At 50.2% G+C, this 70,398-nt stretch overlaps 2 protein-coding genes across 2 annotated transcripts; both read right to left on the reverse strand.

Annotated features, from left to right (window-relative positions):
- Window positions 1-1,797: 1,797 nt before the first annotated feature.
- ATP6V1B1 (ATPase H+ transporting V1 subunit B1) lies at window positions 1,798-29,805 on the reverse strand. The gene is made up of 14 exons (XM_043468239.1): window positions 29,574-29,805; window positions 22,668-22,723; window positions 9,813-9,911; window positions 9,513-9,606; window positions 8,858-8,935; window positions 8,156-8,295; window positions 7,124-7,225; window positions 6,585-6,682; window positions 5,477-5,600; window positions 5,161-5,311; window positions 4,855-4,937; window positions 3,794-3,898; window positions 3,461-3,590; window positions 1,798-3,362 (listed from the first exon to the last, which is right to left on the reverse strand). The coding sequence occupies exons 1-14, from the start codon at window positions 29,689-29,691 to the stop codon at window positions 3,199-3,201; spliced, it is 1,542 nt and encodes a 513-aa protein (XP_043324174.1). The 5' UTR covers window positions 29,692-29,805; the 3' UTR covers window positions 1,798-3,198.
- A 1,857-nt stretch (window positions 29,806-31,662) lies between these two features.
- Window positions 31,663-58,164, reverse strand: VAX2 (ventral anterior homeobox 2). The gene is made up of 3 exons (XM_043470430.1): window positions 57,841-58,164; window positions 38,676-38,863; window positions 31,663-32,321 (listed from the first exon to the last, which is right to left on the reverse strand). The coding sequence occupies exons 1-3, from the start codon at window positions 58,076-58,078 to the stop codon at window positions 31,881-31,883; spliced, it is 867 nt and encodes a 288-aa protein (XP_043326365.1). The 5' UTR covers window positions 58,079-58,164; the 3' UTR covers window positions 31,663-31,880.
- Window positions 58,165-70,398: the final 12,234 nt, after the last annotated feature.

Genomic DNA, 70,398 nt, shown 5'->3' on the forward strand with positions numbered 1-70,398 from the left:
GTCCAAGTCTTTGTGACCCCAAGGACTGTAGCCTGCATGCTCCTCTGACCGTGGGTTCTCCAGGCCAGAATACTGGAGTGGGTAACTGTCGGGAGCCGTTATGGGGGGTCCCGCCCGTGACGAGGTCATGAAGAAAATACCGGGCAGGCAAGGCCGTCCGGGACCCCATCCATGACGAGGTCATGAGGAAAAAACCTGACAGGCAAGGCCGTCTAGGATGAGGGACCCTCCAGGTTGGCCTCAGCCTCTACCCCACCCTGTATCCTCCCCCCTTTTCTGCTGTTGTTCTTGTTTTGCCCTATTGCAGATTCTTGTGTTGCCTGCCGAGAGCTCTCCTGCTCCTCTTTCACTGAATAAGGACCAACTTAAAACCCTAATTAATAAATCTCCTGGACGCTGGTACCCAATGAAGGGGCCAGGGATGAAGGAAATGCTTCCATTCAAACATTTTGCTGGCATTCTGGCTTGTTTGATAAATGTGTGATCTCATTGCACAAAATGCTCATGATTGTTCTAAACATCCTAAGCACAGTACGCTAGCAAAAACTATTAAGCATAGGCCCCTTCACGGGGTGAGAAGAGCTCCACAAATACGATAGCCACGAATGTGCCTAATAGAAAATACTTTAGATAGAGATTAGCTGGCGACTTCTTGCAGGTGGTTAACTTTTAGACTAAGAGCCTGTTTTGTGCCATATCTGCTGTTTCTGCAGTCCTTCGCATTTCTGTTCTGTAAAAATGTAATCCTATCTAGTTCCCATAAAGATGACGCTTATTAGAAAGGAAATAGATTAATTATAAGAAAAACAGGGTCGGCTACTGAAGTTGCTTAAGCCACACCAGGTGCAAGCCATAAAATGTTAGCAGGCCTGAAGGCCAAATGATAAGAAAGACTCTTGTGAACGAAAAAGTATGTGGGTGACGTCCTGTTTCTGTTGAAGGTCAAGTTGCTGGAAATGTTTTGAGATGACCTGTGTGTAAGCAATATGCACTTCCCCCAAAGATGTTGTTAAGGGTATAAAGGGGCAGTGCAAAAATAAACTTCAGACTTAGCCCCGAGCTTTGGCTCACTCTCTCTGTCTTTCGCCGACGCCGTTCATCCTGAGGGTTCCCCTGGATCCTGCTGGGGCTGGACCCCGGCAGGTAACCATTCCCTTCTCCAGGGGATCTTCCCAGTCCAGGGATGGAACCCACACTGCAGGCGGATTCTTTATCATCTGGCTGCCAGAGAAGCCCACACAAGAGAAGCCACCCCAATGAGAAGCCTGAGCAGTGCAATGAAGAGTAGCCCCCATTCGCTGCAACTAAAGAAAGCCCACACAAAGCAATGAAGACCCAGCATAGCCAGAAATAATTAACAAATAAATAAAAAATTTAAAAAATTTCTAAAAAAAATAACTTGAGGATGTAAAGAAATTGGAACCCTTTTACATTGCTGGGGGATGTAAGCCACTTTTGGAATTAGCTTTGCAATCTGGTAGTTCCACTACCAGATGGATACACTATTTATGTGACACTCTGACACAGATAGTGTCAGAGTCACTATCTGACACCCACTTATAAAAACATACGTCCACACAAAAACTTGTACATGATTGTTCATAGCAACATCATTTATGATTGTGAAAAAGTGGAAGCAATCACATGTCCATATACGGATAAACAGATAAAAGTTGTATCCATACTGTGGAATATTACTTAGCAATAAAAAGGAATGAAGTACTGAGGCATACTACTACATGGATGAGCCTTGAAAATATCATGCTAAGAGAAATCAGTCAGACACAAAAGACCACATATTGTATGATTCCATTTATATGAGTTGACCAGCATAGGCAAAGCTACAGAAATAGAAAGATTAACGATTACCTTGGATTGGGGAAGGGGTAGAAGAGGGGTTTGAGAAATGATAACTCAGGCTATAGGGTTTCTACTTGAGGTGATGAAGGTGATGGAGGTGTTCTAAAATTGGTTGCTGTGATGATTGCTCAACTCTCTGAATACACTAAAAGTTGTTGAATTGTACAATTGTAAATAGGTAAATTGTATGGTATGTGAATCATATCTCAATAAAGCTATAAGTAAGTAAAAACAACCCTATGCCCTGTGGACACCCAAAAGCTTTCCCTAAAATGGCTATAAATTGTCTTGGGGATGGCAATTTCATTCTCAGGGCCTCCTTTGGTGTCAGTTCTTTTTTTTTTTTTTTTTAAATATGGATCATTTTTAAAGTTTTTTTTTTAATTTGTTATGATATTGCTTCTGTTTTGTTTTTTTGGCTGAAAGGCATGCAGAATCTTAGCTTCCCAACCAGGGATTGAACCTGCATCCCCTGCATTGGAAGCTGAAGTCCTAAGCACTGACTGGGCTGCCAGGGAAGTCCCAGGTGTCAGCTCTTGATCCAAGAATTCTGGCCTGGTTCCATAACACACTGACCCAGAAATGGGGCACAGCCTTTTGCTGAAGATCGACCTTCCCAACCTTCTCTGCCTCTTAGGAAGCATTCATGACTTCACTGTAGATGGGACAGAGGAGGCAGGAGGGGAGGGTATTACAAAAGAGTGAGCAGTTTTCAAAGGAACATCTGTATCCTGGTTTTTAGGATGCTCTTCACCCATTTCTTAACTGGGGGCGCTTTTCTTCAGGCTATCTCCCCAGAAACTCCCCCAGAGCAAACCGAATTCCTTTCTGGTGTCTCCTAGGCAGACATCTTTCGTGGCCTTGAGACTGTGCTTTCTATGGCCCATGACCTCACATTCCTAAGATACATATCAAGATACTTTTTAGGGAAGATAAATATTTCCCTAAGAAGAATTATGTTGTGATTGGTTAAGGCACTAATGTGTTTTTTCAAGGTGGAGAGAATAGTTTAATGAACCTCACGAATCCATCACCCTCAGCTCCAACAATTATCAATGTTTTGCCAATCTTGTTTTTACATGAGATAAATTCTTATGGGATGGGGGCTACTTTTAAAATACAAATGCTCCTATCAGAACGAGACAGAGAATATAGGCTTAACCACCTTCTGGTTCTCAATTCGGGGAATCCAGGGAGAGGACTGGAACGTAGGAGCGGCCTCCTCTCTCCTCATAGCCCGCGGGCTGAGGGTGGGCAGGGAGTTGGTTAAGGACCACGAGGATGGGACGGACGAAGGCGGTCCCTGGACCCTGCTCCGGGGCCAGATTGCGGGCGGGGCTACAGCGCAGTGTCGGGTTCGGGGTCCGGCGGCGCCCCCTCACGGGAGTAGAATTCATCGATGATGTTCTGCGGAATGCGCTTCAGCATTTCCTTGGGGAAGATGCGCAGCAGCTTCCAGCCCAGGTCCAAAGACTCGAAAACCGAGCGTTTCTCGTAGGGCCCTAAGGACAGAACACGAGTGTTAAGGGTGTGTGTGTGTGTGTGTGTGTGTGTGTTGGAGTAAGGCGGTTGCTGCCTGAATGCCCCCAACGCGCCTCACCCTGGTTGATGAAGCTCTTCTCAAACTTCTGCAGGAATTCCAGGTAGAGCAGATCCTCGGACGTGAGCGCCTCCTCCCCCACCACTGCCTTCATGGCCTGCACGTCCTTCCCGATGGCGTAGCAGGCGTACTGGGTGAGGGCGGGGGAGGGGATCGGCATCGGCAGTCACGGCAGGCTTACCGCAGGAGTCCCGTGTTCCCCCATCTGACTGTGCGTGCGGGGACCCCGAAAGGGGAGGGGTTGTTTGCCAGAAAAGCTCGTGATCCAGCTAAGGCTCCAGCCTCCGGCTTCTGAAACTAGCTTCCCCACCAGCCCTTGGGCCCACTCCTTACCAGCTGGTTGGAGACATCTCCATGGTCCTTTCTGGTCATTCCCTCCCCAATGGCGGACTTCATCAGCCGCGACAGGGAAGGGAGGACGTTGATGGGGGGGTAGATCTGGGGGGAGCCGAAACCGGGAGTGGCAGAAGGCAGGGTCCGAACTTTCCCCTCCTTCCCACCTCTACTTGTCTTCCCTCCCTCTGTGGTTCTCTCGGGACTGGTCCTTATTCATCCCACAGGCAGATGGGCTGGTCACACCCCTCGCCCTTTATCTCCCACAAATCCTGGGGCTTGGGTATACAGGTGTCTAGATGTGTGCGCCTAGAATGGAGGGGGGAGTTCATGAAAGTCTAGCTATTTCAAAATTTTTAATTATTACTGAGATGAAAACGAGTGAAACTTAATAGTTCTTAGCTGCAAGGAAAGAAGCTGCCAAACAAAGAGGAAACAGTCATGGAGGTGACCTTTAACCTCCAATGGGACAGGCATATCATTCACCACCCGCTTGTGTCAGTTACCTATTGTTTCTGTTCAGTAAAGCAAACTACTGGAAAGAAAAGAGAATTGGCATTTATATTGTATCTATGATCCGCTAGATGCTTTCTAGATCTATATATACTTTCATACGGTATACTTTTTTGTTGTTTTGCTTTTTTTTTGGTGTACTAGGTGACATGTAACCAAGCATTGAAACCGTGTCCCCTAGCAATGGAAGCATGGAGTCCTAACCACGGGACCACCAGGAAATTCCCACCAATTTATTTTGTTCTCCACAATGCAACTGTGTGATAAGTATTATCATTCCCATTTTACAGATGTGGAAACTGAGGATTAGAGAGATGAAATGATTTTCCAAAGATCCCACAGCCAAGGAGGCTGGACTCCACCCAGACTTGTCTTCTGTCTGGGGACCAAACTGTCTTCCTGGGGATTATCTCCTGTTTGGGGTTAGCCTTGCCCGGCCCCGCCTCATTCACTAGAGGTGAAGTGCAGTGGGAAGTGCACACTGGTTATTAGTCACTGTCTTTGGAGATGGTGGAGAGAGTTGGAAGTGGGTAGAGAGGGGACGGTACCTGTCTGTTATGAAGCTGTCTGTCCACGTAGATCTGTCCCTCTGTGATGAAGCCCGTCAAGTCTGGGATTGGGTGGGTGATATCTGCAAGGAGACGCTTTGATGTCAGTATAGATGGTGCTCAGGTCTCCACCCCCTCAGGGCCATGTAGGTTCTGTTCCCTCACAGGAGAGGGTGACAGGTGGAGGCGAGGAAGGGACAGTGCCTACCCTGCTGGAGGTGCGGAAGAAGCATGGGTCCTGTCAGTGTCTGGGTGGGATGGGAGGGCAGGGGACTGCAGGGGGCAGTGGGCAGGGAGGTGGCTCACCGTCATTGGGCATGGTGAGGATGGGGATCTGAGTGATGGATCCACCCCGGCCCTCCACGCGGCCCGCCCGCTCGTAGATGGTGGCCAAGTCAGTGTACATGTACCCAGGGAAGCCTCGGCGCCCGGGAACCTCCTCTCTGGCAGCTGAGACCTGCAATACCCATGGGCCTTGGAGTAAAAGGATGATACAAGGAAGGGGCATGGGGGGCTCAGTGACCACCAGGAATGGGGTGAGGGTGGGGGTGGGCCTGAGTGGGCCAGCTCCGGGCTCATGACTGGGGGTGCTGAGCCCGACCCCCCTCGCCAGCCAACTCACCTCCCGCAAGGCCTCCGCATAGGAACTCATGTCCGTCAGTATGACCAGCACATGCTTCTCACACTGGTAGGCGAGGAACTCTGCCGTGGTCAGTGCCAGGCGTGGGGTGATGATCCGCTCGATCCTGCAGGTATGGCCAATGGTCAGAGCACCCGGAGGCCAGGCCTGTGCTCCGTTTACCCCCGTGCTGCGTGGAGCACGGAAGCTGGTACAGTGCACAGCTATAGGGGACCGGGGAAGATGAGCCCCAGCCCCTAGCCCCCAGGCCCAGGCCATGGCTCCTGGGAGACTGGGCCCTCAACCACATCCTGCTGTTCAAGGCGGGAACAGGGACAGAGGCTGGGGCAGACGGGCAGGGAGCTGGGTGAAGGCCAGGCGGGGCCTGGAGGGTCTGTCCCCAGGGCAGATGGCATGTCAGAGCTCAGCAGTATGCCTCCCCCAGGGCACCTGGGCTGGGTCAGCCAGAAGGCTCCCACTCTCTGTGTCCTCAGGGTTCCTTCCTTCCTGTTCCCCTCACTGTTCCTGATCACACACGCGGGCCATACGCTTGCCTGCCTTGCAGCGCCTTCCACTGTAAGCGCTCTGGAGCCGTTCCTCCCACTCCAGGCACTCAGACCCCGGGCCCTGTGCTCATGGCACTTTTCTTTAGGATACCATCTGGGCCTCCTGAGCTCTGCTCCCTAGTTTCTGGAGTACCTTCAGCTCCCAGGACAGTTTATTGGGTTTTTCGGTTTTTTTTCCATCACCTGACCTACAGATTTAAATTCCCATTTTCTCGACTTTTAAAATAGCAGTTTTTCTAAGCAAAGGGTTTAGGGAAACATCTCTTTAGTGGTGACCTTGTGGAAGCAAGTCTAAGATGAGGAGCTGTGACTTGGGGCAGTGGCTGGATGCAGGTTGTAGGGAGGGTGGATGGGCTGCAGACGGCCAGCAGGCGGTGGTCTGCCTCTTGCTATCTCCTCATGCACTGTCCCCACCTCTTCCCCAGCCTCAGTTTCCCCATCTGCACAATGAGGGGTTGTTCTCCCAGCTCTGGCGAAGCCTGAGACCTGGGCTCCGGGCCTTGGAAGTGCAGGGCCTGCTGCCTACAGGTAGTGTGGGTGCTCACGTGGGGTCGTTGGCCAAGTTCAGGAAGAGGCAGACGTTGCCCATGGTTCCGTTCTGCTCGAAGTCCGACTTGAAGAACCTGGCTGTCTCCATGTTCACCTGGACACACAGCAGGGAGGGCTGGAGGCGGGGCCAGGCCCCTCCCATCTCTTCCAGTAAAGCCTATTACTGACCAGCTATCAGTCAGTGGGGTCTCATCAGAACCCCAGAGAGAGGTTCAGATGTCAGGCTGAGCTGCCCACTGTCACCCTGCTCCTCACCTGACCCGCTAAGCCTCTTGTTCCTCTGAGGGTCCCTGGGTTCCCCATCCTGAAGCCATCTTTTCTCCCCTAATTTCCTCTTCTCCCAGCTGCCCCAGAATCATCTTGGATTCTGCCAAGCCCTCATTCACACTCTTGCCTCTCCCAACAGACACGCCAAAGGCCAGGTTCTCAACGAGAAGGATAACGCCTCCCCCCTTAGACTGGGTATGCCTGGGGCCAAGGGGCCAAGGGCCCGCCCGCCACCTACAGAATTTGCCATCTGCCCAACCTCTCTTACCCCCATGGCTGCAAAGACGATGGCAAAGTTGTCATCATGATAGTCCAGCACGGCCTTGGACTTCTTCACCAGCCCAGCCTGGCGGCAGATCTGGGCGGCAATCTGGGGACAGGAGGAAGGATGTCAGAACTGGAGCCTGAGCTGGTGCCTCTGGGCACCCTGAGGAGTGTGGGCAGGGCGATGTTCTGTCCATCCTCCTGCTGAGGCCTTAGGTGGGAGGGACCCAAGGTCCCACATGGAAGGGCTGCCCTGGGTCCTCCAGCCGCTCCCAGGGGAGGGGCCGCCCCAGCCCAGGGTGCCTGTCATGAAGAGCAGGGTAGAAAAACAGGTCCAAAGAACAACTACCTACCTCGAGTTTGGGGCAACTAGATCCTTCAGAATCCCCTGTCCCCCTCGCCCCATGCTGGGATGTCTCTGGGGCCAGTGGGGTGTGGGGTTACCAGATCTAGGATGAGCATGTATGTAGGCAGAAGGCAGGGTCACTTAGACCATCCAATCACTGCAGGCATTTTGAAGGTGAGCTGGGGTGCATCCAGGAGTAGTGGGGGTGGGTGGTCAGTGGGGACCATCTAGAAACCTTGTCACACCAGCTGCTCCGGGAAGAACTGGGCTGTTCGCTCTTGGTGGTGGGGGTAGGGTAGGAAACTTGCCCAGAGAAGTTTCACACAGTTGGGCTGGCGTGAGGTGGGGTTTGCTCAGTGCAGGCGAGTAAAGACCACTATGACGACCAGTGGGTAGAGCTGTCTTCTCAGCTGAGCAGGACTTTCCACACTGAGGCTACACGTGGGCTTGCTCGTGAACCAGTGGGGGCCCCACTCACTCAGGAAGGAGGTTTGCAGATCTGTCTGCGGGCACCAAGGGGGCCTGTGCAGCCCTGAGGCCCGGAGCTGCCACATGAGAGCTGCCGGTGACCCCAGCTCCGCTGGCCCCTGCCCGCTGGTCACAGGAGGCGCCCTTGCCGGCCCACGAGCTCTGGCATCTGCGCTGTCCCTTCCCCTTGGTCATGCCTGCAGGCCCCCATGCAGTCCTCACCTCATTGTGGGGGAGCCCGGCTGCTGAGAAGATGGGGATCTTCTGACCACGGGCAATGCTGTTCATGACGTCGATGGGCGAGATGCCTGTCTCGATCATCTCCTCGGGGTAGATGCGGTCGTGGGGGTTGATGGGCTGGCCTGGGAGACGGCAGTCATGGGCCCTGCTGGAGGGTTCAGGCCCTTCCCCGAGTACCGCCCCCAGCCCTGTCCCGGTAGCACTGCGGGACAGAATTTTCTTTGATGATGGAAACCTGCTCCGACTGCGCTGCTCAGGATGCAGGTCTGGCCACGTGTAGCTACTGAGCATGTGCAGTGGCGTTTTGACATGAAATTTTATTTCATTTGAATTAGTGTGTATTTAAATAAAAACCACAGCCCATTGCTCTGTTGGATGGTGCCATCTAGGCACGTTAGAAGTGGCAGAGGGTCTTGGGCATGTGGGGAATTTGCACAATGATGATGGCATTTTATAGGAATGGGATGTGAAGTGCTGCTGGCCCTGGATAGGCAGGCCTTGGCCGCTGTCGTATCTCACCGGGTCCGCCTGTTGGTCTGACCAGTCCTGGGGGTGAACCCTGGGCAATGGCCCTGGGCAATATCTGGGGCAGAACTTCCAAGTGTGAGGTCACACAGGCTGTGACTGGGGTGGGGAGAGGTGGCTGGAAGCTGGGCCCTGAGAGCTGCCCAGAGCCTCACTTACCGTTGATGTCCAGGAAGTCCTCGGCCATGACCACTGGCCCCTTGTCAATGGGTTTGCCTGAGCCGTTGAAAACCCGACCTGGGGGTGGGTGAGGGGGGTTGGAGCATGCTCAGGACCAGCCCTGGGGCTCTCACCGCTGCTCACCCTCCACCCCACCACCAGCTCCCACCTGTCCCTCCTGCCCCAATGCCCCATGTCCCCCTGCCCTCAGCCCTCAGTGACCCCCAGGGAGCTGGCTACAGTGACTGTCTCCTTGGGGGCCTGCCCTCCTCTCCCGGAAACCTTTATAGGCAAGACCTTGGCCGGGACAATGACTCTAGTGGGGCGTGTTAGAGCTGGAGAGAGGAGAGAGCCACGGACGGCAGATCTTGGGAGAAAACTAGGGGATGCGCGGTTCACTCCAGCTTGACCCCAAATGTCCTCGTCCTCTAGTTTACTGAAGTTGCCGTCTTCATGTACTGAACACTTGCTGTAAGTCAGGCCCTGAGCGCGGGTTGGGGGTCAAAGAGAAGGCACAACCTCTGAGCTCCCAGGGCTCCCAGGGGAGGCAGACAGGTAGGGAGGCAACGGCAGTGCGGTCTGTTAAGCCCTTGGTCAGGGGCGCTGTACTGGACGGACAGACGGGCGCTCCACCCTGCCCAACCCTACCCCTCACCCAGCATGTCCTCCGACACTGGGGTCCGCAGGATGTCCCCTGTGAATTCGCAGGTGGTCTTCTGGGCATCGATCCCAGAGGTGCCTTCAAACACCTACAGGATAAGAGGTTAGTTACTTTAATAAGGGGTTTGCTGGGGAGAATGGGGCCTCCCATTCTAGGCTCCCTTTGTGTCCAGCTCTGGGCAAGGTGCTTTCAGGAAAAACAGACCATTTTCTGCCTTTGGAGTCTATGAGAGCATGGAAACTTTGTGGGTTCGTTCATTTATTCAACCAGAAACATCTTAGTGACGCCACTTACCTGCACAATTGCCTTGGTCCCAGACACCTCGAGCACTTGCCCACTCCTCTGAGTCCCGTTGGGGAGGGTGAAGTTGACAATCTCAGCATACTGGGCAAACTGGTAGGAGGGGAGAGCAGCCCAGAGTGACAGTGAGTCCAGAGGTCTCCTCCCCGTCTCCTCCCCAGCCTTCCCCAGCCTCAAGCTCCTTTCTCCCATCTTGTGCCCAGACACTCTTGGAAATGAACTTGAGAGACTGGTTAAGTGGAAAGTTTGAATTCTGTTTGCAAGGCAGTATACTTGGGTGGGTAGGATCACTGACTTTAGAGTTGGAAGACCAGGGTTAGAACTGAAACTCTGACACTTAGAAGCTGTGTGACCTTGTAGAAGTTACATAATGTCTCTGAACCTTACTTTCCTCATCTTTAAAGTGGGAATAATACTAACCCCTATTTCATAGGGCTGCTGTGAGAAGGAATATATACTATATGGTAAGTCATTATCTGGTGCTGGGACCTTGTAACAGCTCAATAAAATGTAGTAGTTATTATGGCTGCTTAGGTCTCCTGACCATTGTTTCTGCCTCTGTGGACTAATGATGAACACACTGGCAAAGTGCTCTCCTTGGCTCCCACATGTCCCCATCTACCAGTGACAATCTTTCCCTAGTCATGGGGCTGGGATTAATTCATGTGTAGTCCTCACAGTCTTCAGGAATAAAAAGAATCAGGCGATCACTTCTCTTTTCGTTAAGATCAAGTGAGGTATTCATTCTTAGTGTTAGAATCAGGCCGATCTCTGGAATATATAAAGAAATCTTACAACTCAACAATAAAAAGACAAATACTGAACTTCCCTGGTGGTCCAATGGTTAAGAATCTGCCTGCCAATGCAGGGGACACAGGTTTGATCCTTGGCCCAGGAGGATTCTACAAGCCGTGGGGCAACTAACTCCATGAGCCACAACTACTGAAGCCCGTGCACTAGAGCCCGTGTTCTGCAACAAAAGAAGCCGCTGCAATGAGAAGCCAGAGTACCGCAACCAGAAATTAGCTCCTGTTCACCACAACTAGAGAGAGCCCGTGTGCAGCGATGAAGACCCACTGCAGCCAAAAACTAATTTGTTAATTAAAAAAAGATGAATATGCTATTTTAAAATGGCAAAGGATCTAAATAAACATTTCTCCAAAGAAGATATACATATGCCCAACTAATTAGTCATTGAGCTTCCCTGGTAGCTCAGCTGGTTCTGTTTCAGCAGCTGCTTCAGCAGCTTCTGCAATGCAGAAGACCTGGGTTCGATCCCTGGGGTGGGACGATCCCCTGAGAAGGGCATGGTAACTCACTCCAGTATTCTTGCCTGGATACTCCCCATGGACAGAGAAGCCTGGCTGGCTACAGTCCCTGGGGTCACAAAGAGTTGGACATGACTGAGCAACTAAGTGAATAGCACAAACTAATTAGTCATTAAAGAAACGGAAGCACACAATGAGATGGCACTTCACACTCACGACTGTAATAAAGACACATAATAACACACACTCACGACTGTAATAAAGACAGATAATAACACTCACACTCACGACTGTAATAAAGACACATAATAACACTCACACTCACGACTGTAATAAAGACAGATAATAACACTCACGCTCACGACTGTAATAAAGACAGAAAATAACACGTGTTAAGGTTGTGGAGGAACTGGAACTCTCAGACACTGATGGTGTGAAGGTAAATTTGTGTGGCCACTTTACAAAATAGCCTGGTAGTTTCTCAAAAGGTTAAACACAGAGTTACAATATGACCCAACAATTCCATCCTCAGGTGTACACCCAAGAGAAATGGGAACACATATCCACATAAAAACTTGCATATGAAGGTTCACAGTAGCATTATTTACAATAGGCAAAAAGTGAAAATAACCAAAAAGTCCACAAACTGATAACTGGATAAACAAAGGTGGGATATCCATGCAGTCAGCTTTAAAAAGGGATGAAGTACTGACACAGGCTACAACATGGATGAACCTTGAAAACATCATGCTAGGTGAAAGAACCCAGACACAGCAAGCCACAGAGGACATGGTTCCACTGACACAAAATGTCCAGACCAGTCAAATCCACAAAGCAAAAAATGAGAGATTGCTGGGGGCTGGCGGAGAAAGGATCGGGGCTGGCAACTTACAGGTGCAGGGGTTCTCTCGGAGGTGATGAGACTGTTCTGGAATCAAGTAGTGCTGACGGTTACACAAGTCTGTGTATAGACTAAGACGCACTGAACTATACACTTGAAAAGAGCGAACTTTATAGTATATAAATTATAACTCAACTAAAAAAAACGATCAGTCTGTCCCTCCAGGATCAGCGATGGGCAGGTGGGGGGCTGCCGGTGGGAGTCCCCTAGCTCTGCTGTCTGCGTGTACTTCAGGACCCGAGTCCTAGAGAAGGCGATGAGCTGAGCCACAGAAGCTGGGCTGAGAGGGCAGCCCCTCCCCTCTAACCCTGAGCCTCAGCTCTGGTCAGCACCAGGAGAGCAAAGTCCTCTACATGCTCCTTCTTCCAGGGGAGGTACCGAAGAGATTATATAGCATCGCCCGGCATCCCTCAGCTTGCTGCCCATCCATCTTGCTTCCTTGATTCACTTCAGGGAATAAGTCATATCATAATCCCATAAAAATAAATGATAAAAAGACTGCACCCCTCCATGAAGTGTTTCTAATATTCTGGGAAATTAAAGCACTCCTTTAAATTACTCCTTGGACATTAGAGGAAATCAAAAGTAAAATGACAGGAGAAACAAAAAATAATAAAAAGGATAGCACTTCATGCCACAACTAATAGCAAGCTGTACAATGTTTTCTGACCATAAGCAAAGTAAGGTAGAAGCCGATAACAAAAAGACAGTGAGGAAAAACTTCCTATGTTTGGAAATTTTGAAACATTCTAAATATCAGATTAGAAAACATTTAGCACTAAACAAAAATGAAAAACTATTTTTCAGCATATATGTGACACATTTAAAGTTTTAAATGCTTATATTAGAAAAAAGATAAGGTAGAGGTAGTTTTGAATGTATGCAACATGAAAAATTAGAAAAAAGAACAGCATTAAAATTCCAAATAAAATTGAAGAAATAATAAAAGGGCAGAGATCATTGAAAAAGAAACAGATACATAATAGAGAAGATCATCAAAGTCAAACTGGTTCTTTGAAAGCTTAATAAAATAGACAAATCTCTGGCAACACTAAGAAAAAAGACATGAGTAAACAATTGTTGCAATAAAAAAAGTCAAAATTAGCTGTACTAATACTGTTAAAAAATAATTTTAAACTCAGGAATAACTTTATGCAGCATTTCAGATCTTATTAAATGAATAAATTTCTTGAAGAATACAAATCAAATTCAATTAAAAACAAAATAGAAAGCCAGGATACACCTATAATCTTCAAGATATCAGATAAATAACTTAAAATATTTCCATGAAGAAAACACTAGTCCCAGGTAATTAGTGAGTTCTAACAATCAAGAAACAAATAATTTGAAACTTACTTAAGCTCTTCAAAAGACTGAAAGAAAAACTCCAGTCTTAATTCATTTTATGAGTCAAGGATAACCTTGATACAAAATAAGATATTAATGGGAAAATTATAGGCAATCTCAATCATGAACATAGATGCAAAAATACTAAGCAGATATTAGCAAACAAAATCCAGCAATGTACCAAAAAAGACGAAGTTACAAACAAAGCAAAGAATCAAAGAAAAATTTTTAAAACAAAAAGTGAAGATAAATGCACACTCACACAAATAAAGATAAAAAAGACTAAGCTAGGATTATTCCAGGAATTCAAAGTTAGTCTAATATTAGAAAATCTACTAATATGTTTACCTTATTAATGAATTAGAAGATTAAAAAACACATTATTTCAACAAGTTTTAGAAAAAGTTAAACTACCCATGATTGAAAACAAAAACAAACAAAAAGAACAAAACTATTCTTTGAAAACAGAATAAAAGGGGAATTCCTTAACCTTAAAAAGTAGGCTCAGAAAACCTATAGAAAATAGTATAATGTATAAAACATTCTCTTTAAAACTAGAAGCAAAACAGCACTGCCTGCTATCATCATTCCATTCAGCTTTATTGGAGGAACTAACCAAAGTAATAAGATGGACAGAAAATAGAGATTAGAAGAAAATAAAACTGTAAAATGAAAAACTTCCAAACCCCAAATCTAATAGATAGTATCCCCGAAAAAACTTCAGACTAATTTTTCTTATAAATATAGATGCAGAAATTTTAAATTATAAATTAACCATTGGTCAGTCAAATCAAATAGTATATTAAATAAATAAACAAGTATGACCAAGTAGGGTTTATTCCAGCTATGCCAGCTTAGATCAATCAACCTTTGGGAATCAGTCAACATTTCACAACATTGTTCATAATAATAGGGAGTTTGTGAACCTAAAAGAAAAATCGCACAGGATTATGTAAATAGAAGCCAAAAGGCTTTCGATATAATCCAGCAGCTGTTTTCTAATGTAGTTCTATGTAAAACAGGAATGGAAGGTAACTCCTTGCATACTAGACATCAGTATGCATCAATATCCTTGTAAATGGTAAAATGCTAAACCCATTTCATTTCCAATAAAATCAGTAATGCACAGAGAGAGATGCTTATATCACCACTGTTACATAATATAATAAAATATAAATTTTAGTTTATATAGTAAGACAGAAAAAAAGTTGAAAAGTATACTACTAAACATAAATAATGTTCTGTTTTTTTAATTTTCTTTTTTTTTAAAGTTATTTTTTAATTGAAGGATAATTGCTTTACAGATTTTTACTGTTTTCTGCCAAATATCAACATGAATCAGCCATAGATTGTTTTTTGAAAGGTTCAGAAATGTTGAAGAAAGGCTGTGGAAACATTCCAGATTAAAGAAGGCTAAACAGGCATGATGGTTAAATGTGATATCCAGCCCTAGACTGAATCCTATTCCAGAGGGAGAAAAATGCTATAAAAGACTTAGTAGGTCAGCTTATAAACTGGAATATAGATTGTAGATTAAAGTATCAGTGTCAATTTTGTGTTGATGACTACTGTGGTTATGTAAGAGTATATCCTTATTCTTCAGAAGTACACGCTAGAGTTTTGGATATAAGTTACCCTCAAAAGCTCTAAAGAAAATAAAAACAAGAACACATACACACACACACATACACTCAGAGCAAATGCTAAAACAAATAGGTATATGGATGTTCCTTGTACTATTTTTATTTTTGCAACTTTTTATAAATTTGAAATTGTTTTAATAAAAAGTAAAATTAAAGTATGCCAATGGAAAAAGAGACATGATTCCCTTTATTTGCAGATGATGTTGCATATCTAAAAAACCTTCAGAAGAGCTAGTTTAAAATGAAAACAAATAAAAACAACCCCGCCCAGAATTAATAAGAAAACTTGGCTATATATAAGATAAATATATAACAATCACTCTCAAATTATTTTCCATTATATGTTATTATAAGATTTGAATATAGTTCCCTGTTATACAGTAAATCTTTGTTGCTTAGCTATTTTAAGTAGCTTGTACCTGTTAATCCCATTCTCATAATTTATCTCATTATCCGAAAAATAAAATAAAACAGTCACTCTTGGTTTGTGTTCCCTTCATTAAGTTTTATAGTCATGACTTTTCTTCTGTGTGTGTTTGCTATACCTCAATTAAACTTAAAACAAAACTGAATCACTTTGTTGTACATCTGAAACTAACATAATATTGTAAATCAACTATACTGCAATTTAAAAAGACTGTGTTTCTCCCCAAAAGAATCACAGAATGTTAAAAGGGTTCAACAAAATTTATGCAAAAAGGGAAAAAAATCAATCTCTCTCTTTTCTATTCCAGCAATAAACAGAGGAGGAAGTGGAGAGAAATATTTCATTCACAATAGGGTCAAAACCCATAAAATGTCTGGAAATAAATTTAACAAGAAAAGTACAAGAAAACAATAAAATCTTACTAAAGGACAGAAAACAAGCCCTGAACAAATGGAGAGCAATAGTGTTTTCCAAAACAGTATGACTTACTATTATAAAAATTCAAATCCTTTTCATATGTATATAAATTCAAAGTTTCCCCAATGGATTGTTTCTCCTGGAACTTAAAAATGATCTTAAAATCATTTAAATGTCTGAGACTATCCAGAAGCAGTTACGGAAAAGATTAGGAGTGGAGGACTTGCCTTGTCAGATATTAAAACAAGCTCTAAAGCTACTGAGGTCAAGTGGTCAGTGTTGGTGTGAGGAAAACAGTGACGTGGGAAGGCTACAGTTCAGAGACAGAGCCCAGACTTTAGGAGATTATTAGAGAGCAAATGTGGCATATGAGTTCACAGGAGAAAAGAATCTATTGTATGGTTCTAAGATAACTGGGTATCTACTCCCATAGTAAACACAAAACAGACCCCAGGCATATAAAAATTTAAATATAAAACTAAAACAAACAAAACACCAGAAGAACTTTTCTTCTTTCCCTTCTTACGGAATAATTTAGCTAAAATCTGGATAAGAGAGACATCTTTAAGCAAGATAGGAAATCCAGAAGCCACAAACAAAAAATAGAAATCTTTGATAATATAAACATTTGAAATTTCTGTATGACAAAGATACCATCAACAAAGGTGAACAATAAACAAAACAAAATGTACAACTCAATACACAGGAAGAGTTCACAGAGGAGGAAGTGAGACCTCAACAGAGAAAGATACTCAACTCCCCCTAGTCATCAGGGAAACACACCTAGAAGCAAGACAGAACTAGTCTTAGCTATTAGGCAGAATTACAGGTGAACACATATTCAGGGATCATAAGATGCTAGGAAGTGGGTCCTCTCATGTATCACTGCCTTGCTGGACAAGCAATTTTGCTCCAAGTTGTCAATATCTATATAAAAAGAAATATACACTTTGAACCAGCAGTTCTATTTTGGGAGAATCTATCCTGCAGCAATAAAGGCATCCCTATAAAAGGGATATATATTGCTGTACTATTTGTAACAGCAAAACCTGGAAACAGCCTGAATGTCTATCCAAAAGGAAGTACATCACAGTACATTCATACCACAGTAAATCCAAACCACAGTCACTATCAAAAAGGATAACTAAAATCTACCACAAAGAGGAAATACTCCACACATTTTAAAAGACTAACAAATACCAACATTAACATCTAACATGCTTGTATTTGACCACATATAGCAGGATCTTTACTTGGTTATCAAGAGGTTGGGAATAAAGAGGTCAGGAGCAAATAGTTAACTTTGTGTTTTTAATTTCACTAGTTACAAAAAGCATGTTTTGTGAGTGCACGTAATTAAAATCTAAAAAAAAAAAAAGTTGGGGGGACGTCCCTTCACTGCACGCGGTGGGGGGTTCCATCTCTAGACAGGGAACGAAGATCTGGGAGGTGCCCCGTGAGGCCAAAAAAAAAAAAAAAAAAAAAAAAAGGAGACATATTCGAGTACAGTGATGTGGTTGTCACCATCATAACTATTGTTATATTCCCTTCTGTCCACAAGCCAGTGACCATAAGGGCCAGGGAAGAGGGGTGGACGGCTCAGTTCCCCCAAAGGGGTGTGAGCAAGACGGGGTCCCCTTTCCCAGGACACCTCTGCTGGGGTGGAAACTGAGACCGGAGGCTTCCCAGCTCTGACAGTAGCCCTGGCTCGGGCCCCTCCTTGTCCTGTGAAGAGTATGCCAGGAAGGCGACCTTGTTCTCCCCTCGGGCACCCTCAGATCCCGCGGAGTGGGGACCCTGAGAGGGAGCGCATTCCAAGAGGAGCGCTCTGAGGTCCGCGAGGGGACCGGCTTTGGCCTCGCAGCCACAAGGGGGAGCCCGAGAGCAAGGAGCAGCGGGCTGGGGGCCGGGAAACCGGTGAGGCGCGGGTCCCGGCTCCTTCCCCTCTCCCGCTCTCCGCGGGCCTGTGCGTCGCTCTCGCAAACGGCCACTGGCCTCGTCGTCTGCGGCGTAGATGGTGGGCTGCCAACCCCAGGGGGAAAACTACTGGACGGAGCCCCGGCCCGAGTGGGCCCCAAGGCAGTCAGGCAGTGGACCCAAGAGAAGACAGGCAGCTGGGTGATAAAACCCACCGTTTTTTTGTGTGTTTGTGGGTGAGGGAGAGGGGAGAGGAGCTGGCACACGGAGTGTCCCTGAAAGATGAAACATCAGAGAAAAGGAACTTTAAACAGCAGGAAGGTTACAGCCAGACGGAAGGAAGAATGGTCAGAAGCACGGGGCGGGGGCATGGAGCGTACTGTCCAGAATCCTTTAGGAAGAGAATGCCAGTTATTTATTTGCGGGGAGGGGTCGGCTTAGCCACTTAGAGCAGGGTGTGCAGCAGTGAGCTTGTGTTTCTACCCTGATTCCCAGCCTGATTCTCTCAGTTCTCATTGTTCCTTACTAAGAGGATTGCAGGGAATGTGGACAGTTCAGTGCAACCCTCCTCCTTTGCTGCAGATTCAACCTGGATCCCAGCCAGCCAGGGGGCAGGCACAGGGGCCTGGAAAGTTCTAAGCAAGCCTGGCAGGATGTGTACAGGGTGTGCTGCTGCCCAGACCTCTGCCCCTGACAACACCCAGGGCAGTCTGGGGACTCCTTCTTGGAGACTGTTGTCTGAGCTGATACACACAAGCTTTTTCCCTGAAGTTTGGGAGCCATCACAGACATCTGGAACCAAGTCTGGTAGATAAGGTGAGTCTCAAATAAGAGCCAGTTGGAAACACAAAATTTGGAGCTGAAGATCCTCCAGAGCAGTGGTTCTAAGTGTGGCCTGGGTCTCCAGGCAGCAGTAGCCACTGGGAACATCTCAGGAATGCACATTCTTCAGTCTCAATCCAGGCTGCTGACTCAGAAACCACTGCTCTAGTGAAATCTCGCTAACGTATCCCAGGCAGGAGGACGTGAGATATCCAGACTCCTGTTTAATGCTTGCAGAACCTGTGTACTTGTGTGTGCAGGTATGTGTGTGAGTAGATGAATGTGCTTTTGTGAGATCAGGTCTTGGAGTGTGGCTATTCAAGAATCTAGAAGAGTCCATTTTATACTTGACAAAGCAAAGGTGTAGCCTTTTCTGGGTCACAGACCCTAGAAAATCAGATTAAACTGTGGAAACTATCTCCCTCCCCTTCAATGCACAGGCATATGACTACTTCCTTAAAAGGTCTGCATACAAATCAAAACCACAATGAGGTACCATTACATGCCAGTCAGAATGGCAGCTATCCAAAAGTCTACAAGCAATAAATGCTGGAGAGGGTGTGGAGAAAACGGAACCCTCTCACACTGTTGGTGGGAATGCAAACTAGTACAGCCACTATGGAGAACAGTGTGGAGATTCCTTAAAAAACTGGAAATAGAACTGCCATATGACCCAGCAATCCCACTCCTGGGCATACACACCGAGGAAACCAGAATTGAAAGAGACACGTGCACCCCAATGTTCATCGCAGCACTGTTTATAATAGCCAGGACATGGAAGCAACCTAGATGCCCATCAGCAGACGAATGGATAAGAAAGCTGTGGTACATATACACAATGAAATATTACTCAGCTATTAAAAAGAATACATTTGAACCAGTTCTAATGAGGTGGATGAAACCGGAGCCTATTATACAGAGTGAAGTAAGTCAGAAAGAAAAACACCAATACAGTATACTAACACATATATATGGAATTTAGAAAAATGGTAACGATAACCCTGTATGCGAGACAGGAAGAGAGACACAGATGTATTGAACAGTCGTTTGGACTCTGTGGGAGAGGGTGAGAGTGGGATGATATGGGAGAATGGCATTGAAACATGTAAATTATCATATGTGAAACGAATCTCCAGTCCAGGTTCAATGCATGAGACAGGGTGCTCAGGGCTGGTGCACTGGGATGACCCAGAGGGATGGGATGGGGAGGGAGGTGGGAGGGGGGTTCAGGATGGGGAACACATGTACACCCATTGCGGATTCAAGTCAATGTATGGCAAAACCAATACAATGTGGTAAAGTAAAATAAATAATTAATTTTTAAAAAACTAGAATGATTGTGTTACAACAAAAAAAAAATAATAATGTTCTTTCTCAGCTCTGTAAGGGGTCATGATGACTTGCTGCTCACTTTGTGTATGCTTACCTGGACTATGTATCTTTGGTGACCTTTATGTAAAATACCAAGATGTCATTTTGATGTACGATCTTTTGTCTTAAAATGTGTGTGACTATGCCTTAGACTTCTAACAGGTGGGCCAGTTCTCAGAGCTTTCTGAAAACCTGCTTCCCGGGCTATAAGCCTCAGTTGGGCTTGAATAAAATTCCTGTTTTTTTTTATTTTTTCTTAAAAAAAAAAAAAAAAAAAGGTTTGCATACAATCTCCAAGCTCTTAGTACCTGGCTAAGAACTTCGTATTTATTTTTGGCCAAGCGGAATCTTAGTTCCCTGACCAAGGGTCGAAGCTGGATCCCTGCAGTGAAAGCACTGTATCCTAACCACTGGACCACCAGGGAATTCCTAAGAACTTCTGACCTACACAATTCTTCCCACCAGCTATTTTTCCTTTTGAGGAAGATGGAAGCAGAAAGCGTTATTGCCTGTGTGATTCAATTTGGGCAGAAGGTGGCGCTATAGAGACAGAATTATGGCATTTTTGCCCAAGCAACTCCAGAACAAGGGGTGAGATAGTGGAGAGAGATGCATAAACGTGTCTTCTCCATCTCCTGCACTTATGAGGTTATCAACTGCTGGTTCCTTTCCTTCCCTCTGCAAGCCCAGGGTTCTCTGAGTCTCTCCATCACCCAGTTACTATGTTCTGCAAGAGTTACAGATGCGTCCGGAATCTCAGGATCATAGCCTGGGGTCTATCTCCAGTTTCCTAGTCCAGCCCCAATTTACAGTTGACAATTGGATGTCTGTATGGACACTGACTCTCCTTACCACACAGCGTCCTATAGAGACTGAGAGGTAGGGAGTGTGATGGAGGTGGGCAAAGGAGCAGGAGATTCACTGACTATTTAATCTGGCATATCAGCATATCCTAGCTGTTCTTGAGGAGGAATAATAACAATATATTTATCTGATTTGATCCCCACAACAGTCCTATTGTCAGTTAATAGATGAGGAAATGGGTTTACAATCCTAGACAGATGGTTCTCAGACTTCGGGGAACATCAGATCACCTGGATGGCAATGAAAAAAAGCTTCTGGGCCCCACCCTCAGAGTTTCTGTCAGTCTGGGGTAGGGCTCTAGAATCTGCATTTCTAACAAAGTCCCGGGTGGTGGTGCTGCTGCTGATCTAGAATTGACAGGTAGTTAATAGAAAGGGTGGGATGATCTGGGATTAAAATTCAAGAAGTCTGAGTCACACTGTCTGACTCCATTACTTCATTCCAGGACATCCCCGACACTAATGGGCCCAACTGTGATGTCCATATGAGCTCAGAATCTGTTTTCCAGAAATGAGTGGGTCTGATCTTTTTGAGGCCAGATTTTGACAGGCCCATAATCAGTCATGCTCTTAAATTCATTCATTCATTCACTCACCCTTCCTTTGAACAAACTGAGCATGCATGATGGGCTGGGTGTTCAGTAAAAGTGCAATGTGCGGCTCGGGGAGCTTGGGATTCATAAACACCACCCAAGTACAACTGTGGGGGTTAGGGAGAAGATTTGGTCACCACATGTGGCCAGTTGGTGACCAAATGCCTTGATGGATGCTGCTGGCAAGACAGCACACAAAGTCAAGAACAGGGACAAGCTCACTGTCCAGAAGGCTAAGAGAGGCTTCCAGGAGAAGGTGAGTCAGAAGAAGCGATGAGGAAAAGGTAGTTGAGAAGGCAGAGTATGTGCAAAGGCCTGGAGACATCAATGGGAGCGCCACACAGAGACAGTGTGGGTTTCTAAGTGGGGAAGGGAGAGTGATGAGACGTGGAGAGGTGTGCAGGACCCTACCAGATGGAGGGTCTGTATGGTGAAGGCAGGGGGAGCCCTAGTGAATTTGGACTAGGGGAGGGAAGGGGTTGGAACTGCATGGTAGAGGGTGGGAGGGCTCCAGGCTGGGGACCCAGAAGCCACGGCTATGAGAAGGGAGCAGTGGGTGGGAGGTTGCTGAGGAACATGAGCACTGACGGACTGGGGTCCAGGGAGTGAGGGATCAAGGATGGCACCCAGATCCAGTTTGGGTGTGGGTAACACGGGGTGGGAGACAGGGGTGAAACTAACAGTGGGGGGGGGGGGGGAAGCAGAGTGACCTGGGAGCTTTGCAGGGCTCTTTGTGTCTCGAGAATCCCCAGCCTCGAACTCAGAATCTTTCCAGTGTCTACCACGGTTCTGCAGTTCCCAGGGACACCAAATCGCCCACACCCTCCTCCGTGAGGCATACTTCACTTCCCACTCCAGCTGCTGGCTCCCAGGCTGAGGTATTCCAAAGACCTTTGAAAGCCTCCAGGTCTGGAGAAAAGTTAGCTGCTATCCATCTGCCTGCCACCTCCTCCTCTTCCCTTTAAAAAAAATCCCTGAGTGCCTGGTGGGAGATTCCTGCCCCGGGAGAAGTTAGATACAGCCATTCTACTGATGAAGAAAGAGGTGCGATAGCCCAGGAGGCCCTGCTGACGGCTGGTAGGAGCAGTTCTCTTAAAGGCCAGGGTGGGGCCCACAGAAAAGGTGGGAGGGGAAAACCTTGGGTAACTGAGGGTGGGGGGATTAGGAAGAATGGGGTGGGAGCTGGGAGACCCCTAAGGACAGGGCAATTTAGAAGAAATCAGTGCAGGGGCAGTGAGCGCTAAGATTTAATTGTCCCTGGGAAGAGATGGAAATCTTACCTTGACCTGGTCCAGCACCACCAGGGGCCCATTAACACTGCACACAGTCCTGTAGGCTGCGGGAAGGGTGGAGGTGGGTGAGGGTCTCATACTGACAGACAGACAGACTCACACACACACAGACTCATCCTCCGCCTCCCCTCCCTCTAAGCACCACCCCGCTCCTCTCGGGACCCAGGCCGTCAGGATCATTAGCTGTGACAGGGCCAGCCACCATTGCTGTAAAGGTCGTGCCCCTGTCCGCGGCCCCCGCTGTCTCGGACACCTGCAGGAGGCTGGGGGAGGGCCAGGGCGAGGGCAGAGGCTCCCCTCCCCTCCGCAGCCAGCCAGAGGTCTTTCTTATCCCTGAGGCTGTTCTGGCCTCAGCCCCCACTCGCCCACTCCCTCCTCTCTGACCCACAGCATTTCCAAAAGCTGGAGATTCCAAAAGAGCTGCCCTCTCTACCCCCTGCCCCAGCCCTGGCAGGACCACACTCCTCTCCATCACCCACACTGACTGCGCACTGTGTGTGTGAGTGGGGTGGGGGGGGTCCAGGCATCCGTGAGAAAGGCCAGCAGGGCCCTGCCCCTCCATGAGGCCGGGTTCATTGGGTGCCTGTGGGGGAGGGGAGAGAGCTGAACCACAGAGGAGGAGGAAGCAGACTCTCCCCATGCTGGTGGCTGGTGAGACCCGAAATGGGGACGTGAGCTTGGCTCACACGGAAGGATTGCGCAGGACATCACGAAATATTTCCTAGCTCCAGTTCTGGGGAGCCCAACTGGGGAAGCATGGTCTGGCAGGCAGGAAGCTTGCTTGGTTCTGTGAGGGGCTAGCTGAGGGCCCTTGAGTCCCTCCCTTGCCTATAACCTGGGGACATGGTATCCTCTCCCCAGGCTCCTTTCAAAGTGCCAATGAGACAACTGGGAGGAAGGAATCTGGCAGGGCGGGATGGTCAGGGACATCTTCGAGGTTGCTAGGTCACTTCCAGGCTGGAAGGGCCTCCAGTGGGAAAGGGGTCCAGCCCTCTTTTCAACAGGCCAGGAGGATGGGGCCCAGAGGAGTGGGAAGCCTGCCCAGGGTCACAGACTTTTGTGGCAGAGCAGGAGCTGGGACACCTCGTGCTTCCCATCAGACCACGTGGCTCCCAGCCACCTGCTCTCATGGTTCCAGCGAGCTGGCTGCCCAGCTGCCCCACCAGGTGAAGCTAAATGCCCCGGCCCACACCCTCCATGGTCTAAGGCTCAGTGGTCAACCCCTTATTTCTGTGGGATCTAAGTTCCTTTCCCAGGGGACTTGGGCTAGGAAGACCAAGTGGGCAAGGGGATCTCTGCACAGATGTTTGCCTGGTTCTCTTGAGCAATTAGGACAACTCAAGAAAGAGAAGTTCTTCTTGGATTTGGGCCCAGAGCCAGGGCACTCCTCACCTTCCTGCCCTCAAACCACCACCCACCTGAACCATCCTCTTCTCCTTTTCCCATCTTCCATCTTAGCCAGGCCCACCCTGGTGGCACCAGGCTCTAGAGAGGGCTGTGCCCGGGGTCTCCAGCCAGCGCTCCCTCTCTCCGTGGCCTTCCCGTCAAGCAAGCTCTGGTATCTTCCCTCTTAAAACCATGCCCTCCGCCCCAATCCTGCGATGATCACAGCCCAGCCTCCCACAAGCCTGCCATCAGGGAGGACGAATGGGATGTGGCTTGGGGAGGCACCCCGTACCTCACGCTCCAGTGTGGCTCTGCCCTGGAAGGGACGACAGCCTGGACGTGTCCCCCACCCCCCGCAGCTCCCTGGAGGCCCTGCCTTAATTGCCCCTTTCCGACCTCCTCCGACCCCCTCCAGCTACTCCTCAGCCTATTTTCAAACCTTTGGATGCTGAGACCTCAAGATGGTTACCTGGCTCCGACCTCTCACATCTGCCCTCCAAGCTCCGCTTCCCTCCCTCTCTCCCTTCAAGCCTGACCATCAGAGGCCTTCTCAGTAACAGGCTATGCAAATAAAGGAGGCAAATAAAACATGGAGCCTACAATTTAAACAGGGCCAAAGTGGCTCAGATGGTAAAGAATCCCCCTGCAATGCAGAAGACCTGGGTTCAATCCCTGGGTTGGGGGTCTTCCCCAAGTGGGTATGGCAACCCACTCCAGTGTTCTTGTCTGGAGAATCCCATGGACAGAGGAGCCTGACAGGCTAGAGTCCATCGGGTTGCAAAGAGTCCGACACGACCCATAACTAAGCACAACGCAAAGAGGAAATAATTGCCAACTGCTACAAACGGAAAGAGCAGGGTGGGTGGGAATGGGCTGGAGGAGGCAGCTTGCAGAAGAGCCATTTGAGCTGAGGCCCCAAGGTCAAATGGGGTCATCCAGGCAGCCCCCACAGAGCTGGACGAAGGGCACAGCTGGCCCAAGTGAGGCGGTCCTGAGGCCCAGAGAAGGAACTCAGGGCCTGTGGGAAACAAAGAAGGGCATCGTGGCTGCCCAGCACAGGCTCATCTTCCCTGTGAGAGAGGAAATGGCAGGGGTGCCTGCAAAGGCGCAGGAAGACCCGGCCTCCCCACCAAGAAACTCACCCAACAGCCACACACGCCCTTCCTGCCCGGGTGGCATTTTGCCCACATCCTCTGGATCACCAGGACTGTGTGGAGTGGAGAGGGCTGGGGAGCCCAGCAGAGGGAAGGTGGAGGACTTTGAGGACAGGGGAGGGAGCATGGGGCAGGGAATGCAGGGAATGCTTCCCTGCATTTCCAGGGAAGCACTGGCATCTTACTGACCTGTGGAGAAAATACCAAGACTAGCCAGAAGAAAGACGCGGGGGGGGGGGGCGTGCAGGGAGATGGGGGTGCAGGAGAGGTAGGGTGCCCCCAACCAGGTCCAGAAATCCCCAGGGAATCATTTCTAACTCCACCGGGGAGGAGGGAGGGGAGACAAGTCTTTCAACTTCCTCCCTTTGTTCATAACTGGGTCCCCCCAATTTCACAGCTTGGTGATACCCAACAACTCTACCTGCTGAGGTGATGGTCACAAAGAAGGGAGTGATCTGGGTGTGGGTCTGGGGGAGCCAGGCAAAGTGCTTGCCTGCAGCAGGGCTGGGAGCTCCATCCGCACTTCTCAATTCCATGCAGCACGTCTCGAAGTTTCAGCTCATCACAGCCCCATCCACAAGCTCCCTTCCCAGGCTTCTGGCAGGCCTGGAGCTGGGCTCTCACTGCTGGCTGAATACAGCACTGGGGGCATCCCTAGTAGCTCAGCTAGTAAAGAATTTGTTTGCAATGCAGGAGACCACAGTTCAATTCTTGGGCTAGGGAAGATCCCCTGGAGAAGGGATAGGCTACGCACTCCAGTATTCTTGGGCTTCCCAGGTGGCTCAGCTGGTAAAGAATCTGCCTGCAATGGGGGAGCCCTGGGTTTGATTCCTGGGTTGGGAAGATCCCCTGGAGAAGGGAACAGCTACCTACTCCAGAATTCTGGCCTGGAAATTCCATGGGGTCACAAAGAGTCAGACACGTCTGAGCGACTTTCATATGGCATAGCCTGGACTATTCACTGCAGATAATCCAGTTATATGGCCATTTTCATTCAGCCTCTGGTTGCTGGCTTCCTTCAAGGCCCCTTGACTGACCAGGGGTTTCCCTCTGAAACCCCAGAGCTGGCACTCAGGAGAGTGTCCTGCTTTCCAATTTGTCTGTTACTTGAGGCAGATCACGTCTCTTCCCTCAAACTAGGGGTGTCTCCTCTGTCGGACTAGACAGTGTCTTTTCTTAGACCCTTTCTGGTTTGTGCAACAAAGGTGTCCTTGCTTGGAAGCCAGGCCTTTTGTCTGCAGCCACTCCCAACTCTGACTGTGTCCATTGCATGGAGTGGCAAATTGAGGCCCAGGAAGTCGACTGATTTCTCCTAGGGCCCACCACAAATCAGGAAAGTGTCTGGTGATGCTCAAGCCTTAGAGCTCCTACCCCCGGCCCGGGGCATGCCCCTGACCCCGGAGGTGATGCTGGAGGCAGGGGTTGAACCAGAAGACCCCCGAGGGGCACGGGCCTCCAGAGACTTTGCAGACACTCCCTCCAGCTGCTCTGCCTACCCCTTCTCCATTGTCCTAGCTGACACTCCGGGTTGTTCTCCGGGCTGCGGGCCCCTGCCTGCCCCCACCTGGGCCCCTGCCTGCCCCCACCTCCCCACCGCCTTCCCCGTCAAAGGCTCAGCGGGGCTCCGCTAATTAGGGCTGGCCCGCCACACCTGCAGCGTCCTGGGAGCGGGCTCAGGCGGGCGCCCATGCGTGAGGCCAAGGTGGGGGCAAGCCCAGGGCAGCAGGTCCTGCACCTCCTCCCTGATCCCCGCTGGAGGGATTAGGGGAGGGCGGGCAGGGGTTAGGAGGGTTTTTAGAATCAGCCCAAGACCCTGAGCAGTGGAACTCTGTCACCTCCCCTGCCCTTCGGTTGAGGAAACCAAGGCAGCCAGCGGTTTGGCACTCAAGTCCCTAGGCGATCTGACCTGGCTCCCGCCCTCCTGCCAGCCGGTTCATCCTAACCTTTGCCCAGGCTGTGAGCCCCGACCCGTCACCTTACCATCTTCTGCCCCACACAGCCAGCTACAGCCCCAGGTCACCTCTCTCTGCAGAACAGCTCTAGCTCCAAGGAAGGCAAACGGGTCCCTTCCTTCCCAGGGTGGATACTGCCGGGGTCCCTCCCCATCCTGATTCCACCCCACTCTCCTTTCTGACCCATTCCCCTCCCTCAGCCACTGCAGAGAAATCACTTTGGATGCCTCAGGCCTGTTTAGTCCACCTCCTCCTCCAGGAAGTCTTCCCCTGGACTCATCCCCATCCATGGCCAAGTGAGCTGGGGGGCGGGGACCCAGCTGCCCTGTCGCCTGGCCCTCTGGTCCCCCAGCTCTCCTTCTGGGCTCATTCTGCCTCTACACGAAGTTCTCTTGCCTAGAAGTGCTTAGAGTCCCCGGGTAGGGGGAGGAGGGCAGAGAGGGACACAGGAGTCCAAACCCCCAGGGAGAAACAAACCCTCCAGGCTTCCAAGGAGGAGGGGCGAGTTGGAGGAAACTGCAGAGGCACGCTGAGGAATCCAGCCTCCCTCGGGTGGGGGTGCCGGCCGGCCAGGGCCCCTGGGTTGGTGCTGGGAGGACACTGGTGTGCGGCAGAGGCACAGGAATGGCCTTTGTCATCGCAATAACATCTTTAACGCAGGCATGGAGCGAGGGGCTCACCCCGCGCTGACCCGTGACTCTGGGTCGGCTGTTGGGTGTGAACACAGTCGCCTGGGTAGGGGCCCCATGGCGCAGACTGGGGGGTCACTGCGGCCCGGGCTTCCAGCCCGGGGTCAAACCCCCTGGGTGTTGCCCGCCAGAGCTTGTTGACTACAGAAGCCGGCTGGGAGGGGACTGGCGGGAGGGGATCCTGGGGTAAGGTTGCACCCTGGGAGGGCACATTCCAGGAAGGAGGAAAGGGAACCAGACCTCAGACCCACCCCACCTCAGCACCCAGGCAGCTCGTGAATTCTCACAGGGGGAGGGGGAGGCCGTCACAGGGCCTGGACAAAGGTCAACCAACTCTGCTCACCAGGTCTGGGCTCTGGACCCAAGGGGGGCCTAGTCACTGCACATTTCTGGGCCTTGGTGACCCTAGCTTTGCCCTAGGGGAGAATCTGGACCTTCATCTTCCCCGGTCCCCCATAGCACCTCCTTGATAAATCTGAGCCCACTCAGTTTCTCCTTAGCTGGGGTTCTCCACGCCCCTCAGTGTACACCAAGGGCCTCAGCCAGTGCTCCCATCCGGAGCTGCCCCCTGAGCCCTGGGCCTGGTCATTCTGCTCCACTCTCCACTCGATGGTGGGGGCGTGCTGCACCCCAAACTCTCAGCTGCCCCTCTGTGCACCCTGCCTGCCCCCGGTGGGGCTGGCCGATGGCTGCAGCGTCAGGCCAGAGTCCCCCCACACACACCCTCTTGGGAGCCTCCGGCTCTGCTTAGCTGATGCCGGCCAGGCCGGTTTACTCCAGTGAGCTGGCTGTCTTGAGAATTTGGGAATTTGCCATACCAGACCAGGGAACGTGACCTTGGACAAGGAAACACGACGGGCGGGGGTGGTGCGGGCTTTGGCCCTGGGGCCTCACCAGGTTTGTGGCCCCAGACATCCAGACTTGGCCCACGCCTGCAGGACAGGCACCCGAGCCACCCCCAACCCCCCTTAGAAGCTCACAAGTGTCTATCCAGCACCCACAGCCCCCACACCCGACACCTGGGTGCCGGGCACTGGCCCTTCTCCCAGCCGCTCACACACAGACGTGTGACGTCATCTGACCAGTCATCCATGTTCTCCCTGTGAGCCCGCATGCTGGCTCACACACCCTCACCTGAGTGTACACATTGCATGCACACACTGTCTCACACATCTCCTTTCTGATGGTACACACTCTCAAGCTATCACATTCGTATTCACACACATACATCATCACCCAAGTGGAGATGGGAGCACACCCCCCCCAGGCACACCCCTTCCCCAGAAGGCAGACGCCACGGCAGGACACACACCGGCTCCCATGTTCCCCATCCCGAGAATGCACACACACCCCAGGGCACTTGATTACACGATTCCTCACGCTGAGTATTCTGGGGGTGCATAGGAGCACACCCCAAACACATTCACACAGGGGCGCACACGCATGCCCTTGGGGGCAGCTGGGAGCTCTCTGTGGACTTGGGGTCTCAGTGCAGGGTCACTGATCACAGGAGGGTTCCTGCAGCTCCTCCGCTGCCGCTCCTCTGGGGTACCTTGCGCTGGAGACTTCCGTCCCCCCGCCCGGGCCACTCCGCAGGACCCAAGGCCCCTAAGGTCTCCCCAGGTCTGGGTCCTCCTCTGACCCCGAGGCTAAGGAGCAGGGCCTGAGGACGCAGCAGTCCACCCGACCACACCGCCTGGGGGTCATACTCACTGACGCGGGGGTGGGTGATGTAGTTTCGGGTGACCGCCTGCACGTGCTCTCGGGCGGCGCCCAAGCTCGCGCCTCCGCCGGGGAGACCCCTGGGCCTACTGTCTACTTCCGCGGCCATGGCGAGGTGGCGGGCTGGGAGCGGAGTGTCTGAGCCTCCCACCACTCGGGCCGAGCTGGAGCTGGAGAGAGCCGGCCGGCCTCCTCGGGCAACCGCCCGTCCTTCAACCCTCCCCTCCCGGGGTTGACTGTAAACAGGGAAACCTGGCCCTTCGGCTCGCAGCCCTTCCAGATCTGGGAGGGGCAGGGGGCGGGCTTCTCCCACCTCCGTCAGTCGGTGCCTACTCCTGACCCAGCCCTGCAGCTGGTTGGAACTCAACGCCTTCCCCCAGGGAACCTCAGGTGCTGCTACAGCCTAAGCCCCTCACATCTCCTGCTGGGCTCACCCCCAACCCGCCCCCCACCTCCAAAGCCCATTTCCGGCAGCCTGCCATCTCCTCAGGGCTTCTGACTTCCCAAAATAACCTCTCCCTGCCCCATGCCCTGAGTACTTCTGGGTCCCTCTTCCTCCTGCAAAATTCCACCATCATCTTTGTTTGAACATCTATAGAGGATCATTCTTGGGCCAGCTTCAGGGCCACCTCCTACAGGAAGCCTTCCCTGGATCCTCCAGCACCGTGGATTCACCACACATCTGATCTCTTTCCTATGTCATGCCGTTTTGGGGAGTTGTCTCATTGCCACCTGGGGCTGTGAGCCCCTAGGAGCTCAGCCTGTGTTGCTCATCAGACTTGTGTCTTCATAAGCCTTTCTGTCTTATAATACTGAGGGTTCCCTGAGGACCAGCTCACCTCTCCCTCTGATCACCCTGTCTCACCTTGTATTTCACCTCCAGGGGCCCAGGCAGCAGGTCTGCCCTGAATTTTTCAGCCCAAGGCAGAAAGTACAAATGAAGGGTCCCTCTTCATGCTGGCTAAAGAAATTGTCCCCTGGGGTGATGGTTGCGGCTGGGAGAACGAGTACAGGTCTGTTGGGCAAGGCAGCACTGGCCCTAGGGGGTAGCTGCTCCCATGACCCGCATATCTCCTTCCAGACTCAGGATTTCCTGGCATCTCTAAGCACCTTCCCAAACTACACTGCCCCACCGTGGGAATGGGGAAGCACAGCTAGGACTCCCAGTCTCCCAGCATCCCTGTCTGGGTGACTCAGGGCACTCAACCTGAAACCAAATACACTTCCCAGAGAGACTGGAGCTGACTGTGCTTGCTTGCCTTTTCTTCCTCAGAGGCAACATCTCACCCTGCATCCTAGGACTGGGGAATGCATTTCAGGTTCCTGGTCCCTCTCATACTTCCTAGTCTTTCAAAGAACTCTCTTGGGTTGGGGTGGGGGGTGGGTGTGACTTTGACGGGCAGCACCGGGGTAGATCTCTGAGGTGGTCAACAGCTCTATATCATATTTGTGGTGGTAGTTTCACAAATCTTACACAGATAAAGTGACATGGAACTACACACACACACAATCAATGTCAATTTCCCAGTTTTGATACTATTCTGCAGGAATGGAAGATGCAACCACTGGGAGAAACTGGGTGTAGGGTACCTAGATTTCTCTGGACTATCTTTGCAACTCCTTGTAAGTCTACAATTACTGCAAAATTTAAAAGGTTAAACAAAAGTGTCTTATTTAAGCAAGAAAAAAAGTTTGAAGTGCTTCAAGTTGGGGTGTTTGTGATGCATGGGTCCTCTAAAGCATGTGGGATCCTGCCTGGGTTTACCTGTGATGCCCTCTCTCTGGCTTTCTGGATCCTCGTCTGATCTTTCACTGATCACCCTCCCCAAGGACTTGACATTCCACCTCTAGAGTACACGTTTGAAAGAGAAGCTTGCAAAGGGCAACATGTACCAAAAAAGGCATGGATGGTGCTACCATGGGAGGTGAAACACCTGGGTGGGAGCTTGAATTGGGAGCAGGAGTCAGGTGGGTACCAGATTCCCCGGCTGTGAACATGCCTGTCAGGGAGACCAGTAGCCTGATTCCCTCCCCTGGAGGGGCAAGAGAGGGGACGGAGGCAGTGGCGTGCTGTGGGGACTCGATTTCCCTTCTTGTCATTGTTTTCCTTTTATTTCAGTGAGACACACACACACTGCACTCACACACACACCCGCTGCGGACCAGCGCCGGCCACTGGAGAGTCTCTGAGCTGGGGGTGGACGGGGCAGGGCGGGCGGCTGCCCCTTCTGCCTCTGGGCCCAGGAGGCAGGGGTGGTGCTGTGTTTGGGGACTCAGTGTCACGCGGGGGGTCGAGACTTAAGCGTTGGCCTTCTTGCTACCGCCGCCGGGGCTGCCCACTCTCCGATCCAGCCGGCTGTAGGGCTCGAAGGCCGAGGAGCCCAGTTCGTAGCCAGCAGGCAGGTCCAGGAGCGGGGTGGTGGAAAAGCAGAGCGCTGGCGGAGGGGGCGGCAGTGGGGGCGAGGCCGAGGCCGAGGTCAGCGGGTTGAGGTGTGGGGAGGAGTTCCTGGGGTCCCCCAAGGAGGTGCCCCTGTGGCCGGCAGGCAGGCCTGGTGGGCCGGGGGTCAGCGCCAGGAGGCTGGGGGCCCTGGGCATGGACAGCAGCCGGCCGTGTTCCAGCAGCCGCAGGATGTTGGAGGTGGCGAAGGCCTTGGACGCCGAGGAGGACGCCCGCTTCTCCAGGTCTCTGCTCTGGTCTTTCTTCTGCTTGGTGCGGCGGTTCTGGAACCAGACCTTCACCTTGGGGCAGAGCGAGGGGAGGGGAGTCCGCGAGGGCGAGGGGACAGGGAGTAGGGGGGAGCGGGGGTGCAGTGAGAGAGGGAAGAAGAGCAGTCAGACTGTCGTCAGAATCTTCCCGCCAGCAGCCTGGCTAGGGGAACAAGAGACCCTGGCCCCCCAAACCCACTGCTACCCTGACTCCTGGATGGGGGGAGGCACAGATGAGGTCCCCCTCTTGGCCTACACGCCTTTCACTCTTAGCCACCCCCACTTCCTCCTGTCTCACCTCCCCCCGACCCCTAGCCCATCTCTGAAGGGGGCTCCCTAGCCCATCTGGCCATCCCCCTATTTGAACCTCTCGGCATCCCCCTCCCACCCCATCACCTATAAAGCACCTCTCAATATGACACCCACTATAAGAGGACGTGTCAGGATGGTGCGGGACACCTCCAATGGCCACATTCCCCAAACTGGGGATAGAGAGGTGCCAAGTACCCCACATCCTAAATGGAGCCACCAAAGAGCAGAGACCGTTCTCAAGGCTGATGAGATGAGAAGTTGCCCTCTACCAGCACCAGGCACCTGGCACCCAGCATTCCCAGCATTCCAACCCCCCCCCCCCATAGAAGGAAAGGAAGGCTGGGAGGCAGGCGAGCTCAGTGGTCAGTTCTGCGGGCCCCTCACGGTGATGGGATTTTCTCCCCTCTCTGGGGAAGGACAGGGTGCTCCCCCAAGGATGCAGGTTGGGAGTCCTGAAGTGTCTGAGGAGGAGGGACCGACAGTTGCTCCCCAGTTGGCAACCCTGTCAACTGCTGCAGCACCCAGGTCCACGTCCCCAGGACCTAAGCTCCCTTGCTCTGGCTGGGAGGTGCCGGAAGGCTGGCAGTTGGCTGAGCAGTGTGCCAGCCGGGGACCATGGAGTGGAGGGCTGGGAAAGAGAAGCATGGGGGAGACCCACCGGTTTCCTCCAGCTTGGGAGGACAGAAGGGAGGACAGCAGGGAGGACAGAAGGGGGGAAGGAGAGGTGGGGAGGAGGAGCAGGGCCGGGAGGCTGGCCCAGGAGAGAATGAGGGCAGAGCTGAGGCTGCTTGGGGCGATGCCTACCAGGCCCCCTGTGGGAGCAACCGACCCTCCAGCCAAGGCCTCTGGCCATGAGGCTCCTCAGGCCAGAAGGTGCCACCCTCCCTGCCCTCCTGACCCTGGTGGTCACTGTGGGGGAGGGGTACCACACTCCCCCCTCCTTTCTAGAGGCTTTCTAGAGGGCTCTTCCCCTGCATGTCCCTCCTGCTCTGAGTGGAGGAGGGGGAAGAAGAAAAGATCTGAAATACATATGAGTTGGGTGTTTTCAACAGGATTGGATTGCTTTTCGATAAATGAAAGTGACCAGGAGCTAGGGGATCTACCTGAGGTTGATTCCTGCATTCACTCACTTGCTCATGCATTCAGCAGATGTGGACTGAGCATCCAATCCCTGGGTTGGAAAGATCCCCTGGAGGAGGGCATGGCAGCCCACTCCAGTATTCTTGCCTGGAGAATCCCATGGACAGAGAAGCCTGGTGGACCATGGTCCATGGGGTTGCAAAGAGTTGGACAGGACTGAAGCTACTTAGCACGCACAGAACATGTGCCAGGCACTGTTCTAGGCGGCAGGATCCTCGCCGTGTAGGGTGGGCAGGGTATCGGGGCAGACAGATGATAAACAACAAATACAAGCGAATAGGTGTGGCTGTCGGTGGCTTTGACGCCGTGTCGGTAAGTGCTTTGAGCGGCATCTCTCAAAGGATTCGTGGTGAGGAGTCACTTTTTAATGTTTCCAATCTTTGTGGACCAATACTTTCGTAAAATACAATTAAAGTGAATTGTTAGAAAAACTGCCCTGTATATTTCTAAACATGTACTCTCCATTTCTGTATTAACTTGGTATGCACAGACAACAGCTGTGGATTGGCACTTTGGGGACCCCGGTGGAGAGAAAGGGGGCACAATAAGGAGGGGAGAGTCAGGGAGGCAGTGTCTTATCAGTGGGGTGGCAAACACGGCCCCTCTAAAGAGGTGACATTTGAAGCTGATATCAATGAAGGGCAGTCAAGGAGGAAGGATGACTCGGCCAAGTCTGGCTGAAAGATGTGACTGTTAGTCACACTGAAACTTGATTGCTCCAGGAAGAGGTCCTGCCAGATCCTTGGGGACGTGGCTCTGTGTGTCCCTGTAATCCTTTCCCCTGCTGGGAAGCCTTCTGGGTTCTCGGCCAGGCACCACCCCCAGGGACCCCTGAGTTTCAGTTCTCATCTTTAAGATAAGGACAAATACACCTGGGTTTTGGCAGAGATCAAACAGGAAATCCTTGGGGCCCACACTCCGTGGGAGGTGTACTGCTCACCTTCCCTGTTCCTTCCTCTGACCTGGAGGGGGAGGACAGACTCAGAGGTCACGGTTCCTTCCCTCTGGACCCTGAGGATGGAGCAGGAGAGAGGCTGACCACTGCCCACAAACACAGGGCAAGTAGGTACAAAGGGAGCGGCAGTAACGAGGTGCGACCCACCAGGAGGGGAGCTTTCCAGGGGCTCCTGTCCTGTCCTGTCCTGTCCTGGGTGTAACAGGGAGGGGAGGGCCTTCCTGGAACAGCTCCGGGTACGCAGCAGGCAGTCAATGATATATTTGCCCAAAAGTACGGGTGAATATATCTTCCCAGTGGTAAAGAATCCACCTGCCAATGCAGGAGACCTAGGAGACTCGGCTTTAATGCCTAGTAGGGAAGATCCCCTGGAGGAGGAAACGGCAACCTGCTCCAGTATTCTTGCCAGGAAAATCCCATGGACAGAGGAGCCTGGCAGGCTATAGTCCACGGGGGCACAAACAGTTGGAAACGACCTAGTGACTAAGCACGCATGCATATGCACAGGTGAATATGCTGAGAACTCCACAAAATTCTAGCCATGTAAACTTGGCAAGTTAATTAGTCTCTCTGAGTTCAACTTTGTGAAATGGGAATAATATTACTCATAAAGTCATCTTTTTTTTTTTTCAGTGTTTTGACTGCGTCGTGTGACCTATGGGAACTTAGTTCCCTGAGCAGGGATCAAACCCACGCCCCCTACATTGGAAGCTTGGCGTCTTAACCATTGGACCACCAGGGAAGTCCTGAAAGCTAACTTTTTATTAAGATTAGATGAGCTAATGAATGTGCCTGCTTTACATTTTGAGCATGGTATTTAATTTCTGTGTGCCTCTGTTTCCTTCTCTTTAATATAAAAATAATAAGGAGCCATTCTGTTGTACTAAAAAAAAGTACACTTAGCTTTTGTCCCTGGGTCTTGGTCCAGAGCTCCTTGTTGTTCATAACCAGCCCCCTCTGAGCACACCTGAGTTTATGCTAATGAGGTGACGCAGGGTGGACCCCTAGTTTTAGAATGGGGGTTGGTCGCAGAAAGACCAAACCTGTAATTAGAGGGTTGGAACTTTCATTCCCTTCCCTCCAGGAAGCATAATGGGTCTGGAGACTGGGTTATAAAGACTCTTGAACAATGACGTTTCCTCCGTGAACTCTCCCCTCTGTATCTGGTTCTATGCATCTCTTCTATACGCCTATTTCTGAGTTGTATCCTTTATAATGGGGTTTCTCTGATGGCTCAGTGGGTAACGAATCCACCTAGCCAATGCAGGAGATGCAAGAGACGGGGGTTCCATCCCCGGGTTGGGAAGATCCCTTGGAGCAGGAAGTGGCAATCCACTCTAGTACTCTTGCCTGAATAATCCCAATGGACAGAAGAGCCTGCTGGGCTACAGTCCAAGCGGTCACAAGGAGTCGGACATGACCTAGCACAGCATGTATGCATGCATCCTATATAATAAATGCATTTGTAGAAGTAAATACAGTGTAAAGAGTTTTCCTGAGTTCTGTGAGTCATTCTAGCAAATTATCAAACCTAAGGAGAGGGTGTGGGAACCTGCCTTGTATAGCTGGTCATAACCTATGGCGTGGGTGTTACCTCCAGGAGTTGAGGTCAGAACTGAATTGAGTTGTATTGTTGGACACCCAGCTGGTATTGGAGAACTGGCTGCTGCTGGTGTGGGAACACACCACATAGTGTCAGAAGAAAAACCTCACACCTGTTCTACGAGCTGGTGGTGAGGACCAAACGAGTCAGAACATGTCTAGCACTTAGAACAATGCCTGGCACACAGGAAACTCTCAGCGTTAGTAATGCTGTATATTGTCTGCCAAGCTCCAGGGCCAGGGGAAGGGGAAGGAGGCTGGTAAGTTGTAACCAGTCAGTTGAGGGTTCTTTGAGGGTCCACTGTGTACCCAGTTGTGTGCTGGGCTCCCCAAGGAGGCCTGAAGAGCAGATGTGCCCTTCAAATACATTCTTGTTTTGGGGAAATGCACACGGGTTGGTGCCCACCATCGCCCCCACACACACCCACCCACATACACACCACACTTTACAGGTCAAGCCATGTGGAACAGGTCTTGCAGTGAGGTCAAGAAGCCTCAGGGAAGGCTTCCTGGAAGAGAAGGGACTTGGCTTTGACCTTAAAGAACAGATAAAGGTGGCCTGTACTGGCAGGGCAGGGAAGGATGAGGACTGAGGAGTTGTTGGCCTGGGCACCTGAGGTGCCCTTGCGAAGAATGTTTCAGAGGGGGGAGTTGGGGGGGTAAACTACGTGAGACAAAGGGAAATTAGGCCAAACAGGAGGAGGGACCCTGTGCCTACACCTCAGACCCTGGTCTGAGGGGTTCTCCCTGGCTCCCTCTACACGCTCTGCCCCGCCTGGCCACTGCAGGCCTCCTGGACAAAGCCTGGCTGTCCAGCCCAGCTGAGCTCAGCTAGAAGGAGGGCCCAGCTGCCCCAGGCCATCTGCTGGGCTGTTTGGGACTCTACAGGGGCGGCTGGAGGAAAACAGGCCAGAGGGAGATGCCCCGGCTTGCAAGACAGCAGGGTGGTGTGAGGAGAGCCTCCCCAATCCTCCCCCTCCCTCTCTGCTTCCTTCTCTCCTTCCTCTCCTCTTCCCTTCATGCCTCCTGGTTTGGCCCTTTTGATACATTTATTGGTACCTCAAGCTCTTTACTTGTAGCTAGACTTAGAGTCTCTGAGTCTTTTTTTGACAAGCTCCAGCGTGGTTGCCCAGTATACAGGCAGCATAAAGGGGCCAGATTGCTTGTCCAAATCCTAGTTCTGGAACTTATTCATTGTATGACCTTGGGCATCATAACCTCTCCTGATGGGTAAAATGGGATATTACTGGTTGCTACAATCACAGGGTTGTAGGGGTTAGCAAACTAACATAACTAACTTGGAACAGTGTCTTGGCACAATAAATATTGGGGAAGCATTATTATTATTACTATCACCTTTTTGTTGACTGCATTGCACGCCCTTACAGGATTTTAATTCCCAGACCAGGGACTGAACCCAGGTCACGGCAATGAAAGTATGGAGTCCTAACCACTGACCCCCAGGGAATTTCCCACTACTACTATCATTATTATTTAGATCTATTAGTTTGAATAATACTGCTCCAATACTTCGGCCACCTGATGCAAAGAGCCGACTCATTGGAAAAGACCCTGATGCTGGGAGAGATTGAGGGCAGGAGAAGGGGGTGACAGAAGATGAGATGGTTAAATAGCATTGCCAACTCAATGGACATGAGTCTAAGCAAACTCTGGGAGACCGTGGAGGACAGGGAAAGCTGGCGTGCTGCAGTCCATGGGGTCACAAAGAGTCAGACACAACTTAGTGACTGAACAATAACGACCAGTCTGAAATGCCTCCATTCACACAGAGTAGGTGCTCAGTTTACAAAAGTCTTTCCTTTGGGTCGGGCAGACCACTGCTAAGTGCTAAGCCCTACCTGGGTGAAGGGGGAGTTCAGACGTTTTCTCTCCAACAGGAGGTTCTGAGGCTCACTGGGATGAAGGGAGGATGGGAAAAGGCCCCGAAAGTGGAAATGAGAGGTCCCCAACCCACATTTGTAATGCCTCATCGCTTTCCTGAACCTGTGCTCCCAGCAAGCCAACCCTGCCCCATGCCTTTCTGCAGGCTCCCTCCTGCACCAACAAACACCCCCTTAAGCCACTGCCTTCATCTTGAATGTCCCTCTCTCCCATCTCTCTGGCCTTTCCCCAAATTCCATCCAAAGGGCCTGATAGATCCAGAAGTGCCCCACTACCCCACCTCCAATGGCAAATGCCAACTTTCTCTTGTCAGCACTGTGTTTATTTGCTCTGGTTTACCAGTAACTTTAAGCCTTTCCCTAATAGATGTCTGAACTCCAAAGCTGGGTTTCCGGGCAGCAGCCCACTGGCCTCATAACCCAGGGCACTCCTGGATGCCAGGGTAGCCGTGGAATGGCCTGGCCCTGCCCTTTTACCTGCGTCTCGGAGAGGTTCAGCTGGCGGGCGAGCTCAGTGCGCTCCCGGCCCACCACGTACTGGCAGCGCTGGAACTCCATCTCCAGGCGGTAGAGCTGCTCAGCCGTGAAGGATGTGCGGGTCCGTTTGGGCCGGTCCAGGTCCAGGCCCTTGGGCAGAACAATTTCTCGGATGGTTCCTTTGGCATCTGCAGGGGTCATGAAAGGAGGCAAGTTAGTTCACTAGTTAAGGATGTAAGCCGCCAATGAACATCTTAATTAGAGGCTGCGTGGGACTTCCCTGATGGTCCAGTGGTTAAGAATCTGCCTGCCAATGCGGGGGACACAGGTTTGATCCCTGGTTCACAAAGATCCCATATGCCTCAGAGCAGCTAAGCCTGTGGGCCACAACTACTGAAGCCTGGCCACCTAGAGCCTGTGCCCCAGATCAAGAGAAGCCATCACAATGAAAGCCTGAGCACTGCAACTAGAGAGTAGCCTCCTGCACATAGCAACAAAGACCCAGTGCAGCCAAAAATACAATAAACAAAAAAATTTAAAAAAAAGAGGTAGCATGATCTGATGGGAAGCTCCTCAGGTCTGGGCCTGGCTGTGTGACCTCTGACAAGTTGCTTACTCTCTCTGGGCCTAGCCTCCTCAATCACCCAATGCAGTATCTTGTGTATGTGAATGGGCCTCAGTACAAATGTCAGGTTTATCATCCAGCCTGGGCAGAAGGGACTCACTCTGCCCCAGCCAGGATTCTCTTCCTTGGCAGAATAAGAAACAAATGTAAAGAGAAAATACCAAGTCCTCAAGTGCAGAGGAAAGGATGGTTTAGAGTTGGATTTGATCAATCAGATAAGGCTTACTGGAGGAGATGTCCAGAGCCAGGTCTGAAGCTGTGTGTGTGTGTGTGTGTGTGTGTGTGTGTGTGTGTGTGTGTGTGTGTGTGTGTGTGTGTGTGTGTGTGTGTGTGTGTGTGTGTGTGTGTGTAGCATGCATGGGTGCACTCTCTGTCCACAGACTCTCCTGGGGTCCCTGAAGAGGCTCGCTGGTGTGGGGTGGAGCTGGGATCCCCAGGAGGAGCCTGAGGACCACTGCCACTGTGTCAAGCGGCTGGGGTGCCTTCCAGAGGGGGAATTTCTGCCACTCCCTGTGTGCTGAGTCCTGGACAGCAGGGCCACCCTCCTGGTCCCTGGACCAACGTCACCCATGCAGGGCATCTCCAGTATTTTGAAGCCTACTTAAGAGAGGTTGAAAAACCTGCAGCTAACATTTGCGATAGTCCCACTTAAAGAACTCAGCTAAAGCAAAATTTCTTGGAGGTGGGGGGTGGGGAGGTGGATTATACTATATACATTAGCCTTAAGTATAGGGGCAAAGATGATCCATGTTTGAATCACACACACTGATGGCTTCAAATCTAGTTATTAGAAAAGTTTATGTCAAAAATTAGAGTGTGGAAATATGTAGCATCGTATTCTGTGCATGCGTGTGTGAGCTCAGTCATGTCCGACTCTTTGCGAACCCATGGACCATAACCCACCAGGCTCCTTTGTCCATGGGATTCTCCAGGCAAGAACACTGGAGTGGGGTGTCAATTCCTACTCCAGGGGATCTTCCCAACCCAGGGATCAAACCCACATCTCCTGTGTCTCCTGCCTTGGCAGGCGGATTTTTTGCCACTGTGCCACCTGGGATTTACCAAACCTCCCCCAACACATGCTGTTGATAATAATAAAGCTAAACTAACAGTAATTTGCCATTAATGTCAATGGGAAACTTCTCAACTCAAGGCAGCCCTGATGAAGCACAGGTAACAGAGCAAGCCTCCAAGGTTGCAGGAACTCCACCCCGCTCCAGAGGGCACGCACAGTTTCCAATGTGATCAGAAGCTTTAGCAGCCTTGGCCACTAGCAATAATAGCTGACATCTCTGCAGTGCGTGCTCTGGGCCAGGCACCGTTTTAAGTGCTTAAACCCTCCCTATGTCTCAGTGAAGTTGGAATTGTGATTATCCCCATTTTAGAGATGAGGAAGTGGAGGAACACATTATAAGTACCTACCCAAGATCATACTGACAGTGTTTAAAAAACTCTAGAAACACCGTCATTTTACTTAACGAATACCCTCCTTTAGTAATTCTTAGTGATTCCGTTAATAGGTTATAGTGAAGAGATAGATTATAGACATCATGGGTAGAAAATGGAATCTTCTGACAGGCTCACCATTGCCCTGGAAGACGCAGGAAAGGAATTGCATTTGGGAGGTGCTGTCTGTCAAGAGGCTCCTTGTGAGCCATAAGACTGCAGAACCTACTTTTAGAACCTGAGATCTCTCCCTCCAAGTCCTGTAGTATACTTTATGAGACTGGCTCTGCTTACCTCCTATTAGGGCCAGTTAATGTTCCCCACTCCAGGAGGTACTCTATTTATTTGGCTGCACTGGGTCTTAGCTGTGGTTGTGGGATCTTAGTTCCCCGACCAGGGACTGAACCCGAGTCTCCTTCATTGCAGGGTGAGTTCTTAAGCACGGGATCACACGGGGCAGTCCCACTCCAGGGTGCACTTTGGCTCTTCATAGGCTCCTGGCTCGGCTCACAGGTCATACCCCTGATCTCAGAGGTTCAAACACCTTCGTGTTCTCAGTTAACCCTCAGGGAGAGGGTGAGCCTGGGGATGCAGTCATGGCCCAGAGGCTGTCACCCCCCACACTGGGCTGGCCTTTCCGGGGTGCTGGGCAGGACACAGCACACGGATGGGAGCCTTGCTCTTGGCAGGTTGGTAGAATCAGGCCTTTTTGAACAACTCAAGCTTCCCCCCTCCAATACTTTCTACATTTCACAACAGTGGGTTAATGTTTGTGACCCCATTGTGACTGGGTCCTCTTTGCTCAGGTTCTACTGTTTCCAATTGTGAAATCAGGCTCAGAACTTTCCTCACAACACCCAACGAACCCATCTCCAAAGGCACTGATTTTATTAAAAGTATCTTGGGGGGTGTGAAGAGGAGAAAGGGTGATGGATGTCATATATGGTGCCGGAAGCTTCACATCCGCTTCCGGGTGAGCCTCTTGGAGCCCACCTGAAGCCCTGAGCCTGCTCCTGACCTCTGATGTCAAACCATACAGCCCTTCTCCTCCTTTCCTCCTTGGAGAGGAGCTAAGAGGGGTATTCCTGCCTCAGGGAACAGCCGAGGACAGCCCTCCTCCACAGGGCCAGGAGAGGCAGGAGCATGGAACAAGCACCTTAGACTTGTCCCCGGATATCCCAAAAGTGAAAGTGAAAATCGCTCAGTCATGTTTGACTCTTTTCGTCCCCTTGGACTATAGCCCACCAGGCTCCTCTGTCCATGGAATTGTCCAGGCCACATACAGAAGTGGGTAGCAGTTTCCTTCTCCAGGGGATCTTCCCAACGCAGGGATCAAACCCAGGTCTCCCGCATTGTGGACAGATTCTTTACCTTCTGAGCCACCAGGGAAGCCCCAAAGGCCGTGCAAATGAGCAAAGGAAAAGAGGTTCAACCCCACTAGCCGTCAGGAGAAAACAAGTGAAAACCAGGAGAAAAATGATCAGAGGCGCGAAAATGAAGAGTGAGAGTTCCAAAGGCTAGTGCGGATACCTAAAAACTAGATGCCCCGTTCATTGCTGCTGGGAATGTAAAATGGTGCAGCCACTCTGGAAACTGACCTGGCAGTTTCCTAAAAGGTTAAACCTATATTAACCATGGAACCCCGTAACCTCATTCCTGGGCAATTTATCTCAGAGAAATAAAATCTTAGGTTCACATCAAACCTACAGGGGGATATTCACAGCAGCTTTATCTGTAATAACTCCCAAATGGGAACAACCCAGGTGTTCCTCAATGGGTAAACGGATAAACAAACCGTGGTACAACAATGACTATAGATAGACACAACAATTTGGATACATCTCCAAATGACACTGAGTGAAAAAACCCAAGGCAGTCCTTCAGATTATGTACTGTATGATTCCATTTATATTACATTATCAAAATGACAAAGTTGTAGAGGAAGCAAACAGATGTGTGCTGCCAAGGGGCTGGGGAAGGGGGACTGTGACTACAAAGGGGTAGGTAGCAGGATGATGCTTCTTGGTGGTGTCAAAACAGTTCTGAATCTTGATTTCGGTGGTGGTTACATGGATCTGTAAGTGTAATAAAATGTCACAGTACTATATACTAAGAAAAAAGTGTATGCAAAAAATGGGTGAAATCTGAGGAAGGTCACTAGTCTAGTTAATTATATTGAATTAATGTCAATTTCTGGACATTGATCATGTATTACAGTTATATAAGATGTCACCATTGTGAGAAGCTAGGTTGCAGATACATGGGGCTTTTCTACCATTTTTGCAACTTCTTGTGATTCTCTTACTATTTCAAAATAAGACATTAATAACAACAACAACAAAACAGGTTAGAATGATGTTTTGTCACAGAAACTGACAAATCTGTTCGTGTAAAGAATACAATAGAAGCTCCCCAAGTGCCTCTGCATTTCACTCGTAGTTTGTAAGATGATTTAAAATGATACATAAATAAATCTTTGTCATTTCAAAAGTTATGCAGCTATTTTAGTGTTTACTAGAACAAATTTAAGTCTATGATTTTACATACTCAGCATGAAGCTAAAGTAGACATTTCATTTGAAAATATAAAATATTCTTTCCACAGATTTGTCAGTTTCTGTGACAAAACATCAGTCTAATCTCTTGGCATGTTTTGTTCTTGTTTGCTAAAATATTAAGTAAATAAATGAAACATGGATATAATAGAAATGGTAATGGTGGGATTCAGATTACTGAATATTGGGAAAAAATGAAATAAGGAGTATACAATGAGAGCCATGGATATACACTGACAGAGTCTATGATAAAGGGAACATTCTGTATGTCTAGGCTCTCAATGCAGTTAAGTAGATTGAGGACCATAAATTATCCAGGTTTGGAATAAAATTAGGTTAAATTCATGTCTCACACCATAAAGAATAATGCTTCAAATGGAATAGAGAGCAAATTGTAGACTGTAAAATGATAAAGGTATTACAAGAAAATATGAAAAGCTATTTTTATTTTCCTAAGCTTGGGAAGAGTTTTCCAAGCAAGATGCAAACCTGGACTGTAAAGGAAAAACAAATGATGTATTCAACTATATTAAATCTAAAAACTTTATATGACAAAAGCATCAAAACCAAGATAAAATACGAAGTACACAATTGAAAGTCTTTTTTAAAAAAGACAGAGAAATAATATCCAGAATATATAAAATTCAATTAAGAGTAATTATTTTAAAAAGGGGCAACAGTCTAATAGAAAAAATGGTCAAGTAATTTTTGTGAGCCATTCACAGAAAACATATCCAAATGGCCAATAAATATGTGAAAAGATGAACACAGCTTCATAGTAATCAGGATAATGCAAGTCCAAGCAACAGTGGATAATTTTTTATCTCCCATAAGACTGGAGAGACATTAGTAGATGATTAATAAAGCAAAGATGCACTGTTGGTGATTCCACACTCCCATTAACTGCTGGTAGGACCATAAATTGTCATAATCTTTCAAGGCTGCATTTGTCAAGTTTATAGAAGCACGTAATTATTGCCCCAGCAATTTTATTTTAAGCACAGACTCATGTGCTCCAAGGTATACATAAAGATATTTGCAGCAGCATTGTTCAAAATGTTGAAAATGTGAAAGCATCCTGAGTGTTCCCCGCAAGGGACACAGATGAACAAATTATGATACATTCATGCCGTTCATATTTTATAAAATACCATGTAGCTAAAAGAATGAGGCAGTATCCATATAAACTGACATTAAGTGAAAGAAAGTAAGTAGTACTATCCCATTTATGTAAATAAAACAACTGTGTATATTCAACCATTCAACATAAATTTAAAAAAATGCCTGCATGTGTTAGTTGCTCAGTCGGTCTCACTCCGCAACCTCATGGACTGTAGCCTGCCAGGCTCTTCTGTCTGTGGGATTCTCCAGGCAAGAATACTGCAGTAGGTTGCCATTCCCTTCTACAGGGAATCTTCCTGACTCAGGGATTGAACCCGGTCTCTTGCATTGCAGAGAGATTATTTACTGTCTTTGAGTCACCAGGAAAGCTGTAATAAATGCCTACTATGTGCCAAATAGTACTCTTGCATATGAGGATATAGAAATGAGCAAATTTGACAAGGTCCCTGTTCCAATAGACCTTGTACTGGGGAGACAGACAGATAATAAATTAAAAAATGAATATGTAGAGACTTCCCTGGTGGTCCAGTGGCTAAGAATCCTGCCTTCCTGTGCAGGGGATGTGGGCTGGATCCTTGGTTGGGGAACTAAGATCTCCTGTACCACAGAGCAACTAAGCCTGAGTACTGCAACCACAGAAGCCCACATATCCCAAGGAAGACCCAATGCAGATAAACAAAACCAAAAAATCTAATATGTAAGGTAATGATAAACACTAGAAAGTAAAACAACGGCATGTTTCTGACTTTCTCCAAATAGCTAACATCCAATAGTCAGTGCTTCTGTGCTTGCTCTTTTAGCTAGGACCAGCAGAGGAGACCGCTCATCAAAGTCAAGCTAATGGATAAACCAAGGATGCTGCTAGCCAGTGTTTCCAATTCCTTCCAGGCACACAGTAGGACTGCATTCATTTTCTGCCCTTTGAAATCAGATATGGCCACATGATTTGTTTTAGTCAAGAGGAAGGGATGCAGTCACTTTCAGGGAACATGTCAAAAGCCAGGTATGGATTTCTCACCTCCCCTTCCCTCTACTGGGATGGTCCAGAGGCAGAAGCCAAGCCGGAGCTTCATCAGCCTGGGTTTCTGAGTACCAAGACAAGCCCCTGCCCACTTGTGATGGATTTACCAAGTGATTTAGAAATATATTTCTTTGTTAAACCTCTGAGATTTGAGGTTGTCCCTGCAGCAAAATTTAGTCCCTCCTACTGACAGAGCCCTCTTCCCTGAATTGTTGCTTTTCTAGGTGGAGTTATGTGTGTGGGGGACATCAGGAAGGAAGGACAGCTTAGTTCCAGAGCCTCTGGGTGGGTAGGGTCTTGTTAGGGTGAAATGCATGAGTCTAAGTGGAATGAAGGCTGAGTTTTGCTGTCCTTCGGGTCTCCTCAAAGAGGGGTGAGCCTCAGGAGTACCAGGGAGAGTGAATTCCACCAAAGATCCTTTGCCATGGGAGAGGTGGTGACTCCTGCCTGATTACAGATAGCTAACGCGCTTGACCTCCAGCACCAAAAATGACCATCTCCCACTACCTCTCCCAGTAGACCCCCTCAAAGTCTTACCCAGACTTCATCAAGGTAGCACCCAGCTAGTTACTTTACATGATAAGCTGTTAACACACTCATTTTTAAATGTAACAATGTCCTTTCTGCCTTAATCTACAAATGAAATGTAATCACTATGAAAATTCCTTATAAAAAAACCTCATTCTCCAGTATACTGGAAACATTGAAAATGGAAGAATAGTTGAGAAAAAATGTGCAAGAATAAGGAGAGAATTCTTGCATTACCGTCACAGCAAAATATACTACAAATCTACAGCAACTAAACTGGTGATGCTGGCACACGAGTTATGAAGCAAATCCACGCCTATGTGAGGAACTGCGATATTATCAAGATGAAAGTTCAAATTAGTTGGAGGAAAGACAAGATTACTCAAGACCTGGCTTTTGGACAGTTAGTGCATCATCTGGAATAAAGTCATTTATCTCACAGTGCATGCAAAACTATATACAAGATGGATTAAAACTTTAGATGTAATAAATAAATCTTTGGAAGTGGAATAAAAACACTAATGAGTTTTAAAAAATAAATAACAGATTTGAGTACCTAGAGAAAAAAACTGCTGCAGGATGAGAGACAGTTAAAAGAAAAGCGACAGATTGGGAGAATATTAATAATACATGCATAACAGTCTTAATGTCTAGTACACAGACAGCCTTTATAGTCTAACGAGTAAAGTCAAACAGTCCAGTAGGAAACTGCACAAATTATATGAAAGGGTTACTAAGAGAAGAAGAAATACTAGTGGCTAATAAATATGAAAAAATACGCCCAGAGGGACTTAGAGAAAATGAAAATTAGAATAGAAAAGAGATAACTTTTTTTTTCAGATACTTTATCAGACTGGGAAAATTGTACTGGCAAAGGTGAGCGAAAATAGGTTTTCTCAAGCTCTATTGGTGAGAATACAGGTTAAAAGAGGAAAGGTTTTTCTTGAAGGACAATTTCACAGTGCCTAACCTAATTTAAAAATGTATAGTTCTTTTGTTTCGGAAATTTTACAGAGGTTTCTACACCAGAGAAATATTGTATATTTCATAAAGAGCCACTGTTTGTAGCAGTTTGTAAGAAGGGGTGGGAGAGAGGAAAAGCTGAATGTTTATCAATAGCAACACTGTTGATGAAGCCACAATAGAGTCATGCCTTTGGTTGTTGTGTAGACATTAATAAGAATGAGGTACATCTTCATATACTGACCTGAATAGGTGTCCACTGTATACTGCTACATGAAAACAAGTTCATGTGTACAAGCCCAGTTTTATAAAGAACAACAGGTAAAAGTAAAGTGTGTATGTGTGTGCCCATGGGCTTATATCTATATAGAATTAAATCTGGCAGGATGGACACCTCTCTTTTCTGTTCACTCTGTGGAGTGGAAGCTGGTAAGGAAGGAAACATATCCCCCATCTTACTTCATGTATTTCTTTACTATTTGGTGTGTTGCAAAGACTGTCACAGTCTGCAGACAGACTATTTTAGCAGTGTGCAAAAAAAAAAAAACCCACTTTCGTAATATATAACTTACATATTTATGTTTTCAATTACCAAAGCAAGTCTAGGAGGGTATATCTTGGGAGTGAAGTGCCTTGGGTGGGGTAAAGGAAGAGTTTTCAACTTACACTTCATTTCAGCTTGAATTGGTTTTATAATTAAAAGAATATTTTATGCTTCAGAAATGAAAAGACATGAGAAAGAAAAACAAAAGACAAATTATAAACTCAAAAATTGTAACATATATTGAATTTTTGTAACAAAAATTTTAAGAGTATTCTAAGTTATATAACATATACATTATATGTAATATATGTAATATTGTTACCTTTGGCTGGAGAAGAACTTTCTACTTGAGAACTAAAACATAGAAGCCCAAAAAATTTGAGTCAAAAACAACAACAACAACAACCCAACTCACAGCAAGGTTGAAAAAGAAAAAGAAGAAAAAAGAAATGAAATAGATCTGGGGATGTTTGCAACATATGTCACAGAAAAGGGGATCATTTTCTTTCTATATAAACACACTAAATATGTGTATATTTGTATGTTTAAATATGTTACATATATGTTATATATTTATGTAGTCTATACATAGTTTACAACTATAAAAAAACAATGAGTAAGCCAATAGAGAAATGGCTATGCATATGAATGAAAAATTCACAGAAGAGGAAATAAACATGAAAAATAAGTATATGAAAATACACTTAACCTGACTAGTAATCAAAAACACCAATAAAACAAGATTTTTTTTTTCACTTGAAAAGATTTTGCTCTAAAAGACTAAGTACATCCTAGGTTGGGAGGATGTGGGGGAGAAATGGTATATTTATACACAAACTCCAGGGGTATAAATTAGTACATTTTGGTGTTTAGAAATATCAATCATAATTTTAAGTGTATATACTCGGATTTAAAAATTTAACTTCTAGGAACTTCCCCTGTAATTATATGCATACCAGATATATGTGAAATGATGTTTATTATTTTAAAATTTTTATCATGAGAAATTTCAAACATACAAAACAAGAGCAAAAGAGAGAGAAAGAGAAAATATAATGAATTGTGATATACCTATCCTCCAGCTTCAACAATTATAAACTCAGTAACAATCCTAGCTCTTCTATCTCCCTATAACTTTAAGCAAATCCCAGTCACCATGTAATTTCATCCAGAAACATTTTTATAAATGTTTTTATAAATCATTTTATAAGTATCTTTAAAAAGCAATCACAATACTACTGTCACAATTAGAAACATTAACAACCATTCCTTAATATAATAAAATGTCTCACTTGTTTTCATATTGTCTCATAAATGAGACTTTTTAATAAATCTCTTCAAATTAGGATACAAAACATTGAAGTATTGTTTGTAATTGTGAAAAAGTAGAACCATCCTAAATATCCATCACAAGGGACTGGTTAAATAAATGTTATTATATCTGCATAATATAGTATTATGCAACTGTTAAAAATAACAAGGTAGTTCTAGATTGAAAAGTATCTATTAAATGAAGAAAAGAAGTTTGCAAAAAAAAAAACCCTCACTCTTGCAATCTATAACTTATTTATGTTTTTCAATGTCTAGGGAAAATTTGGGAGGTTGCATCTTGGGAGTAGAAGTGTATTATGTGGGGGAAATGAAGAAATTGCAACTTTTACATGATATAATAAAACGGCATGGATTGATTTTGTAATTAAAGATTTTATACTTCAGAAAACAAAAGACATCAGAAAAAAATTAAAGGACAATTTATAACCCCCCAAATTGCAACATATATTGAAAGCAATGAGCCACTGTCCACAGTACAGAATTTCTAAAAATCAATAAGGAAAGGAATATTTGAAAATTAAAATGGTCACATGAAATGAATTAATAGATAGCAGAAGTGCAACTGGCCAATAAACATGAAAAGATGCTCAACTTCACTGATAATCAAAGAAATAAAAATTAAAATGCCAGTGAGGAACTTCTTAGCAAAGATGTGTGAGATATATAATGTCTAATATGGGGAGAGGGCAAAGGTGGGGGTCTAAATTGCTAAACTTTTCTTCCCCTGAAAGAACAATTTAACATCTATCAAGAAAAAAAGTGTGAACTGTGATAGCAAGACTTGGGGATACAAGCACTTTCAGGCATTGCTAAGGGGCGTAGGTACCATCTTATTGAGGACCCTTGGGCATTATCTTTCAAATCACAAACACAGATACTCTTTGACCCCATAACCTACTTTCAGGAACTTCTCTGACAGATAAGACCCACACATGTGGAAATGACCAAGGAACAAGCATATTTAATATAGCATTGTATATAATAACAGAAGATAAGAAAAAAGCTAAATGTCTACCATTAGGGCACAGGTGGTATAACATACATTATGGTCTATCCAGTCTCTAGAAATGGAATACTATGCATTTGTAAAAAACTAACAGGAGTTCTTTATACCCTAAGATACACTGGTAAGTGAAATTAGCAAGGTGCAGGAAAATATATATAGATACGACCATATGCATAACAAGCAAAAGGAAGAAAAAATAACGGACTGGCTGACAGAATCATAGAAATGATTTGGAATAACATATTGGAAAGCAGTAAATAATGGCTGCCTTTGAGCCCAGTGGGAATTGGAGGATGGGGAAGGATGGGAAAGAGATTGCTCATGTGTACTTAAAACAACTTTTTGATATTTGAATCAGATGAATTACTATTTTAAAATTAAAGGAAACACATTAAAAAATTTTAGAGTGTAACTCTTTTTTTTTCCACATGAATTTTCAATCACGCTTTTAATGAAAAGATCATAAAATAACAACATCTCATCACCGTACATTAAGGCTGCAGGCTCTGAATGGAGAGATCAGTGACCAGCTTCACTATGACAGTCGAGGGCTATGCGCCTGCGGCTCTGACCTGAAGCAGCAATTCCACTGCTAGGAATTTATCTTTAGGAAACACTCAAGGGCTCAAAGACCTGGGCATTGGGAGTTCATTTCTCAAGCTCTCAAACTTCCCCAGTAACTGAAAAAAATTAATAGGTAAGTTATATATTACAAAAGTAAGATTTCCCGCAAATTGCTGTTTTTCATTTGATAAAATTTATTCAATAAATATCTTTCCATCTAGAAGTGCTTCATTATTTTTAACAACTGCATAGTACTACATTATGCAGCTATAATAAAATTTTATTTAACCAGTCCCTTGTTGTTGGATATTTGGATTGGTTTTACTTTTTCACAATTACAAAACTTCAATGTACCAGAGGAAAACAACAGGAACACCCTTCTAGAGGATACGAAAATCCGAAAATCCGCTTTCCTCCTCCTTTGGAGGAGGGGAAATACTGTGCAGAAGGGGAACAGTGTGAAATGGTTGGGTGGAAAAGACCCCAGGGGGTTGAAAAAAAATTTTTTTTAATGTTAAGTTCCAAGACAGCTTATGTATACAAGAGGGGAGAAATCTATGGAAGCACATCGGTGGCTATTTCTGGGAGCTTCCTACCACCTTTTTTTTTTTTTAAACCTTGAAACCGTATTGCTTTTTTTTTTCTTAGTTTTTTTTCCCATGTGGACCATTTAAAAAGTCTTTGTTGAATTTGTTACAATGTTTCTGTAAACGTTTGGGTTTGTTTTTTCCACAGGCTTGTGAGATCTTAACTACCCCACCAGGGATGGAACCCGTATCCCCCCACCCCTGCATTAACCACTGGACCACCAGGGAAGCCCCCATATTGCTTTTTGAATTCAAATGCTCTACCTGTTTTGTTCCCATCTATTTTGTGAGCGTGGTCTTATGTTCTTCGCTGGGTGTCTTCCACCCGCCGAGCCCTGGCTGCCAGCAGCTCTGCGGTGGGCGGGGGGACAAACAAAACACAACAAACCTAACTTTAATTATCCCGTTATTTCAAGCTCCAACCAAGGAACGGAGGCCTGTGAATTGGACGGGGAGAAGGGGCGCAGATTTACCTAATTATTAATATTTCCCTGGTTGGCTCTGCAGCGGAACCTCCCCCAAGCAAACTGCGGAGAACCGGGAGACTCACTACCGCCCTGCGGGCCCTGCTCTTGCCCGGCCTCCTCGTCCAGACTCTGCCTGCCTCCAGACTGCCTCCGTGTCCCTGGGGATCCAAAGAACGAGTAAAAAGAACCATATTTGAGCTTTTTCAGGTTTTATATTTCAGTGGCCCCCGAAGTTGACGATTGCACAAAATTCCAAAAATAGGGCGCCGTCAACTTTCTAGTTTAACGATTATTCTGTCCTCTGGCATCATCACCGTTTCATGTTAGGAACGCCTTTGTAACGTCAAAGAATAAGGAGGTGACTGCAGGACAGACGTTCTTCCCGGGGAGGGGCGTGGAGGCCTCCTACCTGGTGAAACCAGAGGTTGGTTTTGCTTCCTCTAATTCATTCGGCAGATATTTACTGAGTGCCGACTGTATGCACGCGTAATGCGTCTGGGGAGACCAATAGGGTTTGGCGGGTGCGGTGTCTACCTCCTACGTGGTCCCTGCGTGGTGTCTAGGGGACCCGGCTGGCACCCTCCTTCCTTGAATTGTTCTCCTACATGGCTCCCTCGCCACCCAGGCCCTGCCGCCGCCCCGGCGGGCCAGGAACCTCGCATGTCCCGCTTTCCAGATGGTCTCTCGGTTGGTTGTCAGCGGCAGCGGCCCCACCGTGCTGGTCTGGCACGGAGTTGCTTAGTCGCTCGGTCGCGTCCGACTCTTTGCGGCCCCGTGGACTGTGGCCCAGCAGGCTCCTCTGTCCATGGGGTTTTCCAGGCAAGAATACTGGAGTGGGGTGCCATTTCCTCCTCCACTGGCACACAGTAGGTACTCGTTAATGTTTGTGGAATCAATCAACTAGCAAGCGAAGGGCAAGCTCATGGGAAAACGTGGGTGAGTGGGGTCGGGGGTGGCAGTAGCGTCTCACAGTCGCGCCCCCGCCCCGCCGCGCTCGCAGCCCTGGCTTTTCCAGGTCCGCCCACTCTTCCGCTTTGCGGTCCAGATTTCGTCCTGGCGCCGCCTCCCCTTTTTGCGGTGTCCGCTGCCACCTTGGCACCCCTAGTCGAGACCATCCAACCTCCCTCCTGGATGTGGACGGAGTGGGGCAAAACAGGCGCACAGACCACCCGGGTCCCGGGGACCCCTGGGTCGGCCCACTCGCCCCGGAGTCCTCTATCAGAGGTTTTCACACTGGGGTACGCAACTCCGCGGGATGTACTGCCGGTAACCCGCTACCGACTTTCCGAGGAGGGTCAGGCCGATCTTTAGTTTATACTAAGCACACAGGAAGTAAAGACAAAATTCATATGCTTCCTATACCGTCCCCCACCTCGCCGCCCATTTAAAATACAAATCAAAGAGCGAACTGAGAGGGAGCTTGGGTTGGTTACTTCGGCCCCAGACTTGAGTCGGGGTAATTGAAGAAATGGCGTCGAGCCAACACGAGCCTTAGAAGCCCTGTCTAGCTCCAGGGGGTGCGCAGTTTGTGCGGAGACTCAACGCGTTTGGTGCAGCCGAACAAAGATCCAGGGACGCACGCTGCGGCAGTCCGCTCCCTCCCCTCCAGTTCCTAGTACCCACCCACTGTCCCGGCCGGGTCACCCGGGGACCGCCTAGAAGCTCCGACCTTTCAGGCGCGCGCGCGCGCGCGTGTCCGTGTCTGCTGCGCGCGGGATGCTGGCGGCGGGTCCACAGGCACCCGAGTTCAAGAGACCAGCCAGGGCGGCAGCGCTAGCTGAGAACCGGAGGCGCCCCGGAAGGCCCTTCACAGCTCCCAGAAAATGAAAGTGTGCACGCAAGACACACCAACACGACGACGCATTTGTCTGCAGGTCTGCTTCTGGGGGTATGTGCGTCTTGGGGGTGGGGTGGAAGCATGGATATCAGATAAAAAATAAAGACCCAAAATGATAGGGTACACCTAGACCCACCGTGAGAATGTGGGTCCTTCCACCAAAAACAAAGCAAAAGGAAAAACATAACAAACATAAAACGAAAACAATCCTAGGAAAATAAAAAAGAAACCTAATACTCCCCACGAACTCCCCAAATAAAACCAAAACCAAAACCCAAATCCCCAAAGCACAATCCCCTGCATGAATCATTTAAAGCTTTCAACCACTGCCTGGGAGGTATGGTCCGGTTATCTCTTAACAGACATGTTGAGGCTCCAGTCCCAAAGTCTGGTGCTCGGAGGGCCCAGACACAGGGCCTTGCAATCCAGCGGCTCCTTCCAATAAATACTCTGGGTCACCGACTCCATTGCCAGGACACCCCATCTAGGACGGTGGGGGGTGGTGGTGGCAGGTGTGCCCTCGTGGAGTTGCCATGACTTGGGTGGGGGTTGAGGACGCTAGGTCCAGTTCGAGTCATCCTGGGTATTGGGACTGCTGTAAATCCAACTGGAAAATAGGTGATGCCGTTCAACGCTGAGCCCAGACGCGGCTGCAGAAGGCGTTTGACTGTTCCCTGGGTTGCTACTAGCTCAAGCCCCCCAAAAGGCTTGGCCCCTTGCCCAGCATCCTCAAACATGTCCGCAGCATCCAAGGCTCTGCCTGGTGTATGCCATTGTGCTATTTCCACCAATACATTTCTGCAGCGCGGGTCCAGTACTGCCCTCAATTCTCAGGGGGCTAGACCCCGCTAAATTCAATCACCCCTTGCTCCAAACTCACATCCACAGAAGGAATTGTTCAGCCATAGCCAGAGGCCCTGGGCACATCCATCGGGATCCCAGGCGAAAGCATTTCTGCTAGTGGGTGTTGGTGCTGCAGGGGTGAGGGGAGCAGTCATTCACTCAGTCCGAGGATTCCTGCAGTTTTCCGGTCCGCCTGTTACCAGACAGAGGGGTGCTGAGTCAGGCCCAGGATGTCACAGTTCTCAAGGTGCGGGAGTGCACTGGGGTCGCCTCTGAACTCTGTAGACTCAGGCCCAGGTGGCAGTGCAGAGTTGAGGAGGCCCGACTGGGGTTTTGAGACTGGCAGGTCAGAGGGACGCTTTGTGTGCACTGGGATCAGCGCTAGCCATTGTTCATAACATCTGCTGGGTGGGTGAGGCTGGTGGACCGCCATTCCCGGATCTGTCCAGAAGCTGAATTGACTCTGAGTCCATTTGAGAATCACCTAAGTGCATCTGGGTGTGCAGATCAGAGCATGGATTGTGAGGTTTGGGAGTTTGGGGTGAGACTTGTCCCCCCTCTTTTGACTGAAGGGATCCCGGCTCCACCGAAAAGGCAGTCCCACTCAGACCGCAGCGAACTTGGAGCTGCAGCTTTCTTTCCACCTGCTTCCTGCCCACGGCTTGTCTTTTCCAAATGCCCCTGTGGAAGCCTAGCTGTGTCCTCAGTGGAGTGTCTGGGGTGCCTGTTGCGTGCACACCCCTGTTATCGCGGAGCCTTGCTTGTGCCCCTGTGTGGCGTGAAGCGGCCTCCATCTTGAGGCAGGGGCTATGGCAGGTCGGCCTCCCTGGCTCCCTGACCCACATTTTGCAGGGGCAGGGAAACTTCTGTGATTGGCTGTGTGAGGGTTCCTCGAAGGGGATTGGGGAAGGCCGCACTGTGTGTCTGCAAGGTGGCACTGGGTCTCCTTCCATCATCCAGTCCCGGTCCCCTTGGCTGCTCACCTCCGAACGCTCACACAGCCTCTGGGGCCAGGGGTTGCGGTGGGGGAGGCCTCTGAGGGAGGAGGCCCACGGCCTGAAGCAGTTTTAGTCTCCTTGGAGCTCCTACCCTTCTCGTTCCACAGAATATTTATGGAGATCCTGCTGCTTGTTTGCAGTTTTATAGACAACATCTCTGGCCCTGAGCACAGGCACTCAAGGGAAGAGCTATGCTTTCTTCGTTCAGATGAGGAAACTGGGTCACAGAGAGGCAAAGAAACTAGCTCAAGTTCAAAGGGCTATAAGCCTTGTATTCCAAATCGGCTTCACGTAATTCCAGCACCAGGCCTTTCTCTTATTCCTCTGCGTCTTGGGACTCCCTCAACAGGTCTGCTACCTTGGGGTGGAGCCCTCAAGGGAGCAAGGGAAGGAGGCAGAAAAAAAGACTCAGAGAGTGGGGCTCTTTCCCAGAACCTTCACCCCGCCAGCAACTTAACAGCGGACACACTAACCGCCTACTCTCCCCCACTGTGTGGTTTCCTCCATGGGTACTTTGGGAGGATAGATCCTTGGAGGTCAAGGGCGCATTGGGCGGGGGACCAGGGTGCTGTAGACTTCCTTTCACCAGTGCTGGGCCTCCGCCATGGGCCCAGTGGGGCCCGGAGTGACGCAGGTGACTCTGGCTAGGAGGGATTAGCGGTAAATGACGTCCCTGGTATCTGAGGCCTGTAATAACCTCCTTGTCGCTAAATGGAAAAGGACAGAGAGATTTACGCGGGCCCTGCATTTACCTTTTATTTAAGTGAATAAATACCTCCTCTGTACTCTCTCTCCATTCTGTTGTCTAAGCGCAGTGGCGCTGCTGTATTGCCTCCATGAATTCGGGAAAGTACAGCTGACGGTGCACACTAGCTGCCCCACATCCAGCAGGGGTCCATGATTGCTCCTGGAGTGTGTGGTCTCTTGGAGGGCATCATTTTTGATCCTACCTTGCAAGAGTCAACACCTGGGAGTTATCTGTCATTGCATGCGGACACAAAATCTATTCCATCTGCACGGAGTTAGAGCAGCAGGGATGGTAGGCGGGTACAAAACTACAACTGTTCAGGCAGAAGGAAACGAAAAACCCACAGATGAAGTGTGAGGTGGTGAGTGTCCTTAATCTGGGAATGTGGGCTTAGGAGGCTGATTTCTCTGTTTCTGGAAGCCTTGCAGATTTCCTTAACGGAATTCCAAACTGGCTGCTAATGCCTTGTACACAGGACACCCCACAGTCTACGGAATGGATCTAATTTAATCCCAAGTGCCCAAGAGGTCCACACACCTGTTGGTTGGGGACCACCTCCTTTGACCCCCAAAGCCTGCCCCTGACTGGCACGGAGTGACTCTACCTGGCTTGGAGCTTCCTGTGTTTCCTGAAGACCAGGGTCCCCGAGTCTGTGTCCGGGATGGTCATCAAGCAACTTCACACTGGGCTGCCTCCACGCTGTGCCTTTAGCCCCATTCCCAGAGTCACCCAGACTCAGCAGCTGTGGGGAGGCCTTGAGCGACCAGGCCAAGGTGTCTCAGTCTGTGTGTGGGTAGCTCACACACAGCCCAGCCCGGATCAAACTCGGGGGGTCCTGGAGCTGGTTTCCCTTCCCTAGGCGGTGGCAAAGGAAATGAGCTCCGGCTGATTTCCTTCTAGGCCTTCAGGCTCTCAAGAGAAGCGATCAAAAAGAAAGGGCAAGAAAAAGGCAGCGGGAGGAACCGGGGACAGCCGCTACCCTCGAGTGGCCTCTTTCCGCTGGGTCTCCCAGTCCGGGACTCTGGGATGGTGGGGGAAACAGACCTCGGGCTTCGCCGCGGCCTAGGGACGGGCTTAAGGCAAGACCTCGGAATCCCCTTTCTTCTCCTGTCTTGCTGGGCGAGGCCGGGATCCGGCGAAAGGCGAGCCTAGAGCTGGGCGTGAGGCTGGCTTTGGGGGCCGGGGAAGCCGCAGCCTCTCAGCGAGGAAGCCAGGCAGAGCCGGGCACTCGGACTCTTGCAGGGAGGGAAGGCGGGGAAGGCAAGCTCGGCGGATGGAAATGGCCGGGAAAGAAGAGAGGAGGGCGAAGGGCGAGGGAGAATCGGAGAGACGCGAGAAGCCAGGCCGTGAGAAGGCCGCGCCGAGAGCCGGCTGGGCCCAGGCGCCGCGAGGAAGTGGGAACCGCGAGAGCGAAGCCCCGGCCGACGAGCGCGGCGCACGCCGCCCTCTGCGTTCCGGTGCCGTCTCCCGGGAGCAGCCCGTGCGCCTGCGAGGCCGGGACCGGGAAGCGGGGCTGGGCAGGGAGCGGGGAGGCGCCCGGCAGCTGAGCGGAGCCCGGGCCTTCTCCTCCCGCGGTTCCGGGCGCTGGTCCCTCCTCGCCCTGACCCCGCGGAGCGCTCGTGACGCTTTTCTCCGCACCCGCCGCGAGGGCCGCGGGGCGGGGACTCGGCTCTCCGCATCCCCGCACTCTCATCTCGCCCCCCGCCACGGTAACCCGCGCGGGTGAGACTAGAGAGCTGAGCATCTCAAGGCACTGAAACGGGAATCTCTCACGTACCGCTCGCCGCTTTGTCCCCTGCACTCAGCTCAATGTCCAGCACACAATGGACGCTCAAAATAATGTTTGCTGAATGAATGACTGGACGACGATCGTCTGAATGAATATAGGACTTGGGAGGTGGAGGCTGCAGGAAGGTCGGAGGCCCCGGAGAGGGAAGGGAGGGGAGTTCAGTGGGCCAGGGCTTCGAGCCGTCCCCTTACCTCGCACCAGGATGCGGCGGCAGTGGTCTGCCTCGCCGAGCCCCGGCTGCCCGTCGCTGTCGGCGCCGCTCTCCCTGGAGCCCGCAGGGCTGGAGTCGGAAGTCCCGGCAATCTCCCTGGGGCTGCGGCCGCCCGCATCAGCGCTCGAGTCTTCTGCTCCGCCGCCGTCCCCGCCGCGCCCGCTCCGCGACTCCCGGCGTGCGGGGCCGCGGTCGCGCTCAGCGCCCCCATCGCCCATGCCGGCCGCCACCGCCGCCTTCGCCACCGCCTGGCCAGCCTGGGCCGGCCAAGCCCGCGCCTCCCCGCCCCTCGCGCCCCCGGCGCCCCCCGTGCCCCCCGCCCGACTCCTCCCTCTCCGGCCCCGCCCCCGCCCGGCCGCCCCACCCCTCTCTGCTGATTGGGCCCGAGTCGGGGTTCTCCGACTCCCAGCGGCGCTACGGAGCTGCGCTGGGGGTGGGGGGTCGTCCGCCCTCCTACCCCTAGTCTAGCCGCACTCGGAGCCCGGCAGAGGGAGGCCGAGGAGGCCCTGGGGTACCGAGGAACGCCCTGCATCCCTCCTCAAGTTTATCAACTCCCTCCCCCAACCACCAGCCTGCTCCCCTCCCCACTCCCTTCGTCCCCAGGGAAGCGCAGTCTCCGCACTCCGGCTCTTTCAGCGGAATCAATAACCAAAGTGTTCCAGGAAGGCGACCCCGGCGAGACCGAGCAGAAAACAGGAGGTTGGCCTTGCTCGAGTACTTGGCGGGGTAGGGGGCTGGGACTGGGGGCTCAGGCCTGGGATTCAGTGGCCCCCACCCCCCAGATTCATACCTCCACCCACACTCAGGAACATAGCCCCCTCCCGGCGCTCCTGGAGGAGCAAGGCCAAGAGTGTGGTAAAAGAACCCGAGACAGCAAGGCAAGGGGACGAGGGGACGGTCTGCACTCGCCGGGGAGAAAAGACTGATTACAGACCCATAGCCGGGTTCTGGAGCCGGGAGGGTCGAGTGAGGCTGAGACTGTGGTAGGCTGCAAAGACCCCTGGCCCCTGAGGCTCAGAGGCCTTCAGAAGCGGGATCGCACCCCTAGACTGGGACAGAAGGTGAAAAATCTCCCTGGCCCCTCCATTCCCCCATTCTCGGCCCCGCGGAGGTCTCCCCTCCTCAGTCCCGAGTCCCGGCCCGCCTCGCTAGGCCGGGGAGAGGGGGAAAAGCGGAGGTGAGCGCGACTGGGAGCCGGGCTGGCCTTCAGGCCGAGCAGTGGGGTCCCTGGACCCTCCGAGTCCCAAGCGCTTTGTGAGGTTCCCAGGGTTCTCCTGAGTCCATCTTCTCTTTTGACAGCGCCAGGAGAGGCCAGGCGGATTTCCCTTCCTTTGACTCAGAAAGGGGCTTGGAAGAAAGATTGAGAGACCGTAGCAAAGATGTGTGTGCAAACGTGTGTGCGCGTGCGGGGGAGGGCCCTGACCCCTCCCCTAAAACGCTAGAACAACAGCCGGCTTCCCTTTTGTGCGCCGCGTGCTGCTGTGAGCGAGGGTGCGTCGGTGTGTCCGGGGGGTCGGATCAAGAGCGTCTGGGGGCCGCGCCCGTGGATGTGCAGGGGGCCAGTGGCAGTGGGGCGGCCGAGTGCGTTCCTCGCGCGTCCTGCAGGACTCCCGGAGCCAGAGGAGCGGGTGAATGAGTGAGCGTGTGAGTCAGTGCCTTAGTGGATGTCAAGTGTGCATGTGAGCGGTTGAGTGTGTGTCTGTGTCCAATCTCGAAAGTCCCCAACGGAAAGCGAAGTGGGCGGGGCGCACCAATTATTTAATTGGGTGACTAATGGCGCTTCCCGGCAGGGTTTGGGACAGGAAAAAAGGAGGGTAAAGGGGGCGGGCAGGGGTAAAGGCCTGCTGGTCCTTACTAACGGAAAGGAGGGACGGATGGAAGGAAGGGAGGAAACTCTGCTACAAGGTAATTTGGGTGGGGGAGGGGAGCGGCGGCTGGAGCCCAGGGTGTAGGGCAGGGTGCGCAGAGCGAGAGCAGCACGCACCCGCTGCCGGGCCGAGAATTTGTGGTGCACAGACTCTCAGAGAGGGAGAAAGGAGGGTTAGAGTTACAGAAGGGCTCTGGGGAGCGTAACCCAGCCGGACCCAACCCCGCTGGAAGGACGCACGCCGCGTGGTACCGGAGCCCTGCACTTGCATTTGGTCCCCTGGAGCCTGGTGTCTAGAGGAGATGCCAAACTCCCCTCCCCTCCCCTCCCCTCCCCTCCCCACGATGGGCCAGGGCGCCTTCCTCCCCACCCCCGGATCACGCTGGTCGCTTGATCCAGTCCGTCATCTTTGTTCTGCACGTCAGTCTTTCTCCTCCGTGATTCTCTCAAGTTTATTTTTATTATTCAAGTAAGACGTGTCCGGTGTAGAAAAATTCTAAGCAGAAAGCAAACATTCGGTGGGAATCTTCCCGGCCCGCAAATCCCCTCTGTTCCCTGGGGCCTCGTGGGAGGAGGCCCGGGTTTCTGTTCTAAGAAAAATGGGCCAGCCACCTGCTGAATCGTACCGGGTTTTGTTTGTCTTTACTCCGCTAAATTGTATTTCATGAATGGTGGCTTTCTGTGCCAGTAATTCGGGTCTCCGTTCCGGCGTCCTCTTCAAAGGCCGTAGATGGGCTTTCGGGAATGCGCTCACTCCCGGGGCAGCCGGCTCCTTCTCCCGGAGATGCCGGTGGCTTCCCGAAGGGTCCCGTGATCCCGAGTCCATGGAAGTAGGGCCGACTCCCCTTTCCTGTCTGCGGGGAGAGCCCGGCAAGGAGCATGGGAGGGGGCTACAGGCCAGCTCCAGTCGACTCTTGGGAGTTCGCAGTCTTCCGCTCCCGCTCTTTCTTCTTTTTTCTCCTTCCCTCTTGGCAGTCTGAGGTTTGGCATCCCGCAGGAGTCCCGGCCCTCGCTACACTGCAGGCCTTGGAAGTCGGGTCCCGGCCTCCGTGATTGTGTGCGCAGGGATTCAGTGAGGAACGTAGAGCTTTTGCGCGCTGAGGCACAGTTTGTGTTGTGGTGGGGGGGGAGTGTGGGTGTGGGTGTGGGTGTGGGTGTGGGGTGGGGGTGGGCTGGATCTCCTCACCAACCTCCTCTCCAGACCAGCAGAGACCTTGGCCGAGCCGAGCCGAGAGCCTGGGCGGCCCCTAAACTCAGGCTCTTGAACCGGGGGCCGCCTAGCACCCTGGCTCCAGCTGCCCGCCCAGGAAGCGAGTCCTGCGGGGCCACGGGGCGCCTACTCGTGCCCTGCTGGACTGCCTGCCTGGAATCCCAGCGGAGGAAGGCTGGGAGCGCCAGTGCTCCGCGCGGGAGGTGTGGACCACGCAGTTGGATCCTATACAGTAAGATCGGCCTTGCTGCTTGTGTGTATATGTGTGTCTGTGTGTACACATGCGCACGCCTGCAGGCAGGTTGAAACGCTGGTTCTGCCGGGACCCTCCTGCAGGCTAAGTGGGACGCAGAGCTCCAGAAGTTCTGAGTCTGCCTTGTGGGAATTTTCAAGGATCCTGGATTCCTCACTTGACAGTGGGGGTCGGGGTGGGGGGGGGGCACTGTCCTGCGCCTGCTGCCTTCACCCTCGCCGCTAGTTTCCAACCACCCTCTGACCATTTTGTCCTGGCCAAGACACTAGGAACCCTGAGAATTTACTCTGCCTCTCTGCCCCCACCCCCACCCTTTTTGTAAAGTGATCAGAGAACCTTAACTTGGGAGGTGTGGGGTGAGCTCAGAAGATAGAGGGCAGGGCGATGACCTAAACTGCTTTTTCAGGAGCTCTTGCTCTGCCATGGCTGAACACAGACAAACCCTAGGTACTGATCCAGCCCTTCCTGGGATCTAAAAGGCCCCGGCAACTCAAGGCCCAGCTCAATTCACAGTCTGTCTCCCTTCGGCCTCAGCAGGTCTGGGGGATTAGTGACCTCGGGTGTTGGGGGATGTGCAGGTCTGGGCACAAACTGCTGAGTCCTGGACTGGAGACAAGTGACACCTTGCCACTAGGAGTTCCTGGGAAACATGGTGGTTCAGGTTCTCCACTCACAGATGGAGTGTGGAGAGGATCCTCAGGAAGGGGCCACCAAACCCAGCTCCCCTCAGATGCCTCTTAGGACTAGGTTTCCAGAGAATTTCTTCAAGGAACCCCCTGAGTTGGGAAAAGAACCCCCTTGCCTGGCTCAGTACCATAAGTCTCCAATTCCTTCCCACGCCTCACTCAGTGTCAGGGAGTGAGCCTGTTCTACTCTTTCTTCAGGAACATTTCAGTCCCTCCCCATCCACCTTCTCCTCGCCTTTTGGTGTCTCAGTGGGTGAGACTGACTTCTGGAGCCTCTGTGTTGAGAGAGCTGGGGCCCAGTCACCTGTGGGTAAATAGTGGTTCTTTCCCACCAGCAGCTAAAGAATCCATCTGCGATGCAGGAGACACGGGAGATGCAGATTTGATTCCTGGTCAGGAAGATCCCTGGAGAAGGAAAATGGCAACTCACTTCAGTATTCTTGCCTGAAAAATCCATGGCTGGAGGAGCCGTGTAGACTATAGTCCAAGGGGTCTCAAAGAGTCAGACACCACTGAGTGACTATGTACAATCATGCACCCACGCTCAGCATCAAGGCTTTCTAGATCAGAAGTGGGATTCTAGGGGAGACAAGGTGTGTATGTAGGTGGGTGGGAGTCAGAGCCTCGGTTCCCCCAGGAGCTACTTATACCTATCTGCCCAGGCCCCTGGTCCTCCAATGCCAGTTGGCCTGCAGCTCTGGACTCTGGCAGGAGCATTCAACATCCTCTTCTGGTGCTCAGAGCCTGCAGCCTCACAGGTTTGGTCCTGACTCTGGTTGTTCCTCCATCTTTCATATCCCTTGGGTGCTCTGGCAGCTGGACAGGCCAGGTCTCCAGGCCTGGACCTCTGGTCCCAGCTCATCCCACTCCCTATGGCCTTGCCCTTGCTGAGGCTGGGGCCAGGCCACTCCCCCAGGAGTGCTGGGGAGCCTCGTTGAGCTTGCAGCCAATTCAGGTGCCTTCTCCAGCTGGCTTTCTTTCCCATCTCTACCAAGCCACTTCCCTCCCTCAGCCTGTGCATCCCTCCAGCACATTCCCCAGTGCCTATAGGCTCAAGGGGTCTGGGTTCCTCTGCCCTGTCTGGATCTCCTTTCCACCTACCTCCTGGTTTGGGGGCCCTACCCAAAGGTTTGTGGGAGATCCTGGGCAGCACTTGCTCTGCCCCCTAGGGAATCCAGTCACACAGGTGATTGAATCTACTCAGCCATCACTGCTGGAACAGGGGTTCCCATATAGCTGAAGGGCACTGGTAATCTGAGGTGAACAGGGAGGAGCATTTGCTTGCACATTCAGCTGGGGAGCACAAGACCTAGCTTGTAGAAAAAACCCATTCATCACTTCCTTCCCCGAACCCACCTGTACCCCACCCTACATACCTGGGAGCCAGACCTCTGCACCTGCACATGAAGGAGGGAGCCACTGTCCACCGTCAGGTAAAAGGGATTGACATTTTAAAATGAGAGAGATGGGATGTTCTTGTTGATTTTTTTTTCTAATAATGAGATTATTATTTTTGTAACACAATCAAGTGTATCTTTTCTGAGGAGATCAGCAGTGCTGAAACCCAAGGAGGGCAGTTCTAATGATAGGATGCTGGGACAGGTGCTGGGGGCAAAGTGAGGCTCTTCATATTCTAGTGCTTTAGGCCCCTCCTAGATCTGTAACCACCCACAGAATCAGTCACTGCAGTGTCATTGACTTATTCCAGGCAACGCAAGATGACTGAGGCTTGTCTGCGCTAGATGCACTCTGAGAATTGTGCAGGGAGCAGGACCTTCAGGGTGCTAGAGATGCCCTTCGTAGGGGTGGAGGTCACCCGGTATGGAGAAGAGGGACCCCAGTGGGCTGGGCCGGGGTGAAGTAAGGTGAGGTGGCGGAGATTCCAGCTGCTGCACCGCCTCCTGGGGGCGCCTGTCCAGCCAACTGGCATTTTTCTTCCTGGCACCAGGTTGCTGCCAGTTGCAGGCCACTAGGGTGGCTGCTGAATCCTTTTCCCCACCCCTGCCTCATCCAGTTTGGAGTCCTGGGGTGTGGCCTGCACTCCTGAAAGCACCTTCTAGGCACAGCCTGGACCCTTCCCCGCCTCAAGATAGCACTGTCCTACTCCTCTCTGTCCTCTCCTCTGCTTGGGCAGGGACCCCAGCCAGGCTGCTGAGCTCCAGGGCCATCAGGATCTTCCACCCACCCCAGTCCTGGTATATCTCACTGATGCCCATTCCGAGCCTGTGAGACCAGGGTTCTATCTGGGAAAGCTGCTCAAGAGGAGCTGTGTGTTTGGCCAGAATGTAAGCAGGGCCCCCTGGAGTGACCCTCATCAGATACCTACCATGAAGGGCAGTTTGGTGCCAGCAGGGAGCTCCTGCCTTGAAGAAGGCCTTGGCCCAGGGCCAAGAAGGCTTAGGGGAGGAGGCAGAGGAGTTCTCAACACCTGTCCTGTATTAAATTACCTGGAAAACTTAGGCAAACTTGTGCTTGGCCATGAACCAAATGGCTTAAAATCTGGTTCCCTGAGGGCTCCCTCTATTTGAAAGTTTTCCAGGTGAAGCCTTCTTGTAAACCACTGAACTGGGCCAAGAGTGGGGGAAGCAGGTGTTGGCTGCCGGCTGAAAGACAGGCAGGAGGAAAGGTCTGGGTTGGTCTTTCTGTTGCAGATCTGTGCCATGCTTAGTCGCTCAGTCATGTCTGAGCCCATGGTCGCAAAGGCTCTTCTGTCCATGGGATTCTTCAGGCAAGAATACTGGAGTGGGTTGCCATGTCCTCCTCCAGGGGATTTTCCTGACCCAGTGATCAACCCAGGTCTCCCGCATTGCAGGCGGATTCTTCCCCATCTGAGCCAATGGGGAAGCCCTAGTAGCAGGTCAGGGAGTAAGAAATGGTTGTTTCTGCCAAGACCTCTGGTGAAGTGGGGGAAGGGAGTTAGCAGTGCTGGGGGCAGTTTTGTGGACGGGATCAGAGAGCGTGAACAGGCCAGACAGGGCACAGCTGGACCCAACCTGAAGTGTCCAACCTGATCTGAAAACTCCCCCACTGGTAAGACTCAGGGTTCTCTTCGGTAAGGCCACCCAGGGGTGAGGGAGGGGACCTGGTAGGACTGGATGGGTGCCTCGAGGTTCTAGGATAGAAAACTGGATTTGGGGGTCTTCTCTTCCCATCTGCTTTCTTCCGGGCAGATTCCACCAAGAATGGTTACTTGACTTCCTGCATCTCTTCCCCAGATATTTCTCTGTGACTCTTCCTTGCTCCCCACCCCCAACCTGAAGGTTTTGCAGCCTTTTCCTTCTCCATTTGCTTCTTTTCTCCTTCAGGTTCTCCAGCATTCTTCCCTCACTGGGTCATCGCTCCTTGCACTGCTCTCCTCCCCACCAGGCCAGCCCTGGACCACAGCAGTCTCCCTCCATCCCCTCTTCATCCTCCCTCCTGCCTGCTCTCCCTCTCCAGAGCCCTTATTTTCCCTCTTCTCTTCACTCCTCCCCTGCCTCTTCTTCTTGTCTGTCTTTGGAAATTAGGATCCTGACATGCTCTCGGAGTTAAAATCAATGAAAAGACACCAGAGACTTGAGGGAATCTTCTAAAAACAAAACAAAAAACTTCTTTCCTAAAAAATCCCTTCACTCCTACTACTGCATCCTGATTTTATATGGATCATCCCCTAAGATGATTGCACCTTCATTTGTTTTCTAGCAAGGGACATGCGGCTAACCTTCTGAAGGTGTGCTAGGTTCATACTCTCATGAAGTAGTCACAACTCGTAGCGTGGTGACTCGGATGCTCCATTTTGAAGAGAAGGAAATGGAGACCAAGATCAAACAGTGGATTCAAACCTGGGTGCTGGATCTTGGGGCTCTGCCAAGGCAAAAATCTCTTCACTCTTCCTTCACACTGAGAACCAGGCTCCCCTTAAACACAGATAAATAAGTACTCTCTGGGCCAGAGTTTCAAGGTTTCCATCCCCCAGCACAGCAGCTGGGGAGGTGCTTTTGGATTGAGAGGCAAAGCACCCTCGCAGGAAGCCTTAGCCTCTGTGGAGACTGGAGGAAATCTAGACTTGGAGGACGCAGGCTTTGAAAGAGCAGAGCCTCAACTGATGTGGACAGTGGACTTATCGCCTAGAACTCTGTATGTGTTATTTTGTTTTTCCTGTTTCTTAATAATAGCTTTATTGAGGTATAATCAATATATCATCAATACATTTACAATTCAATTGTTTTTGTACATTCACAGGTATACCAAAATACATAGTTTAGGCACAGCTATACAATATAGCCATCACCACAGTAAATTTTAGAATATTTTTACCACCTCAGAAAGAAACTTGTTGGTGATTATAATTAATAATGTGCTTAGTTGTGTCTGACTTTTTGCAACCCTGTGGACTATGGATTGTAGCCTGCCAGGTTCCTCTGTCCATGGGATCCCCTTCCAAGAATACTGGAGTGGATTGCCATTTCGTCCTCAGGGGATCTTCCCAATCCAGGGACAGAATGCATCTCCTGCATCGCAGGCAGATTCTTTACCGCTGAGCCGCCGGGGGAGCCCTTGTATATAATTAATGAAGCTGTATTGTATATTTGAAAGTTCCTAAGAGTCGACCTTAAAAGTTTCCATCCTAAGAAAAAAGTTGTACCCATATATGATGATGGATGTTAACTACACTTATGTGGTGATCATTTTGCAATATATACAAATATGGAACCATGTCTTTATACCTGAAACAAATATATGTCAATTATATCTCAGTTTAAAAATGAAAAAAAAAGAAAAGAAACTTGTACCCTTTAGCTATTACCCACAACTTCCCATCCCCGCCTCAGCCCTAAGAAACCACAAATCTACTTTTTGTTTCTATGGATTTAGCTATTATGGAACTTTCATATATATGGAATCATATAATACATGATCTTGAGTCTGGCTTCTTTCACTTAATGATTTGAGTTTCATTCATGTTGTAGCATGTATCAGAACTTCATTTTTTTAAATGGTCAAATAACATTCCATTGTATGGTTATACTACATTTGTTTATCCACTCATTACTGATGGACATCTGATTGTTTTCACTTTACCTGTGTGAGAATGTGGAGGCTCCCCTAGCTCAGGGTTCCCTGCTTGGCCAGAAGAAAGAGGAATTTTTCTGAGAGCAGATGGGGGAAACTGGTGAAGCTCAGGGAAGAGGCTTCCATTGACTGTGTGTCCCCACCGAATCCATTTCCTTCTGGGTGCATCCTTTCCACTTCTGTCAAGCAGGACTGGGAGGCTTGTAGGAGTTACAGACTCTGAAGGAAAGATTCAGAGCCTGGCTCTCTGCTAGGCAGGGCTGGAATCCTGGCTCTACTGAGACTAGTTCCTAATGGGTTGATTCATCTCACTGTGCTTCAGTGTCCTCATCTCTTAGATGGGGATAACATTAGTACCAACCTCCTGGAGCTGCTATGAGTCGTCATCTGGTGCATGTGAGCACTTTATCCAGAATCTGGCACTCTGTGGGTCCTGGAGGAAACAATACTGACGCTTGTATCATTTAAGAGTTAAAGCTGAGAGCGCTGGGGGTCCTGGTGCCCACACTACTGAGCTTTACGTATTTATAGTTCCAGTCGTGCCATGTCTTAGCTCCCAAGACAGATTCTGTGGATCACCAGCCTCCTGGTGGCCTTTCCCAGGGAAGAAGGAATCAAGGATGCGAGGAACAGTAGCCTGAACTGAAGATTCAGAGTCCTGCCCAGAGGCAGGGGCTTCCTGGTGGGCAGGATTCAGGCCCTCCCCCTTCCCCAGGCATTTCCCACGAGGTGTGCCTTGGAGAGTGTGCCGGCAGGGCTCCCTTTTATATCTTTTGACATCTTTCCAATTTATGGGATGCCACAATTAGAACGTACCCAGAAAAACAACTTCTTAAATGTTGTTGTTAGAATAGGTTTGAAAGCATTTTGTTTCCCTGCTTTCATCAAGGGCAGCTGCTATCTTCCCTCCCCAAGTCTGTGCCTCGTGTGGCTGGCTGGTTGGCAGTGACTTACCAAGTTGACGTGGCTCTTTTTGTCTTGACTGTGCCCTCCACCACAGTGCACATTCAAGGTCATCAACCACCCCAGTTCCCAGTTCCCAGCACAGGGAAAGCCGAGCATCTTGGGTCAAGCTGTACCCCAGAGTGGTCATTTGTGATCAGCATTACCAGCAGGCGGGGCTCCAGGCTGAGCTTGGTAGGGAAGCAAGGAAGCACAGTGCTGCTGGCACCCCATCAGTGGTGACCCTGGTTCTGGAGTCTCCCCTCCCTTGCGAGCCCAAGGCTTCCTTGCTCTTTGGGTCAGGTTGGGCCCAGTCAGGAGTGCCGTGAAAGACAGGATCACCTAGCGCCAGGCATTGTTTTGTTGTTTGGTCGCCAAGTCCAGTCTGACTCTTTTGTGACTCAATGGACTGTAGCCTGCCAGGCTCCTCTGTGCGTGGAATTCTCTAGGCAAGAATACTGGAATGGGTTGCCATTTCCTTCTCCAGGGGATCTTCCCAACCCAGGGATTGAACCCATGTCTCCAGCAATACAGGCAGATTCTTTACTGGGCAGAGAGGTAGGGGGAGGCTAGAATTCTCCATCACCTGACTCAGGGCCAGGACATAGGACCTGCCTGGCAGTGGGTATTGGATTCTTGGAGCTGGGGTTCGGAGGGGTGGGATGCTGGCAATGTCCTGACGACTCGCTAAGATCCTCTCGTGATCCCGTGACTGTCCCTTAGGGAGCCTGTTCCCCTACTCCCAGATGTCCTCAGGAATTTATACTTACTAAGAACAGTTTCCGAGAGCTGCTGTCACACTCTTAGGAGTATCTTCATTCAACAACTATTTACTGAGCTACTACTATATGCTGGTATGGTGCAAGGTATTGGCGGACAGTTGTGAAGCAAATAGGGCCAAGTCCCCGAACTCAAGGTAGGGGACCTTGGAGTTTGATTTGCGGGGCCAGTCCACCTGGTGGTTCACAGAGATGGGTATGCCAGCGCGACTAACCACAGATTTGTTTTCTTGGCTAGAGAACCCTCTCTGAAAATAACTCTCCTTAAAGAGATGCAGCACAGCCTCAGCGGCCCAACTACATTAAACGGAGGGCCAAAAAGGGAACACATTGCCTCCTGTTAGGTTCAGTTGGCTGACAAAACAACAAATAAGCATACAAACAAAACCCCCCAAACATGTGGACCCACACCTTGGTTTGTCAGCACATACGATGTGCACTAATTTCATTAACTCTTTAAACAATTAGTTTTATTTTTTTTTTCCTAAAAGGAAAACATGAATCTGAGGGGAAAAAAATTCAAAACAGCACAAAAGATTATGAAGTGCCAAGCAGGTGTCTTCCAGACCCCACTGTTCGAAGCCCCAAGTTGTAGCCCCGTATGAGACAAATATCAACCCTTCCTTTCTTCCTTCCTTCCCCTTAAAATAGGAATGAAGTCACTCTGTCCTCTGTTCTAGATCCTGCCTTTTCTGCTCTCGCCCGTGCCTTGGCGCTTACTCCTGGCAGCCTGGTCAGCCTTACCCTTTCTGTGCCCTCTGCTTGCTAGCCTCATGTGAACGTGCCGGCTTCCCTACAGCGTCGCCAGTGTGGGGTGTTACCTGAGATTTTGATCTTTGTAGGTCTGGTAGATTTCTAAAACAAAACAAAACAAAACACGAATTAATCTAAGAGGAAACAGGGAAAGCAAGAGAAGGGGAAAAAAATGCTCGCGACACCGGGCCGTGGCGTTCAGAGGGCGCGTAAGCGTGGGTGCCAGCGATGCGGGGCGGTGGTGGCCCGCGCATCACCGCCCCAGACGATCGGAGGCTCGCAGCCCTTGGCGCGCTTCAAAGCCGGGCAAGCAGAGTGTGCCGGCTGGGCGGCTGGGTCAGCGGGAATTAGCGCGTCGGGGCCGGGGCGAGGGATCGCCGCTGGGCGAGAGTTCAGGACAGGATTAGCGGGTTCAAAAGCAGGTCAGAGAGAGCTAAGTGAGGCGACGAGGTCCGTGGGAGGTCAAGGTCCTCGGCAGAGGCGCGCTCCGGGCCGGGCGCGGGAACGGCAGCGGGCGGGAACTGCGCACGCGGGCCGACTAGACCGGGAAGCTGAGGTCGGAGCGCGGAGGGGCTGGACAGCCTTCCGCGGGCTGGCCTCGTTCTAGGGCGGCCGCTGGACTAGCTCCCCCCGACCCCCACCCCGCGGTGTGCGGCCGGGCCTCGGGGAACGAGCCGGCGGAGAGGTGAAGGCGGGGAGGTGAACCCAGACACCCGCCGGAGACAGCGTCAATGAACACAGAGCAAATGTATCTGAGCTCTCTGTGCGCGCACGTGTCTGCGGAACAGGATTAGCCTACTTTTCTCTTAGATCTGTTCTTTTAAACTTTAATCCCGTTTCTTTCCCTTAATTTTTTCAAAAAAATATTTTTGGCTGTGTTAGGTCTTCCTTGCTGCTCAGGCTTTTCTCTAGTTGCAGGGAGTGGGGGCTACAGAGAGTAGGTGCTCGGGCTTCTGGTCGCGGGGACTTCTCTTGTTGGGGGAGCACGGGCTTTAG

The sequence above is a fragment of the Cervus canadensis genome, chromosome 5, assembly GCF_019320065.1.
Source record: "Cervus canadensis isolate Bull #8, Minnesota chromosome 5, ASM1932006v1, whole genome shotgun sequence".
Taxonomy (NCBI): domain Eukaryota; kingdom Metazoa; phylum Chordata; class Mammalia; order Artiodactyla; family Cervidae; genus Cervus; species Cervus canadensis.

Excerpts from the sequence above, each read along its gene's own strand:
- ATP6V1B1 (XM_043468239.1), bottom strand. The coding sequence starts at position 29,691 with ATGGCCGCGGAAGTAGACAGTAGGCCCAGGGGTCTCCCCGGCGGAGGC. Across the intron at positions 9,607-9,812 it reads GGACCAAGGCAATTGTGCAG|GTGTTTGAAGGCACCTCTGG; the intron begins GTAAGTGGCGTC and ends CTTATCCTGTAG. Across the intron at positions 3,591-3,793 it reads GAGATGTCTCCAACCAGCTG|TACGCCTGCTACGCCATCGG; the intron begins GTAAGGAGTGGG and ends GCCCTCACCCAG.
- VAX2 (XM_043470430.1), bottom strand. The coding sequence starts at position 58,078 with ATGGGCGATGGGGGCGCTGAGCGCGACCGCGGCCCCGCACGCCGGGAG. Across the intron at positions 38,864-57,840 it reads CCGCCGCATCCTGGTGCGAG|ATGCCAAAGGAACCATCCGA; the intron begins GTAAGGGGACGG and ends TGACCCCTGCAG. Across the intron at positions 32,322-38,675 it reads TGAACCTCTCCGAGACGCAG|GTGAAGGTCTGGTTCCAGAA; the intron begins GTAAAAGGGCAG and ends CTCTGCCCCAAG.